Here is a 72,089-nt window from a genome sequence, read left to right on the forward strand (position 1 = left end):
TCTATAAAGAAGTGAGTACCTTAAACCATCACTACTCCTTCCCACCCTGAATACCAGGCAGGCACTGCCAAAGGGTAGGATGGGTGGTGATGTTGCTCATTTTCTCTGCCTTCCACCTTGTGAGAGAAATGCCACTTTTGACCTCCCCAGCCCCCAAATCCATCCTGAATCCCATAACCACACTAACCATATTTGGGTACTTTTCCCTGGTCTTTTGCTGGAACTTGGAAGCTATATCAATAAGCTCAGTGGAAGTGTATTCTCTCATCATGAATGTTTTCTGAATTGGGGCTGCCCTGATGGCTGGGGTTGTTGTTGCTATGCTTTTGCTTTCCTTTGTTTTATGGGTCAGATGGCATAGGGTATTTCTTCTGTGTCCTCACTGATTACCATAGCATCCTCCTCTTTATTCTCCTCATTTTCACAAGATTCTACCTTTTAGTGTCCCCATTAGGTACTGTCACATCACTCAGAACTGAATCTGTGCCAGTCTATGCCTTCTAACTTGGCAAAATAGCATTCTAAAGTCTTCAAGTTTTTATCCTTCTCTCCCACATTATCTGCCAGCCCAGAATCTGACAGAGTAGTAGACAATCACACATCCTTCTATAACCTCAGCTCTTCCAACTTTCTAACTTGAGCTTCAGCCTCCAGTTGGGCATCAGTGGCTAGCATGACCATCTCCAACACCAGCCCTATCAGATTAGGGTCCCACTCTCACCTCTACCACCTCCTCACAGACATTTATCACCTCCTTACAGGCCCTATCTATAAATGCAGTCACACTGAAGGTTGAGGCTTCAATGTATGATTTGGGTAAGATACAAACATTCAATCCATAACATCTAAATTGATAAAAGCAGTGTGGTGCTGACATAAAGACAGACACATAGACCAAATGAACAGAATAGAGAACCCAAAAATAAAGCCTTGTGCATATAGTTAAATGATCTTCAACAAGAGTGCCAAGGCTGCACAATTGGGAAAGGATAGGCTCTTTAATGACTATCAGGAAAAACTGGAGATCCACTTACAAAATAATGAAGTTGTATCTTTACCTTATACCATATGCAAAAATTAACTCAAAATGGATTAAACACATAAATGTAAGACCTGAAACAATAAAATCCCTAGAAGAAAACATAGGAAAAAAGCTTCATGACATAGGATTGGCAATATTTTCTTGTATGTGACCTCAAAAGCACAGGTAACAAAAGCAAAAACTGACAAATGCGACTTTATAAAACTTAAAAAACTTATGTGGAGCAAAAGAAATAATCAACAGAGTGAAAGGCAACTATTTAATGGGAGAAAATATTTGCAAACCATATATCTGAAAATAAGTTAATATTTAGAATATATAAAGAACTACAATTCAACAACAACAAAAACTCCAAATCATCCAGATGAAAAATGTACAAAGGATGCAAATAGACAATTTTTCAAAGAAGATATACAGATGGCCAGCAAACAGAAGAAAATATCATTAATCATTAAGGAAATGCAAATTAAAACCATAATAAGATATCCCCTCACACCCATTAGGATGGCCACTATAAAAAAAATGAATAAATAACAAATGTTGACAAGAATATAGAGAAACTGGAACCCTCAAAAACTGTTGCTGGGGATGTAAAATGGTGCCAAAGCCACAGAAAACAGTATGGAAGTTCCTCAAACAATTAAAAATACAATTACCACACGATCCAGCAATCCTACTTTGGGTAATAAAAGAACTGAAAACAGTATCTAAAGAGATATTAGCACTCCCGTGTTCACTGCAGCATTATTCACAATAGTCAAGAGATGTAAGCAATCTAAATGTCCATCAATGAATGAATGAACAAAGAAAATGTATATACACACAATGGAATATTATCTAGCCTTTGAAAATAAGGAAATCTTGTCATATGCTCAATATGATTGAACCTTGAGGATATTACACTAAATGAAATAAACTAGTCACACACAAAAAAAGATACTGCAAAATTCCATTTATATGAGGTATCTAAAGCAGTGAAACTCAGAGAATAGAATGGTAGTAACCAAGGAAAGGGGGTAATGGGAGGATGTTTAATGGGTATAAAGTTTTAGTGTTGCAAGATGAAAAGTTCTAGAGACCTGTTACAAAACATTTTGTATAATTAACATTGCTATACTGTATACTTAAAAATGGTTAAGATGATAAATTTTGTGTTATGTACATTTCACCATTTTTTTTAAGCTACGTTTTATCTCTCTGATTATTCTGTAGTCTCATCTCATTCATTCTTCTGCTCTCTCTTCTACTTTCAAGGACCCTTGTGATTACATGGGTCTGACCCAGATAACCCAGGATAATCTCCTTGCTTTAAGGTCAGCAAATTAGCAACTGGAATTCCACTGACACACATAATTTCCCTTTGCTATACAACCAAAAACATACACAGCTTCTGGGGATTAGGACATGGACATCTTTGGAGGACCAGCGTTTTGCCTACCATAGGTATATGGAAATATCAGATTAGCCATATTATCTGAATTCTAACATGAAGACAATCTCCCTTTTGATGATATGACTCCACTTATTTATTTCTTCTGAATAAGGACATTCAAAAAATTTAAAATGGAGTACTTCTATCTTCTATCTTCTATATCAAGAACTAGTTTAAAATAAAAATGAGGAAATATTTTTAAAATGTGCCATTGCTTAACAAAATTTGTATTTGTTTCACATGAAAATGAGTATGTATTCATACTCATACTGGGAGGTATATCCCTGTGTGCTTCATTTTTAATCAATTTCACCCAAATATAGATATAATAAAATTACTGATAAAGAAAAAATAGTAGTTTTTCTTTTCTATATTTTTAATCCCTTGTTCTTTTCTAAATACACAAACGCAAGCATAGGGAAGATTCCCAGGTAAACCTACCTATCCAAAAGTGTGTCTTATTCCCACCATCATCTCTTCCTCCCTACTCAGGTCATACCATTCTAAACTTACACTGTCCAATACTGTAACTACTAGCCACGTGTGACTATTTAAATTTAAATTTATCAAAATTTAATACAACTAAAGATTAAGTTTCTCAGTCACACTAGCAGCACTTCAAAAGTTCAGTAGCCACACGTGACTACCTGGCTATTCTGCTGGACAACTCAAATATATTTCCATCATCTCGGGAAATTTTGTTGATGTAAAATAGAAAGCATATGGTACATATTCATACTAATTACTTTACATAATTAGCTTTAGTCCTTTAGTCCTTTGGTTCTCCCTTCTTTTATTTGCCATGTTTCTCATGTTTAAATAGCATATGATATATATTTGTTCAACTCATTCAGGACTGTTTAATTTATCTATGACTGTAAACAAAAACAGGGATTAAGTCAAACTGTTGAGATAGGGCAAATCAGTTTGCAGCATTTCTTTTGTTTCTTTTTAAAAGTTGAAAGGTAAAAGTATCTAGGCATGATAATAATAGGACATGAGGATAACTCAGAGAGTTTTCAACCCTTTCTTCCCTTCGCAGGAATTTTAAAGTATGCAACATAACTACATCACCCACCAGGCTCTGAGAGACAATCTGACCTATTAAAGGGCAGGGAAATCTTGACCCTCCAGAACATAGCCAAAATAAAAAGATAGAGACTTGCAACTCTGATGTCTGAACGGAAGTTGTTTAAAGTAGGTTGGGAAATCACGTATCTTCATAGCAGCTCCACATAGTACTGGAAATAAAACAACATTCCCTTCCTTCTGGTCTGGACCCCTCATCACATATTGCTGCCTCAACTCAAAGGGATCATACTTATATGTCGGTGATGGAGCTATGGGGTAATGTTCCCTATTTTCATGTTCTGTTTGGAATTTCTGCATTCTTCCATCTTTTTTTTTTATTTTATTTATTTATTTGACAGACAGAGATCACAAGTAGGCAGAGCAGCAGGCAGAGAGAGAGGGGGAAGCAGGTTCCCTGCTGAGCAGAGAGCCCGATGTGGGGCTCAATCCCAGGACCCTGGGATCATGACCTGAGCCGAAGGCAGAGGCTTTAACGCACTGAGCCACCCAGGCACCCCGCATTCTTCCACCTTAATGAAAGACTGAGTTTACAGCTATATGTATCTGATCTTCCTAGTTGATTTATTAGAATATTTAAGGATAAATTCCATATTTTCCCCATGAAGCGTAGTCAAGATATTAGTTCATTTCAGTTCCTTTCTACTACAAAGCCTTCTGAATATTCTCCCTCAGGCTTGGCTGTCATCATTGGAAAGAAGTGAAAGAATGGTGATTATGCCAAGAAGAGTAAAATAGCATTACTTAAATAATTCTCCTTTATGTCATATAACCACACTAGCACAAAAGAAGACACAGAGAACAAAGACCCTGATGACACTTTCACTAGTTGTGAGAATTTAATCTCAGATTTCCATAGGAGCCTTTTATCTATTCCCACACCCACTTTTTTCCCCCAACTGACCCAGTTTAATGCTACACAATCAGGTTAACTTAGCAGGAGATACAAAAGGCAGAAAAACAGATTACTATTCCTTCAAATGGGAAGAGAAAGCCAGGAATCTAAAACTAAAGTTGAAAATTTGGAAGAAATTATTTTGAACTTAGGGGGAAAATAAAGGAATATTAGAAATAAATAAAGGTCAGGACATCATTTTTTGTTTGTTTGTTTGGATCAAAGAAGAAAACATTTGTCATTTTTTTGTAGTATCTACACACAGAATACCTGAATTAATTTTGAGCTACGCATGCTGCACTAATAATAGCTAACATAAATTGAAAGTTTACTATTTGCTAGCACTATACTTAGCATTTTAAATGGATTAAGAGACTAAATCCTCACAAAATCCCTTATCCCCACCCTCCCTTGTATAAATTAGAAAACTGAGTTAAAGCAATATGCCCATAGCTAGAAGAGTTAGGATGCTATACCAGGCTATTCAATTTCTGAACCTTTACCCTTCACAGGTTTACTATATACTTCTTCATACTACCACAAACCATTGTTTTCAAAGAATGATACATAGACCATGCTTATCAGAATTACTTAGAACTGTTGTTAAAAATAGCTTCCTACGGGTACCTGGGTGGCTCAGTGGGTTAAGCCGCTGCCTTCTGCTCAGGTCATGATCTCAGGGTCCTGGGATCGAGTCCCACGTCGGGCTCTCTGCTCAGCAGGGAGCCTGCTTCCCTTCCTCTCTCTCTGCCTGCCTCTCTGCCTTCTTGTGATCTCTCCCTGTCAAATAAATAAATAAAATCTTTAAAAAAAAAAATAGCTTCCTAATATCCATTGCAGGCCAAGTGAATCAGAATCCATGGAATGGGACCCAGAAATCAGCATTTTTACAAACTTTCCAGATGTTTCTAAAACACTCAGCAATATATATTTTAAAGTTTACTATACTTAAGAGACAGTAGACTCTAGTACTTAACTACTACTTAAGTAGACTTAAGTCTATACTTAAGTAGACAGTAGACCTCAAGTTCAAAAGCTTAGGCACTAAAGCCAGGATACCTAGGTTCAAATCTCCACTCTACTCACTCACTAATTCTGACTTGAACAAGCTACTTAGCCTCTTTTGGCTCAGTTTCCACAGATGCATATATATGGATTTAATGGGCATCTGCCTGTTTATGATTATAGTACTGTTCAGTGAATTCATTTTTCACATAAGGAAGGCCAAAAATGAATGATGTAAAGGATAGATAATACTAAAATAATTAAAGTTACATTTTGGATATTTTGCATTTGGATATAACTTTGATATTCTATCAGTCAAAATAAACAATAACCAAGACATCTTGGTACCACATCTTGAAAAACTTCATTTGGAAAACACAAGGAAACGATCTGGTTTCTTGATGATGATTCTCTCTGAAATACACTTTTTTCCCTCTGCCTTATCATCCAATTATTTCTTATAAACCACAATATGCTGGTATATTCTCCTCATTCTTATACTGACATGTTTTTACTCTATCTCATATTTCTGCTACAAAATTTATGGGGAGATTGAGATGAAAGGTGGAGGTACAAGTTGGAAGAGAGAGACAAATAAGAATTCAAAAGAAATATTTGGGTAGCAAATTATTTATATGTATGCAAAGAATATTGAGTTTAAAGAGTCTATCAAACCAACACTTATCTCAAATATGTTTCAGCTATAATAAAATAGGAGGTAAGATTTGCCACAATATATAGATAATCAGTCTGGAGATAGGGTGGAGTTTTGACTGTCAAATAACTCTGAATCAGATTCTTTTTAGTGCTAGAAAACTCAGCCTGTTTGATGCCCTGAATCATGATAGGGGAAAGGGGGCCTAGGAAGTAATGAAGATATTCAGGGTTTGAAAAATATTTACTATATAATGCCAGATGAGTGTTTTCCTCAAATAATTTTTATCCTTGAAAAGTTAAGTGTGAACCCAAATTTGGAAAATTCACAAAGGAGACATCGGGACGCTAAAGAAGCTTCAGATTATCCAACAATACTACACAGGTCTTCAACTGAGCTGCTCATTTCATTAAAATTAAAAGAAAATGACAAAGTTGGGGATAATAAGAGTCTAAGCAATGAGCTCCACTTCTGAATCTGCTAAATGAATCACCTCACAGCAGAACCTTGCAGAGAGCTTAACTCAAATTCCTGCTTCATCAGAATGATGTGTCGTTACTAAAATGTTAAGCTTCACAACAACAGGAACCTCCTCTATTTTATTTATTCCTATACTTCCAGTTTCCAGACCAGTGGCTGGCTGATAATTGTTAAATTGCTTATTAAATTGCTGAATTAATACTACAGGTCATTGCCACTTGCAGTTGTTCTGAGATAGTCAAAGTTATTAACTCTTTAGGTGTCAGTATAGATAAATAACATCTGCTCCCTTAACCATCTTCCCACCTACAAGGTTATAATAGAAATTAGAAATGATTAAGATTCGGGGTGCCTGCTTTGACCTCAGCCGCAGCAACATCTTCCTAGGAACATCACCAAAGGCAAGGGAAGCAAGGGCAAAAATGAACTATTGGGATTTTATCAAGATCAAAAGCTTCTGCACAGCAAAGGAAACAGTTAACAAAACCAAAAGACAACTGACAGAATGGGAGAAGATATTTGCAAATGACATATCAGATAAAGGGCTAGTGCCCAAAACCTATAAAGAACTTATCAAACTCAACACCCAAAGAACAAATAATCCAATCAAGAAATGGGCAGAGGACATGAACAGACATTTCTGCAAAGAAGACATCCAGATGGCCAATAGACACATGAAAAAGTGCTCCATATCACTCGGCATCAGGGAAATACAAATCAAAACCACCATGAGATATCACCTCACACCAGTCAGAATGGCTAAAATTAACAAGTCAGGAAATGACAGATGCTGGCGAGGATGCGGAGAAAGGGGAACCCTCCTACACTGTTGGTGGGAATAGAAGCTGGTGCAACCACTCTGGAAAACAGCATGGAGGTTCCTCAAAATGTTGAAAATAGAACTACCCTATGACCCAGCAATTGCACTGCTGGGTATTTACCCTAAAGATACAAATGTAGTGATCCGAAGGGGCACGTGCACCCGAATGTTTATAGCAGCAATGTCTACAATAGCCAAACTATGGAAAGAACCTAGATGTCCATCAATAGACGAATGGATAAAGAAGATGTGGTATATATACACAATGGAATACTATGCAGCCATCAAAAGAAATGAAATCTTGCCATTTGCGACGACGTGGATGGAACTAGAGGGTATCATGCTTAGCGAAATAAGTCAATCAGAGAAAGACAACTATTATATGATCTCTCTGATATGAGGGAGAGGAGATGCAACATGGGGGGTTAAGGGGGTAGGAGAAGAATAAATGAAACAAGATGGGATTGGGAGGGAGACAAACCATAAGTGACTCTTAATCTCACAAAACAAACTGAGGGTTGATGGGGGGAGGGGGGTTGGGAGAGGGAGGGTGGGGTTATGGATATTGGGGAGGGTATGTGCTATGGTGAGTGCTGTGAAGTGTGTAAACCTGGCGATTCGCAGACCTGTACCACTGGGGATAAAAATATATGTTTATAAAAACCCAGGGAAAAAATAAAAAAAAAGATTTGTGGTGCCTGGGTGGCTCAGTTAAGCATCCAACTCTTGATTTCAATTCAGCTCATAATCTTTGTAAGATCATAAGATTGAGCCCTGCTTTGGGCTCCATGCTGGGCATAGAGCCTACTTAAGATTCTCTGTCTCAAATGTGTAAGCTTGATGATTCACAGACCTGTACCCCTGGGACAAATAATACATTATATGTTAATAAAAATAATTTTAAAATGCAGTATTTCTTAATGAAGGATTAAAAAAAAAAGATTCTCTGTCTCTCCCTCTCCCTCTGCCTCTTCCAGCCCACTCTCAAAAAAAGAAAGAAAGAAAGAGAGAGAGGAAAGGAAGGAGGGAGGGAGAGCAAGAGAAAGAAAGAAAGAAAGAAAGAAAGAAAGAATGAATATGGAAGGAATGAATGAACAAAGGAAAAGAAATGATCAAGATTTACTTCACTTTCTACAAAGCAGACATATAAATAGCCAACAGGTGTATGCAAAGGTTATCAACATCACTCATCATCAGGGAAATGAAAAGCAAATCCACAATGAATTATCACCTTATACCTATTAGGATAGTCAATATCAAATAAACAAATAAATAAAAACAAACAAAAAATAACAGGTATTGGTAAGGATGTGGAGAAAAGGGAACCCTGGCACACATTGATGCAAATAAGTTGGTGTAGCCATTACAGAAAACAGAATAGAGGTTCCTCAAAAATTAAAAATAGAACTACCATACAATTGGTCCAGCAATCTCATTTCTAGGTATTTACTCAAAGGAACTGCAATCAAGATCTCCCAGAGCTATTTTTATTTCCACATCCACTGCAACATTATTCACAATAGCCAAGATACGGAAACAACCTAAATGTCCATTGACAGATGAATGGATAAAGAACACATAATATATATATAAAATGGAATACTGTTCAGCCTTAAGAAAAAGAAGAAAATCCTGTCATTTGAGGCAACATGGATGGACCTAAAGGACATTAGAGCAGACACAGAAAGACAAACACCATATGGTTTAACTTGTATGTGGAATCTAAAGTAGTCAAAGGCATAGAAGCAGAGTAGAGTAATAGTTGCCAGAGGATTCAAGGGGAAGGAGGAAATGGAGAGGTGATAGCCAAAGGGTACAAAGTTTCAGTTAAGCAAAATGAATAAGTTCTAGAGATCTACTATACAGTACAGTGGCTATAGCTAACAGAACTATATTGTTTTCTTAAATTTTTTTTCAGGAGGGTAGGTCATATGTTAAGTGTTCTTATCACACACATTATCATCATCATCTCATATTAAAGCAGGAAACTTCAGGAGCTGATTGATTTGTCTACGGACTTGAGGGTGGTGATGGTTTCATGGGTATATGCTTATCCCCAAACTCATCAAATTGTATAATATATACAGCTTTTTATGGGTCAATCATACTTCAATAACATGGCTTTAACATCCAGATGGCCAACAGACACACGAAAAAGTGCTCCACATCACTTGGCATCAGGGAAATACAAATCAAAACCACAATGAGATACCATCTACACCAGTCAGAATGGCTAAAATTAACAAGTCAGGGAATGACAGATGCTGGCGAGGATGTGGAGAAAGGGGAACCCTCCTACACTGTTGGTGGGAATAGAAGCTGGTGCAACCACTCTGGAAAAGAGTATGGAGGTTCCTCAAAAAGTTGAAAATAGAGCTACCCTACGACCCAGCAATTGCACTACTGGGTATTTACCCTAGAGAGACAAATGTAGTGATCCAAAGGGGCATGTGCACCCAAATGTTTATAGCAGCAATGTCCACAATAGCCAAACTATGGAAAGAACCTAGATGTCCATCAACAGATGAATGGATAAAGAAGATGTGAGATATCTCTCTCTCTCTCTCTCTCTCTCTATATATATATATATATAGGAATACTATGCAACCATCAAAAGAAATGAAATCTTGCCATTTGCGACGACATGGATGGAACTAGAGGGCATTATGCTGCGAGAAATAAGTCACTCAGAGAAAGACAATTATCATATGATCTCCCTGATATGAGGAAGTTGAGAGGTAATATGGGGGTTTTGGGAGTTGGAAAGGAATAAATGAAACAAGATGGTATTGGGAGGGAGACAAACCATAAGAGATTCTTAATCTCACAAAACAAACTGAGGGTTGCCGGGGGAGGGGGTACGGAGAGGGTAGTTGGGTTATGGACATTGGGGAAGGTGCTATGGTAAGTGCTGTGAAGTGTAAACATGGCGATTCACAGACCTGTACCCCTGGGGCTAATAAAACATAATGTTAATAAAGTAAATATTAAAAAGTAATATGTAATATGGCTTTAATTTTTCTTTAAATTAGTTCAGTCACAAGTGAACATCCAAATCTTTAATTCAATATACTAAATATGTAACTTGAAATTTTCTGAAAAGAAAAAGAAAGACCATCTATATGTCTTCTTTGGGGAAAAAATGTCTATTTAGGCCCTCTGCCTGACTTTTTATCAGATTACTTGTATTTTTTTTTTAATATTGAGTTGTAGAAGTCCTTCGTATATTTTGGATATTATCCCCTCATTGGATATATCATTTGCAAAAATCTTCTCCCATTCAGTATGTTGCCTTTTCATTTTGTTGATGGTTTCCTTTGCTATGCAAATGCTTTTTATCTTGGGTGCGATCCCAATAGTTTGTTTTTGCCTTTGTGTCTCTTGCCTGAAGAGATATACCCATGAATATAGGTACTGTCCAAGAGATTACTCCCTACGTTTCCTTTAAGGAGTTTAATGGTTGCATATCACACATTTAGGTCTTTATCCCATCTTGAGTTTATTTTTTGTGTAAAAAAAGGGTCCAGTTTCATTCTTTTGCATGTAGCTGTCCAGTTTTACCAACACCATTTACTGAAGAGACTGTCTTTTCCCCACTGTATACTCTAGCTTCCCTCCTCATATTTTTTTTAAAGTTTCCTTGAGGACTGACCACTTTTATTTATAACCATACAAAACACAGTCTTACAGATGTCAGCATTCAAAAATTACAGGATTAAGTAAATGAAATTAAAAAAACCTGGAAAGTTCTAAGGCCCAATAATTATATTTCAGGTAAATGGAACCAGGCAGAAAAGAAATCAGCACATGCTCATCCAGCACACAAATCTTTCTGCAAACTTGCCTGGTTCCTCCAAACTGAGGGCACTATGACTATTCTCACTGACCCTTGATGAGGAGGAAATAACCAACTGTTGCCTGCCTGCATCTAATAACCAGGGGCATGGGGTTAGTTCTGGACTTTCTCTCTCCTGTTCCATTGATCTGTGTCTATCTTTGTGCCAATACCATACTGTCTTGGTTACATGAAAAGATACTCAATACATTACCATCAGGGAAATGCAAATAAAAACCATAGTGACATATCACATCACACCTATCAGAATGGCTAGCATCAAAAAGACAAGCAATAACAAGTATTGGTGAGGATGTAGAGAAAAGGGAATCCTCGTGTACTGTTGGTGGGAATGCAAATTAGTGTAACCATTGTGGAAAACAATATGAAGGTTCCTCAAAAATAAGAAATACCATAACATCCAGTAACTCTACTACTGTGTATTGACCCACAGAAAATGAAAATTTGAATTCAAAAAGATACATGCATCCCTATGCTTACTGCAGCATTATTCACAATAGTCAAGATATGGAAGCCACCTGAGAGGAATGAAGCCATCAAGAGAGGAATGAATAAAGAAAACAGATAAAGGACTATAACTCAGCCATAAAAAAAGAATGAGATCTTGCCATTCGCAAGAATATGGATGGACCTTGGGGGACCTGGCTGACTCAGTCAGTTAAGCGTCTGCCTTTGGTTCAGGTCATGATTCCAGGCTGCTGGGATCGAGTCCCACATTGGGCTCCCTGCTCAGTGGGAAGCCTGCTTATCCCTCTCCCTCTGCCTGCCACTCCTCCACTTATGCTCTCTCTCTATCAAACAAATAAACAAAATCTTAAAAAAAAAAAAAAAGAGTATAGATGGACCTAGAGAGTATATGCTAAGTGAAATAAAGTCAGACAGAGAAAGATAAATACCATATAATTTCATTTATATGTGGCATCTAAAAAAAAAAAAAAAAAAAAAACAAAACCAACAAATACACAAAAACAGAAACACTCGTAAGTACAGAGAACAAACTGGTAGGGAACAAACTTGAAGGGAGGGGAATAGGGGTTGGATGAAATAGAGCAAAGGCATTAAGAGATACAAGCTTCCAGTTATAAAATATATAAGTCACAGAGATGAAAAGTGCCACATAGGAAATACAGTCATTAATATTATAATGACATTGTATGATGACAATCAGTGACCATACTTGTGAGCATTAAGTAATATACAGAATTGTCAAATCACTATGTTGTATACCTGAAAGTAATAAAACACTGCATGTCAATTATATTTCAATAATACTATTAAGTTGTAGCTTTGAAATCATGGGGGAAGAAAACCACTTTGGGACCCTGTTTTCTTTGGGGATGATTAACTGCTCTCACTGATGGTCTTGTTGACCATGAATAAGCACTCTAAAAACGTGACTGAAACAAAAAAGGCATGAGTGGAATAACTAAGGATGTAATGCTACTTCTTTTAACCCATATTTGCCCCCCCCCCCCCAGTTTCTTTCCAGCCCTTAGCTAATTTTTGACTCATTCTGAACAGGACAGTAATCAAGCAAGTGAGCAAAAAAGACTTTTTGTATGACACCCCTCCCTCCTCACCAAAGGTCCCCGAGATGAGATCGGTGAGAGTCCTGCAATAAATCAGCCTGAATCGAGATGCACCTCTGGACCCCTGCCTCCTAGGACAGGATGAAACACTCCACAGAACATTCCTGTTTTACTGTGCAGAAGCTCCCTTCCCCTCCATTTCCTCAGCGCTCCATCTAAATGTAATCATAAAACCACACTACACTGAACTATCAGGAAGTGCTACATTTTTCCAGCAGAACATTATCTAAATCAGAGAGTGAATCTTTAACAAAGCACTGTTGTCATTTGCCTAAAGTGCAAGCTGATAATAACGCGCTTTGCATCTGCGCTGAAAGATTTCATTTAAGATCTGTTTACTCCTGGATGGACAGAACCTGTCTGTAGCATCCTTACTTAGAAGGGCTCTGGAATATAAATGAGAGCTCGGGGAGAAAGGTCAGCCAGCCTGAGCCGTGCTCCACTAGCCAGTGGAACCGCTGATTCACCTCTGAGGCAGAACAAGAGCACGGTCTACACTAATCAAGGAAGGGCCAAGAGGCGTGGTTCGAGCTCACTCCATTTTCTGATTTGATCCAAACACTGTCATTCCAAAGCAAAGCTGAATCTGTGGAATTACAGGAGCATGCAGTACAGGCAAGATAAAGTGCAGGGTTAGTCATTTGAAAATTCCCTCCTGAAAGAGAACAAAGGAGATGAAAAGGGGCTGGTGTTTGGCCCTGCAGCAAGAGCCTGGACTTGCCACACCAAACCCCTCCTCCTCTTGGGGTCCCTTTCTAAGTGACACCGTGGCTAAACTACCATTCTCGAGTTTGCAATAGATGGACCAGATGGATATGTGAGGAAGATTCAATGTTTGTAATTTTTAAAGAATAAAACCCCACAACAATGTAGGTTTTGTCAAAAACCACAAGCTGTTCCGTTTGGGGATCAGAGCACCTCCTGCTCGAGGTGTATCGTGGCTGCTGAGCAAGTGCACAGGCTGCGGCTGAATGAAGAGGAGTTGGAAGCTCACCCATTTAATGACTGGGTTAGAACGCTTTGAAATAGGACCCAAGCCAGGAGCTGTTATCTTTATTGTGCAGAATGACTGAGTTCGACTTCTGGATCACTGGGTTGGGACAATACTTCTGCAAAGAAGCAAATGGTGCTGTCAGTGTGGAGGAAAAGAAGTCCCAGCAGCTTAGGTGTTAGCTAGGAGGCAGTGGAGGGGAGAGGAAGGAGAGGCTTGTCAAGTGATGCAGATAATGGAGAAAGATAAGCTTTAGATCATAAATCAGCTTGCCGCCACCACCTATGGCTTTGAAAGGGCACCGTTGTTTCTTACTGTATCACGAGCTCATTAATACCGTAGGCAGTCATTACAGGTGATACAAGAGAGAACATAATTTACATATTAAGTAGTTAATCCTGGATTCCTCAGCATCCCGAATCTCAAATGCCTGCCTGTCTAAAACACTTCAAGGGCACAGTTCAGGTTCATGTCGATACATTAAAGTTTTCTTCTGTCTATAAAAAGGACGCCGGTTAAAAGTTATGATTTCGGTACAATTGCACAGGCTGTTTCGCAGGGTGAACCTGTGACCCCTTGTCTGAAATGGAGGTGGGAACTTTTCCAATGTGAATGATTATTACCACTGACATTTTGATGAAGTTAATGGACACAATTTACATGAAGGGCCACATTTGAGAGCTCTCAGTAGGGGTGGGTATGAATAATATTAAGTTTTGTAATGCAAAACCATAAAATCTATTAATTTTATTATCATCATAAATAAAATTATATTAATAAAATTATCTTAACTTTGAAAATTTTTATGGCTACTGGGATACTTGGGTCGACTTTTCCACATCTTTCTAACTATTGATTGTCAACAGTTGTGGACGGCCAACTGAGTGGAAAGAGCCCAGGTTCAGGGAAGAGTTTATTGTTAAACCCGAACAGGGCCTGTGGTTATACAGTCAAAGTACAGTTACTTAGGTCTGGTCTGTAAATCAATGCTTTCCTAAAAAAGCAAGTTCCAATAATGAACATCTTGGCACCTGGCACAGAAGAATGAAGTGGAATAGCTAGAGATTCTCTGTAGGAGGAAGCACTTCAGCAGGGTCTTTCCCTCTTTCAAACACAGATTTCTCTCACCATCTGCAAGACACTCAGTGGGCTTCTCCATGGGTCAAACTGTATAGCTGCAAAAAAATATACCATGACTATTTCATTCAGGAGCCCTGGGTAGGACTACCTTGGAGGATTTTTAAATGCATTTTTTTCTCATTTTTAAAATAACATATTACTTTAAAGTAATACATTATTCGGGAATGTGAAAAGAGAGGGAAAATGCCTATAATTCTAACATACCACCACTGTAGCCTGTTGGTGCTTGCTTTCAAGTATTTTTTTCCCACTTATCTTAGAATTATCTCTCACCATTGTTTATTCTTCCAGGAACACTGAGGAAATGGTACATATTACTGTAGCCTATTTTTGGTGGAAAGTGTGGGGGATATAACAACAGATTTGTTTTAATCAACAAGACCAAAGAGCTTTTTGGGTGTTTCAGGAATTTTCTACATGCATAACCATTATGTGTCAACCATTATGATCATCAGATTAGTGAATGCTACATGATTATTTAGAGGTCATTAACTGTAAGAAACAGAAATCTACAAATATTTTCAATTGTTATCTGGTATCTTACCAGGGTCTACTTTTTCCCACCAACCTGAACACACATGCTTGCTTATTAGTGCAACACTCTAGGAATTCCCATTTCTGCACATATCTACAGCAGGAAAACTTCCTATTCCTTTCTTGCTCTATCCCTGTGTTCTGATGTTGGTATATTTCAATCCATCCTATTTCAGCTCTGTCTCCACAACCATTCACTTAAATCACTGTGTACTGAAACCTCAGTCAAGCCCTGTAACTAGGCACTGACACTAGCAACCTAAATAAGAATCAACATCTCCTTGCTTTTTCCTACTTTTCTGAAGGGTTTTCAATTTTGATACCGTTGAATATACAGGATCTTAGGCTGGTCTAAGGACTGGTGAATTTGTTCATTTGATTTTAGGAACTTAACTATCTAAATATTAAATGATATTTAATAAATATCAATATCAAATAAATAAATAAATGTACTAAGTACATTGCTTAGTAGTACATTGCTGAGGAGATGCGAAAGTAAGTAAATTCACACCTACAATACTGTGCTCTTAGGCTCTGAAAGAGGAATTTGAATTCTGAAATACTATTGCAACCTGTGGACCCCAGAAAGGCAGTTAATTGACTTTCTCAGGCTTGGCTCTGGGATAGACGCTACCTACCTAGTCAGCCCTCTTAGAAATCAAAGCGGATGAAATTCTAATTTGGGTCCACCTGGACTAAACATTATGTCAGTACCTAGAAGAATTCTTCTACTTAGAACATTACAAAGAAAACAGAGGGATTGATTTAGATTAGTGAGATCCATCTGTAATAAATATTCTACCTAAGCGACTATAAAATTAATTTCAGCATTAAAATGCATACTGTAAAATTCAGCATCTCTTCTCTAGGGGGGTCAAGGCCTTTCTTGCCATTGGATGCTTCAGATGAGAAAAGTACTGGGTAACAATTTATTATGTTCATAGCTCAATATAAGAGTCCATGCCTTGACACTTCTCACAGCTCTATTCCCAAATATAATGAAATACACACACACACACACACACACACACACACACACACACATTTACCCAAAAACAACTCCTTGCCAGAATAGTTATTAACAAAATGTTCTAATTTTTTTATTGGAAAATTGGCAAACCTCTTAAAAATGATGAGAGGGGCGCCTGGGTGGCTCAGTGGGTTAAACCTCTGCCTTGGGCTCAGGTCATGATCCCATGGGTCCTAGGATCGAGCCCCACATCAGGCTCTCTGCTCAGCAGGGAGCCTGCTTCCCCCTCTCTCTCTACCTGCCTCTCTGCCTACTTGTGATCTCTGTCAAATAAATAAATAAAATCTTTAAAAAAATAAAATTTAAAAAATGATGAGAAATATATTAATATTTGGTGAGGAATCCTATATAGTAGGGATAGTTACTGTAACACTTACAAGGCTTATAAAGAATTTTTCTGAAGTCACACAGGTGGTAATGGATAAAACTGAATTTAAAAATCTGGTCTATATGACACTGATGACACTGATAACCTTACCTTTTTAACCCATTAAATTGCCTCAGGAAAGACAACTCCCTTTCCTTAATCTCACACCATTCCCATCTTATGAAGGTCTTATTTCTTTATTCATATCCCAAATTTTTATTTAGCACCTGCCAACCAATAGTTGTGAAAAATACTAAAACCACTGTTTAACAATAATTGTAGATAATTATCTTTATGTTTGCCATTATTCAAAATTAATATTTTAATATTTTTATTTGTGAAATATTCTCGTGTAATGAATTATACATTCATTAATAAAATAAACAGCCTTACCATCATGCAGATATAACATAAGCAAATATTGTGACACATTCAATTTTCTCTTATTTATTAAGAACTAGAATCTTGCAGATCCCAACCTCCATCCTCAGAGTTAGCCACTACTTAGAGGTTAGTATGTATGATTTGCATGTGCTGCTTTTATACTTTTATTACATATTTATCTCTAAAGGTCCAGTTTTTTGGTTTTGTTTTTTTTCTGTTCTTCATGGAATGGACCTTAGGGAGATCTACTCTTTTTTTTTTTTAAGATTTTATTTATTTATTTGAAACAGAGAGAGAGAAATCACAAGTATGCAGAGAGGCAGGCATAGAGAGAGAGAAGAGAAAGCAGGCTCCCTGGACCCAGGACCCTGAGATCATGACCTGAGCCAAAGGCAGAGGCTTAACCCACTGAGCCACCCAGGCACCTGAGATCTACTCTTTTTAACCCTGTAACACTTTCTGCAAAACACTGGTCACCAGTTCCATTTCTATGAAGGAATAATGAGCATCTATTGGCCTAGTTCTATAAGCACTGTTGTCTCTCTGCAGTGAGCACTATGAAATTAGAGGTGAATATGAGATTGAATTTATAGAAACAGTGACTAGACATAGGGAGAGTGAGTAGAAGAAATTATAGAAGACTAACAGGTCCCTGGTTTGGCTTTTGTATTTGTGATGCTATTAACTGAGACAGGAGAATCGCTAACACAGGGCAGGTTTTGAGGGGGAAGAGGAAGGGTTTGGGATACCTTAAATGTGAAGTGAGACTTCTAGCTAGAAACAACTGAATTATTGAGCATATTACAGAAAAGACGTCCATGCATGTGTGTGCCTATGTTAAGTGTGAGTATGTGTATGTGTGTAAGGATAACAAATTTAACTCACATTATAACTTGAATGAACATATAAAATACCATTTCTTTATTTGGTCTATAGTTCAACTGGCTTTTTTACAAATCCTATTTACTAAGGAGAGAGGTGGGTATAACTAAACAGCCCATCTGATTTTAAGTGTTTTCCAATCACTAATTTCATTAACCCCTGAATTGTCCAGACTCTTATTTTTAGCTCTCCCCCATAATCCCTTTAAGAAGACATCATGGGTGTAGGAGTAGAGTGTTCATGTGACTTCATGGTAGGAGACTGAAGGGCATCCCCAGATCCATACAACATTCTCTGAATCTTCATGGTGTGGACAACAAAAGGTGAGACAGCTATCCTCTGAAGTATGGTTGGCCAAGTTCTGTACATTTATACCTTCTGTTGACATTTGTAATGTATGTAACCCATTTCTTGTCTGGCCCTTTTCTTGGTTAGTCACAGCCTAGTGGCCCTCTCTGCCAATGTAGTATCTTATTGTCACTTCACGGCTATAGATGCCTTTAAATCATGCCTCTGTTCTCCATCTGGCCCTTTATGACCAGAAAGGTCCTCTCCAAGCCTCTTCTATGGACCCACAATAGTGGGCCCCAGGGCAGGCCCAAGCTCTCAACTTGTTTGCACCAAGGAAGATTTAGCAGGACAAAAAAGACTCTTCTCCTTGCTTGCTCACAGGTCTCTGCCTGCCTATGTTGAGGCTCTTACCCTGTTATTGGAGGTCTACTTTACATAGCAGTCTTCTCCTAAAGTTCCAATGGGGATGAATTTAGCTTGTCTGCCTTGGTAGATCTTCTCTTTTATTTGAAGCCTGGGGTGGTAAGACCAGAACACACTTCTGACAATCTTGCTTCCTTCAGCCCTTTTGTCCTTTCTTGCTTAATAAGCCCCCAGGAGCCTAAGGGATACTTTAAAAAACAAACACGATAGCTACCTCTAATTTCCTTCCTGGCTCACCCTCTTACTTAAACCTTAAGAATAGATGGGGTGTATTTGCTATCACAGAGTGAGAACTCAATGATTTGAGTCCTTTAGGTTTAATATTTTGAGTTAAATGGGAGGCAGTGGGGTTGGGGGTGCTGGGAGGAGGCAAAAGAAATTAAGCAAATCCACTCTTTCTACATATAACTTGACTTTCAAACCCATTTTCATGCAAACACACCAAGTACCAACCTTTTTTTTTCCTAATAGACTACAGGAAAGTAAGCTGTCACTCCATTCACAACTGGAACTATTTGGTGAAGACTGGTATGTAAGAATGTTCTCTCTCATCATCAAAGAAATGGCTTCAAAATAATCAAAATGGCAGAGCAAACTTCATGACTTAATGGTCAAAATCAAAATGCTTTTGTTTATCGATGCCTGCATTACTCATTCCATTAAGCATCTGCTTTTAGCTCAGTTCTTGATCCCAGATTCCTGGGATGGCCCAGAGGCACTCCCTGCTCAGCAGGGAGGCTGCTTCTCCTTCTGCCCCTCCCCCTACTCTGGCTCTCTCTCTCTCTCTCTCAAATAAATAAATAAATATTTTTTAAAATGTCTTAGTTTAATATTGCACAATAGTATCTCTATTGCATGTAGATTTGGAGTCATGAGTGAATAACCAGTTATCAGTGGAACTTATAAAAAAAAAAGAGAGAGAGATGGGCAGAGTTCAGAGAGAGAAAAAACAAATACTGAATCATGAGAGAGGGAGAAGGAGAAGTTAAAGACTGACTAGAGACTGGAATTAATTGAGAGAACCTGGTCTTAGAAGAAAGAGAGGAGAATATAGAACATGAGATGATGGGAGAGCTTTTGTGGGAGGACAATGATGGGCAGGAAGAAAGTGAGCATGGCCATGAATGGAGATGGGTATGTGCAGGTCACATTTGACAGCATTTTATCTACGAAATAGAGGCAAAATCAATGACCGAGTGTGAGACCGTCAAGGTTAGACTAAGGGCACTGATAAATTTGTTGAAAATTGGGAGTTATTATTCTAGCAAATGGAAGATGAAGCTGTTTAAGGACTGCATAACTAATTCTGGTTCACAGCATGATTCCAGGTGTTTTCAGTAAAAATGTTTAAAATTGCCCCAATTTGGGTGGTTGTCTCATTTTCTCCAGTAGTGAGAGGGAAGGAAAGGTGACCTGAGATGGTTGGATTGTTCAATGTTCAGAGCTTTGCAGGTTAGGTGCAACAGACAGTTGAGAAGATGAAAGTGTTGGGGCATTGGAAGGAAAGAGGCTGAGGGGATAAACCAGGGAAGTAGCTCATCAACTGGGAGGGAAAATAATGTTGACTAAGTCCTTTTTCCTAATGGAAATTATGACTTTTTAGACTCCCTGATAAAGCAAATCCCATGGAAATATAATGACAGCTGTTTATAGGAGTCCAATTAAGTCAAGTAAGATTTGCGTTCTCTCTTTGGTAAACCTCCCAGAAGAGACTCCTAGCAGAACTACTCTGTCAGTGGGAGTTACGACTATGCAGGTAGCTAATAAATCTACCCCTTTTGATGAACACATGAATGTGTCATGGGAGCCTAGTATATTTTATCCAGCAAGAAAAGATGGATTCTAGTAAACTTGGTTTGCAATTCTGAAGACATAAATCACTTTAAGAACAATCATTAGGACTAAAGACACCAACATAATAGAAAGTCTGGAAATCATTTAACAAAATACCTTTATTAGAACCAGGGAACAAATATAAATTAATAATTTTTTTTTTACAATCTGTATTTTTAAAATAAATTCTGGATTGGGGGCTATTACATTTAGGAATATTTATTTTCTGGTTGAAAATTTCCCGAGAGAGGTAGAAATTGAAAACCTATCAGATCTAGCATGCTGACATCCAACTGCTTTACATTTACATATTCAAGAATGTGAAGATTATCTCTACAGAGAAGTTGGAAAGCTGAGATGTTTTTATGCTCTTATTCCCATCTTTTTCCCTGGGTCATAGGTTATTTCTTCTGCTGCTTCAATTCCAAACTCAACTTGAATTGGACACACTTTTTATTATCTTGTATCTCTTAAATTAGGAGAGGAGAAGTATTATATCTGGTGATAAAAATAGACCAGAAAAAGCACTATAAAAAAGACCAGCTTGGTCTGATCCTGAAAACTTCAACCAAAAATGTAACCTATGCTTTAGTTATTGCCAGTAAGGGCTGGATCAAGTCCAAAAGGAGGTAGTTTTAATCAATTGTTTTTAGGAGGAGAGTCTATAACCTACTGGCTTGAAAATCTTTGAACAATAAGTCTTGTAGAGATATAGCAGACTTGCCAAAATTGCATTACTGCTTCAAACCATCGCAAATTACACTGCACTTTAAGTTTTATTACCAAGTGAGACAGCACACAAATTCATTTCCATGTCTGTTGCCAATTTAAATGAATGGCTGGCTCCTGCCAGCTCAGGAAGACACCGGAGGAAATGTTGCACAGATCACTGGTGCATGGAATAAATGATAGCAGGCCCCTTGGTCATTTAATATCAGAGTAAAATTTATATTTTAAGTAGGCTTTAAAAATGTAATGTGAATTATGCTATGTGAGGGTAATAATTCAAAAAAGCAACCATATTAAATGCCTACTATGTACTCAGAACCATTCTAGATGCTGCAGATGGCACAGAATTAAAAGATATAACCTCTGTTCTCATAGTTTCTTCTATGGTTGGTCAAAGTAAACTAGCACACAGGAAAATATTTAAGAAATTACCTAATTAGTGTTAAACTGTTTGGTGCATCCAATGCTATAGAAATTCAAAGAAAAGAAAGATCAGTTTAAAAAAAAAAAAACTAGAATAGTCATAGGAGGCAAGGTCTTGAAGATCTGAAAGAGAAAAGAAAAATGAATATTCCAAGCAAAGAAACAGTATGAACAACAGCAAGTACTTAAGAATTAGGGTTGCAAATTCATAGGAGTTATGGGGTTCATTTGACAAAAAGGGTTTTGATTAATAGAAGAAAATGAAGATCTGAACATTGCCAAAGCATGGAAGAACTTAAAAACCTACCAGAGGCACTGAATATTGAGTAGTGATGGGCTGTAGTTTATTGTTTTTTCTTCCCCCAAACCTGTAACCAACACTGAACAACCCTATTAACCAGGAAAGGGGCATACATCTGTGATCTGCATGGGCTAAAAGTACTTTTGTGTCAGGTGGAGTTGGCTTAGAAATAAAATGAGTCTGGATGCCAAAAAGCAGGTCAGAAGAGAATGAGTTGGAAACAGCCAACCAGAACTGGAAAGTGCAGACACAAAGACCCTTGGGGAAAAGAGGAGGGATTAGATCAGGACAGAGACTGAGTTGTAGAAGAGAGGAAAGGAAAGAACACATTGATTTTATTCTTTTGGAAAAAATAAGAAAAATTAAAGGTCACAGAATGAAGACTAGAAAGATTAGAAAGCTGAGAAATACGGTATGAAGTATATAACCAGTTTTTTTAAAAAAATGAAACTTAGAGAAAGTACAAGAGAAAAGTAAGATAAACTTTAGGGAAGAGGTCATGGAATAGGCATTGAAATAGTAAGAGAAGGAAAAACGGTAGTAACCTAAGACAAATACATCCTGAAGTGACAAGGAGAGACAGTAGGAGGTAAAAGGAGAGAAGGGTTATTGTAAGTAAGTGTATTTGAGAGGGGAGGATGGGGGAAGACGAAAAGTGGACAACTTCTGAGAAGCAGAATATATGCAACATTGCTTTTCCTGCCTTGTCCTTCCCCAGAACCAGCACTGCCAACCTCAAACCCAAGTGAGCCTCAGCAGAGTGACAGACTCCTCCAGGCTCCCAGCCCCCAAGCCTTCTCAGGGTGTTACATAATTTTAGGCCTTCACACTCAGACTCCAGAACCTCAGTTATTGCCACTCTGTACTTTTTTTTATTCATTTCTACTTAGTTTTCTATTACCTTTCCCACAGTAAAAGTTCCTAAACTTTCCCTCCTCCCAACCCCTCAAAATCACCCACTCTGCACCTTCACTGGATTTCTTCTCTTACCTAGCCTTCCATTGAGGAAAAGAAAGGAAGGGAGGAAGAGAGGATGTGGGGAGGGAGAGGGAAAGAGGAAGAAAAAAAGGAAAGAAAACTTTCCCGTTTCCTTTAATGTTACTTTTTCCATGTGTTCCCCCCTTGGATGCCCAGACGGACCTCGTTGGGTCTAGCAGCCCAGCCTCCTTCAACGGTCAATCGTTCTTCAACATCCCTCTGCCACACACTTCTATCCTACTTGAAGCCTCCTTTCTTCGAAACATTCTGCACTTCCAAACTTGGCTGCCTGGCCCAAAAGACCGTACCCTCTTCCTGAAATCTCTCCCCATTTTCTTCTACATCAGGATTCCTAGCTGCAAGCTGGTGAATAACATAGAGAAGGCACTTATTAAAAGATTAGAGTGGCTGACAGAATCTTTGGAAGGGCCAAAAACCCAGGCTGGAGGGCAAACTTTTCAGAATCAGATTCCCAAACCTGCCTTTGAGAACAGCTTAAACAACTGCTGTCCACCACTGCTCCCTCTGAGCAGCTAGCATCGGGATTCCTGCCAAGAACTTGGCTCTCCCACAAACACCACCACCAATACCAATGCCACTTTTGACCAGAGAGGAAGTCTTGCAGTCACCACGGCCTGCAAAACCCTAATGCCTTTTGTTTCCTCCCTTGACAGAAAAATGGCTGCACACAAACTTCTTTTTCCACGTTGCCCACTACAGAACTGAAATCTCACATCAGTACAACTGATTAGCAGAGCCCAGTAGGTACTCAGCGCATACCAGTTGAATGAAAGAAAGAAAAATATAAATAACAGGAAGCATAAATTAGAATCATAGTCGTTAATGCTGGACACCTAGAATAATTCATTTTTCCTCTGCCTCCCTTTGAATTACAGTCACACCCAGAGCCCAACATGTCTGTAGCTCCGTTACTGTTGTATACTTCCAAGATGAGTAGAGAAAATTCTATTAGCTACCAACTGGCACACATAGATCGGAATTTGTTTTTTAAACTGACGCCCAAGTCGGCTTCCTCCATGCTACACCCATATGCTACCCCAGATGTTGTGCCTGTTTCATTTTAGAGGCTATTATGCCTGCCTCTTCTTTGCTTCCAGAATATCTACACAGTAATAATTCCTGCAGTCAGAGACATTTGAAAAGTTCTATAATAGTGAAATGATGCTTTTTAAAATTTGCATAAGTCATATCCATTCATGGCTCATGTTTTCCTTAATATACATTCTATATTAGCATCAAACCAATGCAATAAAAACTCATTAATCCAGTCCCCGCTCATTTTAAACTCAATCTCCACTGATGACTCCTTGTTTCTGCTTCTGTTTCTTCCTCTCACCTAGAATGCCTTTCTCATTCAACTCAAATTTATGTCTATCGGCTCCTTCCAAACTGAACTCAAGATTACCTATTCCAAAAGCCTTCTTCGATTAAACCCACCTGATTTTGATCTCTCTAGGGTGCTGTACCCTATCAGAACTTGCAAACTCTGTCTGTCCTTTGCTTTTGCAGTTGTGAATGTGATGTTTTTATTGGTTTTATGCCATTTTCGATGTGAATGTTTTCTCCCCAGCTAGGGGATAGCTCTTAGAAAGAAGGGACCATATCTTCTGTTTTCTATATATACCACCACCCCAACCTACCTGTGAAGTAGGTGTCCAGGACAGTTCCCTAGAGGAAAGGATACACCCAGGGTGAAGGCAGCAAGAGCAAAATGTAATCTATTCCCTTAAAAATAATTTCAAACCTTAATCTTACCAACAGTAGAAGTGTGCCACCAGGAACTAACAATATCTTACAATGTCATCTTTAAAGATGTTGAGAAATGATGAAGCCACATATGCAGCAGGCAACAGCTAAATTATTTAAACAGGAAGAAACTATGTGGAGGGATTTTAGCACTGAATCTCTTGTTGTGATCTATGACAGGTAACTCACTACACATTTTGATGAACTGTCATAACCCAAGTTACTAAGAGAATAAGATGCAGAATATTTCATTCCACAAGTATAAAGAAATAATGTGTTCACTTTGTAGACTGATATTTTAAAAGAACTAAGGTGTTTATCTGTTTGGCAAATTTTCACTATATATAGTTTGTAACTTTTTCTCAAAGCAAACAATGAAAATGACACCTTATGAAACAATACAAAATTTGAACTCTTGAAGATATTTGATGGTTTTAAGGTGTTCTGTTAATTTGGAAGACTGTGATAATGATATTATGCTTGTATTTGAGCAAAGCCCTTATATTTTAAGAATACATACAGAAATACTTATGAATGAAATAATATATCTCTGATTTGCTTCAAGATAATAAAAAAGTGCTTACATACATTACCTTAATTATTCTAACACCTTACAAAATAGATGCTGTTCTGCTCACTTTACTGACCAGGAAATAGGTTTAGAAAGGTGAAGTTTCCTTTCTAAGATCACACAGTTAGTAATTGACAAATTTGGAATTCAAACTGAGAACTATTTAATACCAAATTCCATATTCACAACCAAAAAGACATACTACCTGTTTTAACATGACCCAAAAGTAAGATATTCTTTTGTTGCAAAAGGAAATATTTATTAAGCAGTCCATAATTATGATTTGATTTGATGGTCCTTCCATTAAAAAATATTCAAGGAAATATAATTTATTGAAGAAGACAAAATATTCAGATCTATAAATCATCTATAACTGATAAGATACTGACAAGAAGAAAAAATTACATATGTATGCATATATGTATATATATATGCATATATATATTATACATTAAGTTCATATCATCTTATTTGAAAGATTTATGACCTGGGTTCATCATCTCCTGTTTCCCATATCCATTCAACTAATGAACATATACTGCTTAGAAAATTAATAACTAAAGAGTTGATTCAATTTAAGCAAATATTTATTTAATAGCTTTTATGTTTCAAGACCTGTGTGTGAATGTAAAAGTCTAGAAACAAGTTAGATACTGCCTTTCTCTATCCCCATACCTCCCAAAGATCTCAGAATCTAGTTACTGAGAAAGGCTATAAAAATGACCGTAAAACAAAGTGTAATAAGTGCTGTGAGAAAAGAGCAAAGTTCCTTGGAGTTCAAAAGACAGAGATTACTTTGAGTTGGAAAAATGACAAAACTCCATGGATGAAATAATATTTGAGGTTAATAAGACCTCAGCATTGTATTACTGAGGGTATAGACTAAGCTTCTGTCGCATAAAGACCTCAAAGTAGAGGGGCTTAAATAAAATAGCTTCTATCTCCCCCATCTAGGAGTCTATAAGTGAGGGTCCAGGGCTAACAGGGAATCTCCATCATCTTAACCCATGGGTTCCATGGTTGCCCCAGTCTTTGCCAATTTTCAGCCTGTGAGAAGGAGGAAAGAGGTCCAGCAAATAATTCCCTTATTTTTTTTATTTTATTATTATGTTCAGTTAACCAACCTATAGTACATCATTAGTTTTTGTGGTAATGTTCAACAATTCATTAGTTGTGGATAACACCCAGTGTTCATCAGCACATATACCCTCCTTAATACCTCTCACCTGGTTACCCCATCCGCCCACCCACCTCCCTTCTGCAACCCTCAGTTTGTTTTCCAGAGTCCAGAGTCTCTCATGGTTTGCTCCCGATCTCTTATTTCTTCCCATTCAGGTTTCCCTCCCTTCCCCTGTGCTCTTCTGCACAATTCCTTATGTTCCACATATGAGTGAAACTGTATGATAATTGTCTTTCTCTGCTTGACTTATTTCACCTAGCATAATCCCCTCCAGTTCCATCCATGTCGATGCAAATAGTAGGTATTCATCTTTTCTGATGGCTGAGTAATATTCCATCAAACAATTCCCATTATTCCCTTTAAGTAGTAACATAAAGTAGTAACATTAAATTTGTACTATCACTTCCACTCCCATCTCATAGTTATAACTTAGTCATTCAGCTGTCTCTACCGTCAAGGGAAGCTGGAAAAGGTAGTATCTCTACCTATACAACCATGTACCCAGCAAAAGCACAGAGTTGTCTGCAAAAGGAAAAAGTGGAGAAATGACACTGAGTGTACTCAATAACCCTGTGGTCAAATATCTATGTTCACCCTTCTTCCCACGTATAGAATATACTCAGCCCTGCCCAAGGGATACAACTCAAAACCCATTCTGACATGGCAGCCAGTTCAAAGTCCAGGATCTTGGGATGATGTGCTGTTCTCCTTGTAATGCCTATATGTAACTCAAAGTCTAGTGACCTATGAAACAATTAACATGTTACCTGCTCCTCAACACGTAACAAGCAAACAAAAAGTAGTAAGGTGATAACTGCTGTAGTCACTCCCATATGGAAAGGGGAAGAATGTGAGTAATCACTAAGCACAGTAACTATCAAATCTTCTTTTAAAAGGAATTACGAATACTCTGAAATAGCAGTAAAGTAATTTCTTCAATTAGTCCATCAGACTGTCCTTGCTTTTGTTCTTTAGGAGTAACTCATTTGGCCATTGTCCAAGATTCTTGTTTACCTTCTAGGATACTGGTTATCCAACTTTTTTCTTATGAGGCCATAAAATAAAGATTTTAGGCTTTGTGGTCTATATATGGTGTCACATATTTTTCTTTTCTATTATTACTGCTGGGTTTTTTTTTATTTTAAAATTCTTTAAAAATGTAAAATAGTGGGAATATAAATGGGTATAGCCCCTGTGGAAAATAGTGTTGAGATTCCTCAAAAAATTAAAAGCACAGCTATCCTATGGTCCATCAATCCCATTTCTGGGTATTTATCCAGAGAAAATGATGCACTCTCTTGTTCACTGCAGCATTATTCACAATAGCCTAGACATGGAAAGAATGTAAGTGTTCATCAATGGACAAATGGATAAAGAAAATATCATACACGCATGCACACGCGCGCACACACACAGACACACACACACACAGGAATACTATTCAGCCTTAAAAAAGAAGGATATCCTGCCATTTGTGACAACACAGCTGAAACTGGAGCACAATGCCAAATGAAATAAGCCAGACAAAGAAAAATACTTTATGATATCACTTACATGTAGAATCTTAAAAAAAAAAAAATTACACTCGTGAGAACAGAGAAGATTGGTGGTTGCTAGGGGTTGGGGGTTGGGGAGAATGAGGAGATGTTGGTCAAAGGCTACAAACTTTCAGTTATAAGATGAATACATTCATACATTCTGAGAATCTAATACACAACATGTTGATTATAGTTAACAATCTTATATTGTATACTTGCAATCTGCTAACAGAAGAGATCTTAAGCATTCTCAAAAAAGAGGTAACTATGTGAAGTGATAGATATATTAGTCAAGTTGATTGTAGTTATTATTTCAAAATGTATATGTTCACCAAATCATCATGTTGCACATTTCAAATTTATTACAGATGTATTTATCAATTATACCTTAGTAGACCTGGATGTTGTACATAAACAATGAATTTTAGGACACTGCCATCAAAAACTAATGATGTATTTTATGATGACTAAGATAACACAACAAAAGAAATGTAAAAAAGACTAATACCTAACAAAATACAATTTAATTTTTTACTTTAAAAATTAAAAAATTAATAAAAAATTAAAATATAAAACAATATTTAGCTCATAGCCCCAGAAAAAGGTTACAGACTGAATTTAGCCTGAGAGCTGCAGTTGGCCAATCTCTGCTCTAGAGATTTTTTTTGTCCATTTTTACCCATAGCCCAATCTGAATTGGGTGCTGGAGCCTACATTCTGCTTAGTAGCTACTCAGCTCTTAGTGCATTTGCAGCTGGTGGAGCCTAGGAAAGCTGTGAGTTGTGTTAGGATTGAAGTATCACAGAATGTCCAGGCCCATCATTTTTTGCTTTGGCAATACAATTTTCTTCTAAACACATTAGTTTCTTAATCTATTTGCTTCTAGTCAGTACCATGTAAAAGTAACCACAGCCAGAGCTCTTTTTTGATCATAAATTTTAAGCCTGGCACTCTCCTCCATTAGTCATTGGCTTCTGTATTTATCTTCCTCAATATCATGACAGCTGCCTTGCAGTCATCTGAGACAATATGCTAGGCAGTTCTCTCAACCTGATCTTCACAGCTAGAAATCCCTGAGCAATAATCTGCATTCTGTTTGGTGGGCAAAAGCAGTTGGCTTGGTCCATCGCACGAAGCCTAGAATTTCTGAGGTCTCCCTCATTTTAGATTATGGGCCACAGGCAAAGAGTGCTTCCTTTAACAAACTTCTATTACACCTGCCATCTCTATTTCCAAACTAGCCAGTTCCTGCCTGGTCTTAGCTTTTCTCATGCAGTAGTTTGTTCTAAAAGCCCCGAGAAGCAGCCAAAAGTCACCAACATTTTGCTTTTTCTAATCACTTCCTCTAGAGTCATGGGTTCTGAAGTCAGGTAATCTACCCCCCAAGTTACCACTGGTGAGAATTTTGCCTTTCAAAACAAAATAATTAATTGGCTCAAATAGAAGTTAAAGACACTATTTGGCTAACATGCATCACGGAGCACCTGAAGACCTGGTAACTTCCCTGTCCAAGCACAGCTGGAGCTTCACAAGTGAAAACAGGCTACAGGTCTTTGTGGTACGGTTCACATAGAAGTGTTTGTTTCTCAGAGCTACAAAACTTGTGGTTGGAAGTTGTTCTGGTTTTCATGCCTCTTGCTTAGGATCATCAGTGCAGTCCCTTCCCAATAACTGTCAGAATAGTACTTTTCTGCCTTTTCAAGCCTTGCAGGTTTTTGGTTAGTTGAGGTTCAGGAGGTAGGGAAGACAACAACTTAACAAGAGAAGCAGAAAAGGAAGTAAGGACCATCTAGCATGTCTGCTATAGTATTTTCATTTACCCAATATGTTGCCATAGCTCAACAAGAGTTATAGCCACACATTATAAATGTAATGTGTCTGACATGCAGAAGTTACTCAGTCAATGGTACTTGATAATAAGACTTACTCCAATGGCAAAAAGGAAAAGAGTAGAATGTTCTTGTGCAGGGAAGAAAATCATGATATCTGTGTCTTAGGAAAATAAACAAGACAGCTAGGAAGAGAATGGTTAAAAGCACAGACAGAGAAGTTTTAAAAAGACCTGAAATCACATGACGGCGGGAAGACTGGATAAAGAAAGGATGGATGTGAAAGGCTGAAAAACAGAACATGTAGAGCTTAAAAATCAAGTCATTATAATAGGAAGAAGGAAAGTATTCTGCCTGGGTAACAATAAGGATAAGGAAGGTAACATTAACAGAAACAGAGACACCAGACAGAAGTCTGTTTTGGAAATTATAAGGTTAAATTATTAGTAAGCAACCTAGAAACAGATACCAAGCACAGTGCTACAAATAAAATTCTAAAATCCATGATGTAGGCAAAGGCTATCAGTGGAGATTCAGAAGCCATACAAAAGGATTTGACATTTGCTACCATAAAAGTGAGTACAAGTTCTGAAAGACAGGGAATTGAAAGAAGTCCCTGAAAAATACTTACACTTGGATTTGAAGAAGAAACATTGTGCTATATGCAAAGAAAAATTTCATTCAGGCATAAAAAGGAATGAAGTACTGATACACATAGTAAGTTGGATGGATTGCTAAATAAGTATGCCAACTGAAACAATCCAAACCAACGAAGAGTAAATATGTATAATTCCATTTATATAAAATTCCAGAAAAGGAAGCTAATGTATACTGACAGAAGGCAGATCAGTGGTTGCTTGGGGTGGGGAAGAAGAAAGGCCAAAAGAACTTTTTCAGGTAATAGAAATGTTCTCTAACCTGATTGCAATGGTAGTGTCGTTACCTGGATATATACACTGCCAAGATTTATAGCACTATATAGTTAAAACAGGTGCCTTTTATTATATGTAAGTTATATCTCAGTAGAATTAATTTTTAAAGTTTATATTTAGTGGTTGGAAGGAAGACAAGACAGAGAGGAGTCAGAAAAGAAGTGTGCAGAGAAGCAAGGGGAAAATCAATCAAAGAGAGAAGTTGGAGGCTCACAGATGCCCAAGAAGAAGACTTCCAATAAGAAAAGTATAGTCAGCATCACTGAATGTTAGCACACATAGGAAGGAGGAGTATAAGAACAAAGACTCAAACAGGGCAATCATATGGTCACTTCAAACATCCAAACTGTTTCAACAGAGAAGACAGAAGTAGAAACTAGATTTCAATGGGTTAAAAGTTATTTAGTGGTAAAAAAAAAAAAAAATTAGGGAAATGAGTCCAGGCTTTTCCCACACTGAAAAGCAAGGTAGACATGGAATTATACCTTAAAAGTAAAAGGGAAGATTTTTCAGTATATAGAAGAAAGGTGTCCCATAGTAGAAGACAGAAGAACAGTCTTGAAGAAATGGAGAAATGTGAATTTTTCTCGGGAAATGGGAAATGTAACTAAAGGAAAAGGTAATTCATGGGTAAGTTTGTAACAAAGGAAAGAAGAAGTAAGATGGAGTTCAAAGGGAAATATTTGCCCATGCAAAAGGAAGAATGTGTTAAGGGAAGACCAACATGAAGATAGAGATAGAGCTCTTCAGCTAGACAGGAGGAAACGTCAAATGGTTTCAACCATCTAGTCAGTTGAACAAGAAAGATCATTCATTAAAAGTAAGGAAGAGTGTCTGAGCAGGGGCCTGAAAGAGGTGGAGAGGAATAAGGACAGTTGACATAGGGATTTCCATCAGAAAACACTTCACCAGCTTCAGTGTGCACACAAACCACCATGGGTTCTTGTTAAAATGCAGACTCTGATTCAGTACTGGCCTGAAACTCCACATTTCTATCAACTCCCTGGAAGCCTGATGACCAACCTTATTTTGGGTAACAAGACCAGAGGGAACCTGTTGACAATCAGCAAAAGGGTTGCAAAATGGGAGTAGGAGTCCAGAGTTGGAGAACTCATACAAACATATAGTAATCTCCCAACTAAATACTAAACATCAAGGATGCAGAAATTATTTGTTGCTACATTCTGACATCTGACACTGTGACTGGCATGTAGGAGGAATAATATAAATATGCACTGGATGAATGAAAGAATGAGTAGTTCTCTCTCAGGGAAAGAGGGCAGTGGCAATTAACCCATTTTGGAGAATCAAAGGCAAACAGGGCAGAAAAAGAGGACGGGAGGGGTGGGAGAATGAATTCATGGAAAATTGGTATTCATGGAGTCCAGGTAGAAAGGAGAAGTAAGTGATGGCAATATAGGGAATTGACTGGGAGCCTCTTCTCCAAGAGAGATGAGAGATCACAAAGTAATAAGTAAAGTGCAGACTGAGGAGGGAAATGAAAGAGAGAAATATTTAGAAGAATAGATTTTATAATCCAAAAGAGCTACATTTCAATGAATAAAACCTTGACAACAAAGACATTCAACTGAAAGCAGTACTATGGCCTGGCTGAAAGCTTATCATGAACTGATGAGACTGCAGAAATATTTAACAGATTTACTTAAATCACCATGTCAAAAAGTACATGAAGGTTCAGCACAGCAGCCAACATCTTTAGTAACTAAACTCTCAGCAATGAATAATAACCATTCCCATTCAGCATAATTGCAGTGCCAAAAATAGAACAGAAAAACCTAGTACCACTTATATGCATTGAGTTGACCTAAGTTGGGTAAAATATTCCTAGGTTTCACCAAAAATAGTTTACCTGCTTAGGTGATAAGGATAGATAGAAAAAGATCCAGTAATATTTTACGGCATCTTCAGGTAAATTTATATAGCTCCATTAAAAATATCCAAGGTTAAAAATCATGAAAATAAAATAATTAGGTTCAAGGTAAAAAATAATGAAAATGCTCAGATGAAGAATGCCGTATTGGCAGGACCATTATGACAATGTGTTCTGGAAGAAAGTCATATGTGAGGCAAATACTCAAGAATCTGGATTTTCAAAATAATTATTGATCACCAAAAGAAATGATTTTGTATCCCAAACTGAGTAAAAATTATTGATCTTTCCAAAAAGTTAATGTTGACATCCTCTTCTAAATGTTATTCAAAGGAACCAAGGTAGAAATAATCACCATAAAAAAGAATATGGGAAAGTGCTTCCACATATCTCTGTGTGTGCATATATGCACAAGCAAGCACATCAGACGTTTACTCATTCCTTATCATTGCACGGACACACTCATACAAATGGGAAAAATGGGACTTCAAGCCCTTCTGCAGTTGAGATGGAAAATGAAGGAAGTTCAAGAAGCCAATGTCCACTCCATGCCAGGAACTCCAGTATTTCACATCTGTTATCTCATCTGTTCTCTCAAAATGTTCTCTCATTGAACATCTCCTATGTTTCATTTCCATGATTTAAATTGGAACAAATTATTAGCCCCATTTTGAACACATGGAAACTGATGCTCAGAGAAGTTAAATGACTTGCCAGGTCACAACTACCCACAGATGCAGCCAGTCTATCTCATCATTTTCAAGGTTCTTTCCGCTCTGCTACATTGCCTCCCTGTATGATTGTAATTATTCTCTCCCATTCTATAAATATGCATTAATTTATACAGACTCCAGGCACTGGAAATAAGTGTCTGTCTTTGAATAACACATAGTCCACTAACAACACATGGTTCGTGCCCAAGGTCTTATATGCAAATAATGACAGCAATGTGTGGAGAGGGCAGGTGGGGAGTACTATGGGAGCCTGCAGGAGGCGTGCCCAGCTCCAGGCAGAAGGCTTCTGGAAGCCTGGAGACAAGTATCAAGTATGCAAGCAGACTCATAAAAGATTAGTTCATCTCGTGGGCAATAGGGGAAAAGGACTGATAAGCAGAGGGAACATACTGGGCCCATATTCTGAGAGGTGCATACAGTTGAGACAGCTCAGGAAAGAAGGCCAGAAGACAATATACATATGGTGAGAATGAGTTTATTGCCAGTATCTACTATCCTGTGCCCGAAGTGTCCCAGGTACATCTATTTCCCTGGATATGCTCACCATGAAGTTGTTCCTCTTCTGGACTATTTTACAAGCCAATGTATACATTCCAATGCTTTATTTTGAGAATTCACAGGATTCAGTGCTGAGAGCTCTTATTTCACAAAGTTTCATGGTGAATGGCAAATTATGGCATCTTGTTAAACAGCATCTGAGCCCAGTAACTCAAGAGAAATTGGCCATCTAACCCTCAACTTTTGAATTTCTGAAAGATTATAGGAAACTCACAACTGTAATGAAATATGAAATGATATTTCTATTTTATAACAGAAGAATTTAAAACTCTTAGGTGTGTCAAACCAAGAAATACAATTGGACACACAATTTTAAAAAATAGTACCTGATCTTACAGTGCTCTGTTTCTGAAAAATTCATTTCTCTAAATTCTTTAAAATATGGGAAAACAGGGGCGCCTGGGTGGCTCAGTGGGTTAAAGCCTCTGCCTTCGGCTCAGGTCATGATCTCAGGGTCCTGGGATCGAGCCCCACACTGGGCTCTCTCCTCAGTGGGGAGCCTGCTTCCTCCTCTCTCTGCCTGCCTCTCTGCCTATTTGTGATCTATCTGTCAAATAAGCAAATAAAATCTTTAAAAAATAATTTAAAAATATATGGGAAACATTAAAATATTGCATTTTAATAATATTAGGTAATAAAACTCTCACAATTGTCTCTGCTAATTTTTAAAATAACATTATCTTGCTCTAATGTGAAGTGCTTTAACTTCTAATGAGTTTGAACACCTTCTGCGTTGGTTTACTGATCCTCTTTCATGGTATTTCACCACTTGCACTTTTCTAATTTCAATTTGGGGGCATTAATACACTTCTTGTTAGTTTTCAGTCCCTGTTTGTATTGAGTTATATAAAGTATTTCTCCTATAATTGGGAAAAATTTTGTGCTATGTCTATTCATTTTGCTATTAAACCTTTTTGTAGGGTTAGAAGATTTGGATGATAGGGAGAAACTAATCAAGAAAAGGAAAAGTTGATGCCTGCCTACCCAGACCAACTAATTCTTTTTACAATATTTTAAACATTATGTCTTTAAAAGCATCTTCCCCCTCTAGCTTCTTTTTTGATTGAGGTATAACATACATAAAGTACATAACTATTAAGAGAATTTTTAGATGTGGCACATCATGTAGCCATCACCTAAGTCAAGACATAGAACATCTCCAGCAACCAGAAGGTTCACTTGTGCCTCCTCTCAGTTCATAACTTCTCCCAAAGGAAGTCACCATTCTGATGTCATCACCATAGCTTACTTTTGCCATTATATGAAATACTTTATTAATATCTCATTTCAAAGATTAATAAAAAATTTTAATGCAAGTAGCTCTTTTATCACTCTGAAATTAATTAGAGTATGTTAACAGGTATCATAACAAAGTCTTTCAGAAGACCTAAAAATATATACCCTGCTAATAGGTAGAAATTATAAAATGCCAAAGTTTTTATATGATATATTGAGATGAATGTTTCTATATCCAAATCTTATAAAGCACTTACCTGTGAACAATATGCAATAGCAGGATCATGTTTTATACATAAATCCAACCTTAATAATTGCTATCTGTCATTCCTATGTCTCTTTTTCTAATTGAATTTAAATATCCCTCTCTACATTACATTCTCCTGTTATGGATGAGATATGATTTTTCTTTTTACAAACAGAGAAAATTATAAAGCAAACAATGGAGTAACCCAAACCTAAAACCAATTTTCCCCCCAAATAAAGGGACTATAACATGTTCAAGAAGACACTGGTTTTCAAACACCAATACATTACCACCAGGAGTACATAAATAGGTAAGAACTAAGGTTTTCCTACCAATTACTATGAATTCTGCAAACATAGCTAAATTTCCCTTTAAGATAAGTGTATTGTTTGTTTGTTTCTTACCACTATGGGACCAATTTCCTTTGATGATGTTTTTGGGGAAATAGAAGATAAACATGTTGAGAGGGAGCACTAGATTCTAATATTTCAGTTTGAAGTTCTCAGTATTTAAAAAGGAGACTTTAATGTGTAGAAAAATGAAACTCAACCATTCTCTTACACCATATACAAAGAAAAACTCAAAATGGTTAAAAGACCTCAACGTGAGGCAGGAATCTAATAAAATCCTAGAGGAGAACATAGGCAGTAACCTCTTCAACACTGGCCACAGCAACTCTTTCAAGATATGTCTCCAAAGGCAAAGGAAACAAAAGCGAAAATGAAATTTTGGGACTTCATCAAGATCAAAAGCTTCTGCACAACAAAGGAAACAGTCAATAAACAAAGACGCAACCCACGGAATGGGAGAAGATACTCGCAAATGACACTATAGACAAAGGGCTGATATCCAAGATCTATAAAGAACTCTCAAACTCAACACACACAAAATAGATAATCACATCAAAAAAGGGGCAGAAGACATGAATAGACACTTCTCCAAAGAAGACATACAAATGGCTAACAAACACATGAAAAAATGTTCATCATCATTAGCCATCAGGGAGATTCAAATCGCAACCACATTGAGATACCACCTTACACCAGTTAGAATGGTCAAAATCAATAAGACGGTAAACAACAAGTGTTGGAGAGGATGTGGAGAAACAGGAACCCTCTTACACTGTTGGTGGGAGTGCAAGCTGGTGCAACCACTTTGGAAAACAGTGTGGCAATTCCTTAAGAAATTAAAAATAGAGCTACCCTATGACCCTACAATTACACTACTGGTATCTACCCCAAAGATACAGATGTAGTGAAAAGAAGGGCCATCTGTACCCCAATGTTCATAGCAGCAATGGCCACAGTTGCCAAACTGTGGAAAGAACCAAGATCCCCTTCAATAGACGAATTGATAAAGAAGATGTGGTCCGTATATACAATGGAGTATTATGCCTCCATCAGAAAGGATGAATACCCAACTTTTATATCAACATGGACGGGACTGGAAGAGATTATGCTGAGTGAAATAAGTCAAGCAGAGAGAGACAAGTATCATATGGTTTCACTTACTTGTGGAGCATAAGGAATAAGGAGGACATTGGGAGATGGAGACAAGTGAGATGGGGGAAATTGGAGGGGGAGACAAACCATGAGAGACTGTGGACTCTGAGAAACAAACTGAGGGTTTTGGAGGGGAGGGGCATGGGGAGTTGGCTGAACCTGGTGGTGGGTATTATGGAGGGCACATATTGCATAGAGCACTGGGTGTGGTGCATAAACAATGAATTTTGGAACATTAAAAAAAATAAAAAATAAAAAGAGGACTTTATATTACTTGCCTTTTTTTTCTTTTCTTTCTTTCTTTTTTTTTTTCATTTAGAATATGCTAGCAAGCAAGTGGCCCAGAAGGCCAAGTTCAATGCAGGGAGAGAGTACATACACAAAACAAACAAATGAGCCAGTACTTTCACTAGAGGCCAAAATCTGACAGAAAATGAGGGTTCTGGAAGGGTGCACATTTGCCTGATCTCAGGAAAACACAAAATGTAGAATAAAAGGTAGTCAAGCATAAAAAAGACACCTGATCACAAGGAGTTTAGTGGTAAACAGTATCTATTGCTCTTTTATCTTACTAGTTATTTCTGAAAATTGTTATTTCCCTAAACTCTTCACAATGTATGGAATATAAATAACATTGTCTTTTGAACAACATTAAAACAGAAAACCCTCGCATCAAGAGAGTTTTGATAAAAAGGTCAGCAATCAAAGTTGTTGCTGTGGACCTGCTTCCTAGTCCAGGCCAGCCTGGGGGTGGTCCAGGCCTCCGGGTGGACAGCCCCAGCCTGTGAATGTCAGCAATCCAATGCACCACCCTGAGCAGAAAGACAATCATGGTGAGACACACACTAACACTCTCAAAGCTCTCCTTTAAAAAAAAAAAAAATCTATATACTGGTTTTCACCAGATTTAAGCTAGAGTGTCAAGCAAGTGGAGTAAACACAATAAAAATAATCTACAGATCTGAATAACTTGTAAAAGTTAAAGCTGGGCAGAGAATCCAAGAAAAAAAGACCTGCCTTGGGCATAAAAAAACAATATCCTCAACAAAATAATGATTTCCTATATGATAGCTATGGGGTCTCTGCCTTTTTTATTATCTTTGTCAATACTATTTTTACATATTTTACAATTTTAGCCAATCCACAGAACCTTCACATTTACCAATACCACCTCTAGAAACTCTAGATATTGTGGAAAATATTCTGTGAAGAGCCTCAAGGACTCTGGAAGCCATGATCTTTCCTCAACCCTAGCAAGGAGACAGATTCTTTCCAACCCTGCAAAGGGCATTCCAGAAGTGGGTGTCCAGAGAATATCAACAAAGATTCAGGGAGGGAAGGATTTTGAGTTCTCCTAGAGCAGACTTCAGAACTGAACCTAATGCCATCTAAGTCATGAGAATTCATTTTTGGAACAAGGAGAATACATATACATATCATAACTTTTAATGGACAGTTTTATTGCTTTGTGGAATAAATACATTCCAATAAGTTTGTCTTAAAAGAGGCTACAGAATACAGTGAAAAATGTTTGGAATTTAGAATTTCCAGTTTCTCCATTTTGGAAATATATAAATTAACCTCTCTGAGGCTTAATTTCTTCATTTGTAGAAGGAAGATTCATATTTCTATTACAAAGGTATGCTGTCAGAATAAAATGCAGCATTATATCTAGTAGTGATATATATATTATATATATATTATATATATATATATATAAAAGCATTAAATGGTAGCTCTTATAATTATTTCTAAAAAACACACCCCCTTCTTCAGGTTTTTCCTGCTGTGTCATAGTCATCTGACCTACTCTCTTCTCTAAGGTAGCACTTATGTGGCTTCCGGATCTCCTCTCAGTCATGGCCAACTTTTCTTTCCCAACTCTACCCACAGAGCTCAGGAATTTATTGTTTGGGGTTTTCCCCTGACTCCATACAAACAGAGCATATAACTATGCTCCTGCTGTTTCTCCTCAACTCTGAGATTTGTAATACCTACTAGAGTTAGGTTGCAGGTCCCATTTCCCTAAAACAGCCCTCTGTCTAAAATACTGCATACTGACCGGTGATCTCCTTTACTCTTCAGCCTACAAATTATACCGTATTCTTTTATCATCTCCATAAGTTCTTTCCTACTTTTAAATTTACTCAGAAAGAAATCCAGTTGGAGCTTCTAAGAAGAAAATTCCCTTTACTAGAATTTGAGAGAAGTAGTTATTCACAAAGAAACAGAGGCAAAGTTGCAAAATCATCATCATTATCATCATCATCATCATCCAAATCTGCAATGAAACCTAACCAGATATAAGTTAATATTTCACTTGAGAGCAAAAATTAAAACTCAGCTGTTAGATCTGGGGAGGAATTTAAAGATCATCAGCTCTATCCTCTTCAAATGAAAGATAAGGAGACAGGCCCCAAATGGGGTAGAATCCTACTGAGTGTCCTGCATTAGACATGTCTTAACTCTGTGCTAGGACCCACAATGCAGCAAACCCCTATTTGCATGAAGTTCTTCCTACCTGCAAGTATCAAACAAGACTGGGAAAGAATAATTTTTTTAAGCCACAATGCCTATTCTTGACATGCAATGGACAGTATGTGTTTGGGGAGAGGAGGAAATGAACTCTGTTTGCTGTCTTACAGTTCACAAAAACATTATATCATGATCTCATTGGATCGTCACACCTTCAAAACAGTGAAAAGAGCAGAGCCAGTATTATCACCACTTTCCAATAAGTTAATTGGATCTGCAAGACTTTCTCAGGGTCAAACATGTGGTAAATGGGAGACTCAGGCTTTAAAATCCATATCTGGCTGAAAAGTCCATGGTCTTCATCTTTTAATTTCATTTAAATTTTTAAAAAATTACTATTCTATAGTTTATTTTTTAAGATTTATTTATTTAATTTAGGGAGAGAGAGAAGGCGAGAGAGCACAGGAGGAGGGAAAGAGGGAGCATCTCAAGCAGGCTCTGTGCTAAGCATAGAGCCCGATGGAGGGCTCGATCTCACAACTCTGAGATCACGACCTGAGCTGAAACCAAGAGTTAGACACTCAACCAACTGCACCACCCAGGCACCCCAAAACTATAACAGAATAGTGATTAATAGCATAGCTTTTATAGGCAAGCAACCAAAATCTGAATTCAGCTTCTACCACTTAATTAGCTATGTGGCCTCATGGAATTACGTAACCATTGCTGTATGTCTTGGTTTACTTATTTTAAGTGTTAGTGTTCATTTAGTTCTCTCATGGAGGATGTGAAAACCCAATAATGTCGTATGTATAAAGTCCTTAGGACAGTGCCTAGCATGCACTAAGTCATGAGTTGTAGCTGTCATTCAATTTGGTTTCCTTATATATAAATACTTATTAGTACAAATACATACAGTATAAGCCTTCCATCAAAAAAAATTAAACTAAATGCTTCTCTTAATATGGGGATAGTACATGCAAACATAGGCCATGTTTTCCATGAAGAGCCCTTTTAAAAGATTATATTTTCAGGGATCAAAATTTATACAGCCTTGCTACTCGAAATGAGAACCTAGGGATGAGCACCATCAGTATCGCCAAGGAGCTTATTAGAAATGCATAATCTCAAGCCCCACCCCAGGCTTGATGATGAATCATATCTGCATTTAACAAGACTCCCAGGTGATCTCAATGCACTTAAAAATCTGAGAAGCACTCGTCTACCACATGGTGCTGGAGAGCTGAGTGAAGGCGTCGTACACAGGCACTAATATCTACTAACTTCAAAGCAAAAGACATGCATTTCATTCAGCAGCAGCCTCTGAAATCATTCGTTTCCAACATGGGAAGTCCTCCGTAGCTGGATAGTCTCTATAGTGTTTGGTTTTATTAACTTATCATTGATTTATTATTCTCCCTCAACCCTACCATTCCACTCTCAACCCAGGAGAATACATTATACACATTCTGGAATCTTGTGCTGGTAAGAGTTTAAAAAGAAAAGACATGAATGATCTAAAAGCTTTCTTTTCATAAGTCTCTCTTCTCCTTCCCTATCCCAACTCAACTCAAAAGGGCAGCAGCTGCTGAGAGTAAATGTAGAGGCTTCTAAAATTAAATCAGCAAAAAAAAAAAAATTATATTTATTACTGAGGTTGGAAGGGAAGGTGACATTTTTAAAGGTTAAATTAGGTAAATTAATTGAAAACAGAACAAGTAAAAATCAATCCTCCTTGCTGAGGGTAAACACATGCTATTTTTCAGTTGTTTGATATAGCAGGTCCCTTTGCAACTCTCACTAAGATTCCTTTGTAATGGATGGAGACAGGGACTTCATTATATTTTTTAGTTCCCTCAGTGCCAAGGCTATATGGCTCCATAGCTAGCAGAGCTCTTCTGGTTAGAATGCATGGGAACAGTACAAAGAAGAGTTAACACAGGCCAACCACCACACTTCAGCCAAAAGGATTTCAATTGGGAGGACTCTGAACTAAGCAACAAGCTTTCTAAAGCAAAAGGTCATTTCTCAGCAACAATGAGAATGTTGTTATTAAAAAGGGATTTAAAGATTTACAGGGTAGAGTCATTCCCAGATTTCACTCCCGGGCTTTGGAAGTGTTATTACTGTGTTTGATACCTGGGTCCTCCTAGTTGTCTCGGTGTGGGACTATGAGCCAGCTCTTCCCTCTTTGAACTTCACTTTCTTCCACTATGGAAGTGGGATTCTAATTCCTACCCATCAGATAAATGGGAAGCTAAACTGAATTAAGATAAATGTAAAATACCAAATCCTCTGCTACCATTTATCACAAGTTTAACAACTATTAGTTCCTTTTACTACATGTCTCGGTACAAAGATTTGATTATCACTAAACATGTTGGAGGAAAAGGGTTTGCTTGTAGATGGAAGCTTCAGGGAATTGATAACATCTGATTTATGTACACTGTGTTTATAAGCCAGAGGTGGAGTTTGGCAGTCTGTCATCAAAGCTTCCTTATTCTAACACCCTCTTGGGTAAAAAAAGTAGTTCTACACCTCTGATCACTTCGCCTGATAGTCTGATCTGATCAAATTACACAAAATATTGTCTTTTCCTAGAAATTTTGCTGCAATCATTAGTTATCTTAAAAATACACAATCTTATTGGGAGGTAACACAAAACAGAAAATTCAGCTTCTACGACATAAAGTAATGATTTCCCTCTATTGGTTTCCCCAGCAGTAGCCAGATAGAGTGTCAGAGATGATACGCAGTTGTACTATTATAACTGGAACACTGACAGCCAGTGTGTTTGAGCTGTTAAACTTCCAATGTGAGGTGGCTAAAATATGTAGATTTTCTTTTTTTAATCCTGATCCAAAAGAGTCAACTACCATTTGGGGTGGTAGAAATATACATGTTTTTCTTCTTGTCTCAAATACACATACACACACACACACACACACACACAAATGGTCCTTAGAAAATCAGATATTTATGCAAAAAAAACCTCTCAGTCCATACTTCACACCTTATATGAAATATTAATTCAAAATATAGCCGTTTTATATAAAAAACATATAGCATTTAAAGAAACATAAGAGAAAGTCTTTGGGACACTGAGTTAGGCAAAGTTAGATTTGACCCCAAAAGCAGAAAATATTAATAACTTGGACTTTAAAAGAATTTAAAGTGTTGTACACTGCAAAAGACACTATTGAAAAAGAAAAGCCGTTTTGAACTGGAAGAAAATAATTGCAAATTACATATCTGACAAAACACTTGTATCAAGAAAATGTTTAACTCTCAGAACACAAGAATAAGGGAATAAAATTTTAAGATTTTATTTATTTATTTGACAGACAGAGATAACAAGTAGGCAGAGAGGCAGGCAGAGAGAGAGGAAGGGAAGCCGGCTCCCCACTGAGCAGAGAGCCCAATGCAGGACTCGAATCCAGGACCCTGGGATCATGACCTGAGCCGAAGGCAGAGGCTTTAACCCATTGAGCCACCCAGACACCCCAAGGGAATAAATTTAAAAGATGTTGGGGCACCTGGGTGGCTCAGACAGTTGTCACTGACTCTTGATCTCAGCTCAGATCTTGATCTAAGGGCTCTGAATTCAAGCCCTGCACTGGGGTCCATGCTGGGCATGGAGCCTACTTTAAATACATACATACATACATACATACATACATACATACATACATACATACGTAAAGCGAGCTGAGAATACCAACTGCTAATGAAGATGGAACATAACTGTAACCCTGGTGAAAATGAAAACAGTGCAGACACTTTGGAAGATAGCTTGGCTGCTTCTTAGAGAATTAAACATATACTCATAGGTATTTTCCTAAGAGAAATGTAACTCGTACTCACATGCAGTAAGACTATTTGTGTAACATTCTAGAAAAGACAAAACTTAGGAATAAAGAACAGATCAGTGCTTTCCAGGGTTTGTGGGAAAGGGAAGGAAAAGGGTAGGAAGGGTGGGGGGTGACTTCCATTATTTTGATTGTGGTGGTAAATTGATGACTTTATGCATTTGACAAAGTCATAGAACTGTGTACTTCAAGAAGTAACTTTTATCATATACAATTGTCATGGATCGTAAGTAGTATATAATAAAAGTTAGAGTGGTCACCAGGTACATGAAAAGGTGCTCAAAATAACTAATCATCAGGGAAAAGCAAATCAAAACCACAATGAGATATCACCTTACACCTGCGAGAATGGCTATCCTCAAGAGACAAGTGAACAAGTGTTGGTGAGGATATGGAGAAAAGAGAAACCTATATACTGTTGGTGAGAAGGTAAACTGGTACAGTCACTATGGAAAACAGCATGGAGGTTCCTCAAAAAATTAAAAGTAGAATTACCAGATGATCCAGCAATTCCACTTTTAGGTATACATCCCAAGGAAATGAAAATAGGATATCAAAGAGATATCTACACACCCATGTTCACCACAATATTATTCACAATAAGCAAGATATGAAAACAACCTAAGTGTCCGTCAGTGAATGAATGAACAAAGAAAATATGAGACTGAGATATATATATGTACATACACACACACACACACACACATACATTTGAATATTACCAGTCATGAGAAAGAAGGAAATCCTACCATTTGAGGCAACATAGATAACTTTGAGAGCATTATGTTAAGTGAAATAAGTCAGAGTGAAAGACAAATACCATATGACATCACTTACAGGTGGAGTCTAAAAACTGAATTGTAAAAACATAATCAAATGAATCAAATGGAAGTTACCAGGCTCTAGGGAGGGGAAGAAGGAAATAGGAAGATATTGGTCAGAGTACAAACTTCCAGTTGAAAAATGAATGAGTTCTGACGATGTAATGCATAGCTTTGTAATTATAGCTAACAATACTACATTATACACTAAAAGAGTAGGTCTTAAGTGTTCTCAACACAAAAAAGAAATGATAATTATGAGACATGACAGAGTTAGCTAACTCTATGGTGGTAATCATATTGCAATATATATGTGTATCAAATCAACATGGTGTACACTTTAAATGTATATAATTTTATGTGTCAATTATATCTCAACAGAGCCAGAAAAATTATTATAACTAGATAAATGAATTAGTAATTCACAAAAACTTTACAAATCATTAAAAAGCAACCTTGTGGTGGATTCTAAATGCATCAAAAAAATTCAAGAAAACGGTTTCTTTTTATCCATTGTGAGGAAACTATTTTCATTATTGTTTGCAACTTTCCCACGGCAATGGAAAATAGTTTATTCTCCCTAAAATGAACAGAACAGAAATAATCTATGCTATTCCATATAACAAACTAAAATTTCAAATGTTAGTATGTTTGATGTTCCAGAATTCTGCGACTGGTAATGTGATCAAATAAAAAAATTAAATTTAGGGGTGCCTGGGTGGCTCAGTTGGTTAAAAGTCTGTCTTCGGCTCAGGTCATGATCCCACGGTCCTGGATTGAGCCCCACAGTGAGCTCCTTGCTCAGCAGGGAGCCTGCTTCTCCCTCTCCCTCTGCCTGCCTCTGTCTCTGTCAAATAAATAAATAAAATATAAAATAAAAAATTTTAATTTAATATATTAATCTCCAAAATTGTGGGAATGAATAACATATACTAACTGGGTATTTCCAAAGGACCCTGTCACAGTTTGGGATAAAAATTACCCCCTGAAACCAATATTCCCATCATCTCCCTAACCCCCATGACCTACACCCAAAGGAACAAGAATAAGGATAGTTCTGTCAGGTTGTAACCATGCCCCCTTTTTCATGACTGTTTTCCTAGCAGCTTGAACACTGATTTATTTGTAGTACGTCCACAATCAATATGTTTACTTAATAAACAAATAGAAGAACACATGAAAGTGTCTCTATAAGAGCTCTTCACAAATAAAAATGCTAAGTCTAGTAAGATAGCCACAGTTTTAGCCAACAGCTGACATGAGGACAAATCTCTATTTTAATTTCCCTATTGCTCCTTACTGCCTCTCCTCCTACATGGGTATGGCAACACACTCAGCTTTAATTCCATTGCAGAACAGATCAAAGACCAAGCCTAAAGGAGGGGGAGAGCCAGTAAGTACTGTATTGGCACCATAAGCAGACCCACTTAACTACTGTTCGTGGGTTAACAAAGAACCAGAGCCTCTAGATTTGCCTCTGACCTCTAGATCTTCCAGAGCATCCTAATTTCAGAACTGTATTAAAAATCAGTTCTCCTCTTTGAACTCTATAAAATGCATTTTCTTAAACTCATAATGTCTAATATAGTTTTGAGATATTCAAATTCATAAAAACATACTCCGTTTCCCCAACTGCCCCCAAACACTTTAGCTGGATTTGATGGATATCCATAAAAAATCCAAATGCACAGTATATAATGATATCTTAAAGTCACAATTTTAAGTTAAAATATACCAACATTAGTCAAGAAATTATCCTTGAGGATGCTGGTGATTATCCTTAGTTGATAAAGAGAACAAAAATCACATAAGCAGTAGAACATTCATAATGAATCCTCATAGCTTCAAACAGAAAAAAATAATGTAAAATACAGGAAGCAAAGTGGATGAAAAAAATAAGAGGAAGAATACCTGGGCATTATTATGGTGTGAAGTGAAGGAAAAGTAATAACTAAAAAAACAAAACATTCTGAAAATGAATGTAATTCAGATACATGTAATGCCAATGAATTAAATGTATTCAATATTTTAAATTTCAAAACCTTCCCCATATGTACTTATAGCCAACTTTCTCTTTTACTTTACAGAGAGAAAACCTGAGGTATTAGAAATGTAGCCAAGCTCTCTCAGAAAACTAGAGAAGGTGTCAGAAACAGAACCCAAATATTCAGCCTGGCATTTCTTCCAATCAAGATCATTCCCTTTCTAAACCCTAAAACTGAATAAAAATGAAACAAAATCAATCAATTCAAAAAACAAAATGCTCAACCATTTAACCAGTAATTTGTACATGACTCCATCTATTTAATGGCTTTTGTTTTCCACTGAATCAAACGATAGCTGTCATTGCACCTACGGACAATAAAAAGCAGTCAACTGATTTAGTCAACTGAAGTGAATAAAATAAAAAATAGCAACCTTTTAAATTGTTCAGGAGTAAAAGATTTCAAACTACTCAATCTCATTAAAAAGAAAACAGTATTTTGTGGACATTTAAAAAATATGACTATTCCGTTCTCTTAAAGTTTTAAAATATTTTTAAAATTATTCCTGAATCCATTCACTTCATGATTATTTTTTCATAATGATGACCCTTCCTTCTCATCTCTTTTCATACTACATACTTAATGCCTTAGGTGGTCTGTAGTATCAATTAAGGATATGGCGTGTGTTAGGGGAAAAAGAGTTCTCTCCCCTACGTATAAAAAATTAAAGTTGTTCATTAGTCACTTTAGATGAGAGAAAGCAGAAGGCTATTTTATTCTATTTTTTTTAACTCAAACAAAGGTGGAGGGAGGGGGTACGCACAAATGAAGAAGAAACAAGGAAGGTCATTCTGGTCATATAACCGATGGACAGGCTGAAGAGGGAATGCATCCTAGAATAATGCTTGACCTTATTAACATAAATAGAAATTAAACCTGCTCAAAAACCTTAGAAGGTCCTCCACTGTACCCCTTAGACTTGATTTGAATTGTAAAAAAAAAAAAAAATTAAAATTAGAAGTGCACACATTGATGTGACATTTAATTTTGCATTTTCTTTTATACTTTTAAGATTTCTACACTGTCATGAGAAAAATTCATTCTACATTCTAGCTGCGGGTGGGTGCCCATGAGGCTCCTGGACCAAAGGAGGTCACTCAGCATTTCATCTCTCTACATTTATGAATGATTTGGACCTCCTCTTTTGTCAGTGTGGGTTGAAGAAGCTTATTGATCATTTTCTAAAACATCAATGGACAGACAAGCACTTTGCCAGCTGGAAAAAATGACAGCTGCAGCAGCCTGCAGAACACCCTTGACACAACTATGGAATGCAGCCAGGAGCCAGGGCTGGGGGCCATAGAGGAAAGAACATACCTTCAGGGACTTTGTCCATCGGTAAGGTTAGAAGGTCAATGTGTATCAATAAAGAAAATCTAACACTCATTCTTCTTTGCTCTGATGACAGCCTTCAGACTGTGTGACTAAGATCATCACTAACAACACAGGAATTTTCACCCCTGAGCTGTCTCAATGGATCAAATGCATGAACAGCCATGAGGAGCAATTGCTCCCAATTTCATCAGAAACTTTTTCCAAGGTTTGTCACCATGACACCTCACTTTTTTTTTCAAACATTATCAAACAAGTCCAAAAAACAAGGTGAAAGTTGTCCTTTCACTTTATACAAGGTAGGATTTAGCAGAAAGAACACCAGCCTAGATTAGATCTGGCTTTTAGTCCATACCCTACAACTAACAAGGGGGGTGACCATCATCAACTAACTTAATCTCTCCAAGACCAGTATGTCAAATGAGGAGTTGACTCATGGTATTTAAAGTCATTTCTAATTCTGAAATAGCCCAGGAGTTGTTTCCTGTAAATTTCAACACCACTAAACACTCATATTTGTTGACTATATGATGTGCAGATCTCCAAAGAAACAAATAGGAAATTTTCAGATTTAAGAACTATGTCTATATCGGGTTGGATACAACCCAAACATTTTGCACTCCTATCAGCTCTCTTCTGTCCTTAGCCTTTACTCATTTCTCTCACCACCTTGCATCTTTTGCCAAAACATTCTCCTGTCACCCTGTTCTCTCCAAATCTTGCTTATTTTGCAAACTTGAGCAATTCTTCGTAGTCCCCATGAAGCTCCCTCCAACAAACCACACTGATATCCTTTCTCTTAAATTCAATTGTTCTTATAATCAGTAACAGCTATGGTTAGCTATTTTTTTCTTAACTATTTAATTCCTCTTGCATTGATCTTCCATGACAATACTGCAAGCTCCTCACAACAAGGACTGCTAGACTTTTCTGGATCTCACACAATAGCTGGCAAAGTACCAGTGTATTAAGTCCATAAGTGTGCTATTGACTAATGAGTTCAGCTCATGAATGTTAGAAACAATTACCATACATTTACCTCATAAAAACTTTACATCACTTAACACTCCCAATTCACTTGACCCTCTCCCAATCTTAAACAATGAAATTCCTTTAAAAACTTACCTTTTCTTTGTCTGCATAACTTTAAAAGCACAAGAAAAAAGATGTAGCATAATACCTTAGTATCTGTCTGACTAATGTTGAAAAAGGATTTTTTTCTAGCTCACCCTTTTTACAACTATTCTTCACATAACCTAGGAATATGCTGGCATTTTTTTTTCTGATGACAACACCACAATAATGACTCTAATTTGTACTTGTGTTCATAAATCTATTTAATTATTTGACTTAATAATCAGGTTAATACACAAGGAGTCAAACACATTTATACATGGCAACATATTTTTGGTCAACACCCAATTATTTTTCTGTGATGCTCATTCTTAGCCAGACATTCTGCATTTTTATGACACTTCTTTTTTTCTTAAGTCCCTTAGCCTTTTTTTTTAAAGCAAATACCATTCAGTCTTTGTAGAGACATTTTTCCAACATCAATGTCATTTGAAGTGCTATTTTTTTCTTTCTTTCTTAACAAATCTTACCTTACAAACAACTTACTAGCATGTTATCATTCACTTCTTAATTGATGACTAATACAGTGGTTAGACATTCTGCAACTGATTTTAAGGAAATTTCTATATGAATATACCCAAATCTCACCTCCAGTGGAGGAAAAATTCCTTTCAAGTTAAATTACTTCTCCATGTCAGAATCTGATTCTCATTAATTTTATATTTGGAACATTCTTCTCCAAAAAGAGGGAAAAGTTTAATGTCTTATATTTGTGATATCATTTATCATATAACACTTGCATAACAACTTGTCTATATTTCCTACTTAAATAGGACATATGTCTGAACAATGCAAAAGTATCACTTAACTGAACTCACTACTACTCATCAAACTAGTAATTCATTTATCACAATCTAGACAAAGAAGTGTGTTTGTTTGTTTTGTGTTTGAATTGACGTCTTTGGTCAAAGCCTAAACTGTCTTTTTCCGTTTCTTGTTTTATTTTTTTTTTTAATTTTTAGTAATTACATATGAAATTGAAGCTGACTTTCAAACAAGGAATGGACTCAATGAAGTTATTTTGTGTTACTACAATGAGGGTTCTCTATTTAAGATTGTATCTGTTTTACATTGTTTGTACATCCATTTTCTTCTATTCTGTAGTAGCTGTCATGATTTTCTTTTCAAGCAAATGAAAATGATTCAGGTATTATTCATAGTTTACATTCACAACGTGGTCTTCAAATTCCACTTGCATGTCCTATAATGCATACCCATTTACTTTTTTCTTCTAAGAAAGCTGTCATGTACATAAAATTTTTCTGCTTCCACAAGAGAACATTATCCTACCTAATAACAAAAGGAATTCATTTTAATCTACTAGCTAAAAATTCTTTGAAAGCAATGTTCCAACAACTATAAGGCTGGACACAAGTATAATTATGGCAAAATAAATCATTTGCCAAAAACTGTTTATGAAGTTGTAGGGATATTTTCCATTCAATAGTTATTCATTTAATAGATGTGCTATGAAATATAAACTAATTATTCTAAAGACTTTTCTTAATGTATTGAAGAATTTTAAAATAGCATATTACTTAAGTACATATTACTTAAATATAGTTCTCTTCCTGATAATTCCTCTATTTCGATTTCCCAGAGGCACTCACTGACAAGGTCTTCAAGGGGGTAAATTCAATCAGTCTAGAGAAACTTAGCTACAATGCAACTGGCAAATTTCTGACTGCCTAATGTTCTCATTATAGGCTTAGGTGTAAACCAAATTCAGCATTTACTTAGAAGAGACTAGAAACCATATACTAAGTTACTGTATATACACTGTTTGAGTGTTTGGCATAGGGCAGCCCTAATGTCTATTTCCTCAGAAGAATTGTTAGTTTTCATGCATTCTACCTGCATGAAAATCAGAACAATGTCATATTTGACTAATGATACAGAATATACATTTTAAAAGGGAAGAAAAACATGTAAAATGGAAAAAATAAACAGAAATTTCTTCTCCCTTGTGCCTTTTAAAGAACCTTGAACCAGACCATCTGTACGTACTTCACAATGAAACTCAACGAGCAGCCACTGAGCCTCTTCCCCATAGGTATGAAATGAGAAACTCGGAGAGCTGTTGAACATTGAATTTTCTCAGTGGAACAGCACACACACATTTAGCACAAGGAGTTCTGCTACTGAGACACACTGGGAAAATTCAGTGTTCAATGGCTTCAGCTTCACACCCCACAAGCACAGTGTCACGCAGGCTGCTGTGCTCGGCTTGGTGCGTTCCATAAAACAAGGACAAGTACTTTTAAAACCCAGCACAGTGATAACGATCGGAGCTGAGTTGCTTCATTCTCAGATATGCAAAAAAGCACAAACACAAACCATCATTTTGAGATGCTTCTCTACATACTGTCTGTTCTTTGCTCTGAATCTCCAAAAGTAGAGAGAGAAACACACACACACAAAAAAAAAACTATCCACATAATAGGAATGTGTTTGTAAATATGTTTGCCTTCACATGGGTTGTTTCATAGCACTGAATATTTCTGTTGGCAGTTATATTAAATATTCCCTTTATTCCAAGTTACCATTTATTTATCTGTTTATTTTACCAAGAGCGAGTTCGGGTCTACACAACAGCGGGCCTGGCACTCTGGCTCTACATTATTTATGAACCAAAATGCAAACCTGGTGGCTTAAGGCTCAGCGTTCTACATATATGCAACTATGTCACATGACAGCTATCATTCTTCTGACACGATCTTATATTTATACTGGTCAGAGACTCGAAACAGGAGAGAAAAAACCAAGAGGCAAGAAAAGAGGAGCACAATACAAGAAAGACAACTTGGAAGTCGTCTTGCTCTATCGTCACCATGGGAGTTAATTGCAAAGAAACATTTTTCTAAGGGGTGCCATCAGTAGGTTTGTAACTACACAAACAAATTACACAGTAGAGTATTTTGCAAGCATTGTTTAGAAATAACTGTTCAGCATAGGAGCCATAATCACCAACATATCATCTGACACTTAGACAAATGTACGGCTGCAACACTGCTGTAGGTAGCAAATGTTCTCAAATTGTTCCACACGGAAACCTAGCTATTCCCACTACTAAAAAAAGAAAGCAATTCTAAATGAAAGAAAAAGTCAAAGGCTACTGCAACCTGAAGTTCAATCAATATAATTAATATATCTCTGCCTTGTTTAGCACGACTTTGTTTTCTGTGGTCCCTGGAATTTTTGCCCTGGTATTTCCATTGTATCTTATTATAGAGAGTGATTTATGCTTATAAACAATATGTAGCAATAGCAAAATCTGAAATTGTATAGCCCATATGTTTCTAGAGTCCATTTTCTTGCACGATTTAAGTAACAGTCCAAATATGGAAGTTTCTGGGTATATGTTTGTGCTTAAACACTTGAGGACCTATGCAAAATTCCCATGGCCTAGCTGATTACAGCATGTTCTCTATGGGTCTAGGTAACAGAATATCAAGATCACAGATCTGAACTCCAGGTAAGCCACACAGCTTAGAGCTATTGCAGGGCCCCATGTTTTAACCTTAAGCCCAGGTAGCTGCATAACAAATACTAGTTACTGATTAGATTGCATAAAACACAGACGGCCAAAAAACCGATCTCAGTAGTAAAAGAAGTGTACATGCTATCAATGGTGTGTTCATGGCAAAAATGGCAAAAATTATGCATGCTATAATATTCCATAATATCTGCAATTTTATGCCCCAAACACCTTAACTTTGTAGCACTAAAAACCAACCATAAATTACTGAGATGTTGATGACAGGAAGCACTCAGGTCCTAGCCTAAATCACTGTTGTTAGGGCTATTTTTGCCCTGGGTAATGGATAGGATTAGGGTACCTCCATGGTCTGCTTATGGGCTAAGGTTCCAGTGATTTCTTATTTTGTATATATGTTTATATATTGATCAAATATTGACTTTAACAGGCATCAGTGTGATCAGGAAAAGTAGATTATGAATAGAAAATGATTTCTTATACTTCAAGTACATCTTTGGGAACCAAAGAAAGAATATTAGAAATGTGTTACAGAATAAATCCTTTCTCTGTAGCTTTATTTATTTTTAAAATCAGGCTCAATTACATTCTGCTATCTCTGAATTGTTCATTACAATCTGTTTGGTCTCACTTTTCTCCCTGTATCTTGGGAGTCAGAACTACAAGTTTCAGAAGTCAGTTCAGATGGTTATCTGCAATTTCTCTTTGTAGGGCTCTACGAGGTCAAATCCATTACAGCATATGTTCAGACTGACTTTGTGCACTTAACTCTACTGGGCTTTCAGTGACATACTCAGCACTTCACCTGAGAACCTGTTATCCATAGATACAGACGATGTTAAAAATGATACATACAAAAAAAAGAAAGAAAGAAAGAAAACGGTTCATGCCTACACAGGACATTTGTGGCTGACTAATCTACAACTCCCATAATCATCTAAAGATCATGCCACCTTTTTTAAAGATTAAAATCTTTTTTACCACTGAATGGTGCTACTCTGTTCCCAAGACACCTAAGCTCCAAACAGAGAGACATGAAGTGTTAGACTTTCTGGGAAGGATAACAACATAACATGTCACTGCAAAATTTGCCACTCACTAAGGGAATATGGGGCAGTAGATAAAGTTCACCAAACACTGGCAACTGATTCAGAAACAGGAAACAATGAGCAATTTTATCTTCCCAAAAAGAATACAATACATAATACATATGATACACTAAGCATTATAACCATGCTACTCATGTTCTACCAACTTGGATTCTTCTTGGAGGATTCCTTCTTATTTTAAAAAGAAAACCTGATATGATTTTCCGAACTATTAGTGAGGACAGAGGGGTCAGGAGATAATAATATATAAACAGACAGAGTTTGCCTTTCCTTTACTGTCATTGCTTAAGAAAAAAATTATATAGGTAACAAAGGAAGAAAATATTTACATTTTTGCCACCATATGTGACACTGCAGGAGCAGTAGATAATATTTTGAGCTTTTATTATTAAAAAGTCCATCTAAGAAAAGAGTAAGAGGACAAAGTGATCACCTAGCAAAAGTGCAATGGTATTTTTTGCAAAACAATAGTGCTTAGAAGCCAAGCTTTACTCTGAGAGAGACAGCCTGCTGCCATCTGAGAATACCTGACATGGCCTCAGAAGTAACGGGGCCATTTTGAGTTTATCTTTGTGTACGGTGTAAGAGAATGGTCGAGTTTCATTCTTCTACATATAGCTGTCCAGTTTTCCCAGCACCATTTATTGAAGAGACTGTCTTTTTTCCACTGTACATTTTTTCCTGTTTTGTAGAAGATTATTTGATCATAGAGTTGAGGGTCCATATCTGGGCTCTCTACTCTGTTCCACTGGTCTATGTGTCTGTTTTTATGCCAGTACCATGCTGTCTTGGTGATCACAGCTTTGAAATCAGGTAACATGATGCCCCCAGTTTTATTTTTGTTTTTCAACATTTCCTTAGCGATTCAGGGTCTCTTCTGATTCCATACAAATTTTTGGATTATTTGCTCCAGCTCTTTGAAAACTACCAGTGGAATTTTGATTGGAATAGCATTAAAAGTATAGATTGCTCTAGGCAGTATAGACATGGATAAAAGACCTCAATGTGAGACAGGAATCCATCAGAATCCTAGAGGAGAACATAGGCAGTAACCTCTTCGATATCAGCCACAGCAACTTCTTTCAAGATATGTCTCCAAAGGCAAAGGAAACAAAAGTGAAAATGAACTTTTGGGACTTCATCAAAATCAAAAGCTTCTGCACAGCAAAGGAAACAGTCAACAAAACAAAGAGGAAACCCATGAAATGGGAGAAGATATTTGCAAATGACAGTACAGACAAAAGGTTGATATCCAGGATCTATAAAGAACTTCTCAAACTCAACACACACAAAATAGACAATCATATAAAAAAAATGGGCAGAAGATATGAACAGACACTTCTCCAATGAAGACATACAAATGGCTATCAGACACATGAAAAAATGTTCATCATCACTAGCCATCAGGGAGATTCAAATTAAAACCACATTGATATACCTCCTTACACCAGTTAGAATGACCAAAATTAGCAAGACAGGAAACAACATGTGTTGGAGGGGATGTGGAGAAAGGGGAACCCTCTTACACTGTTGGTGGGAATGCAAGTTGGTGCAGCCACTTTGGAGAACAGTGTGGAGATTCCTCAAGAAATTAAAAATAGAGCTTCCCTATGACCCTGCAATTGCACTACTGGGTATTTACCCCAAAGATACAGATGTAGTGAAAAAAAGGGCCATCTGTATCCCAATGTTTATAGCAGCAATGGCCACGGTTGCCAAACTGTGGAAAGAACCAAGATGCCCTTCAACCGATGAATGGATAAGGAAGATGTGGTCCATATACACTATGGAGTATTATGCCTCCATCAGAAAGGATGAATACCCAACTTTTGTAGCAACATGCACGGGACTGGAAGAGATTATGCTGAGTGAAGATTATGAAGTGAGATTATGCTGAGTCAAGCAGAGAGAGTCAATTATTATATGGTTTCACTTATTTGTGGAGCATAACAAATACCATGGATGACAAGGGGAGTTAGGAGAAGGGAGTTGAGGGAAATTGAAAGGGGAGGTGAACCATGAGAGACTATGGACTCTGAAAAACAATCTGAGGGGTTTGAAGGGGCAGGGGGTGGGAGGTTGGGGAACGAGGTGGTGGGTATTGGAGAGGGCACGGATTGCATGGAGCACTGGGTGTGGTGCAAAAACAATGAATACTGTTACGCTGAAAATAAAAAAAAAATTTTAAAAAATTAAAAAAAAAAAAGAAGCAATGGGGCCATGGTTCCAGCCACTTGCTCCTCTCCCCACTACACCCTCACCTACAGAGATGACAGCAGGAATCAGCTACCCACCCCTCCCCCCAGGTCCTCTCAGTAGCTCTATCCACCCAAATTGAAATATGGTGAGAAGAGGGGAGATCTAGCTGTTACGGTTTTTGCATGCTCCCTCTGCTAGATCCTATGCAGAGAATTTTTAAATATCTAGTTTTTAACTTCAGAGAAGTAAAACTCCTAAAGCAGAAAACCACTTGCCCCTTCTACTCCAATAATAAAGTTCTTCCTCACTTTATTAATTTTTGCATTCATCTGCTCAAGCTTAGAATTTTAATATCTCTTTTGATTATTTATACTTTCTGACCACCTCTGGCCCTATACTCCATCCCAAAATATTCTCACCAACCTTGTTTCTTCCTTTCTGTTTGGTATTTATTTATTCCTTTCAAACCACTCTAGCACAAGCCCTTACAACCTAAGAGTTGGTTGATTTTTTTTTTTGAAAGATTTATTTATTTATTTTAGGGAGAGAGAAAGAGAAAGAGAGAGCACATGCACGGAGGGAGGGGGCAGGGGGAGAGGGAAAAAAAGAATCTCAGACAGACTCCCTGCTGATCACAGAGCCCAATGCCAACTGGATCTCACCACTCTAAGATCATGACCTGAGCCAAAATCAAGAGCTGGATGCTTAACCAACTGAGCTACCCATACGCCCCTGAGTTGGTTGACTTCTAAGGTCATTTCACTATTTACCAGATGTTTAGGTCAACACCTGTGAATGCTCTGAGATTGACCCTATTTGTAAACTAACAAGTCAGCTTGCCACAGTTTCATAGATACTGGAAGAAGACACAAAATTCCTTGGTCAGAGACAAGAATATCAAATAAATAGTAATATAAGCAAAAATAAATAAATTTAATTAAAAACACACTATTCAGAAAAATAGCACTAAGTAGCCAAAAGTGTTCCACTCACTCCACCTTCTTAAGCCTCAGTTCCCACAGGGCAATGCGAAAGGATCAGGTGACTCATACACATGGCATTACAGGAAAGGAACCCTGAGTTCAGGGTACTCAAATCCTTTATAATGGGCAGTAAACTTGCTCAATCCCAGCCCCAAAGGGAGACATTATTTTTATTGCACCAGACAATAAATAAACCTGCGTCCTGCTCAAGAAGGAGATACTGGCTCTAACTTTCAAAGCTGTTAGCTATGCAAACATCCATGAAAAGTTAGTCTAGAACAGAAGCAGCCAATGGCCCTGCTCCAAAGATGTAGAGAGATGCAAAAGACCCAGGCAGGATTGTCTCCTAACACCTTGGGAAGACTACTTACACTCTCTAAATATAAGTGGCCTCATCTGTAAAATAGAATAATAATACCCACCTCATTGGACTCTTCCAAAGCCTAAATTAAATAATGTACGTTAAAAATGTTTCAGCTCATTGTCTGACTCAAAAGTGTGCAGTAAAAAAAAAAAAAAAAACTTACCTAATTATTGCTATATTATTCAAGGTCTGTCCCCTGCTACCCTTACTTCTCATTTATTTTTCATTGATATAATACATGTGTGTTTGGTCAAAATGGTCTGTTCACTTACCACTACAGAAGACAGTCTTTGCATTTCCATCTCTATAACTTCACACATCTTTCCTGGCTGAAATCCCTCCCCACCTCTCACCATAATCCCAACCACCTTTCACAACCAGCTGAATCTCTGCCAATTCTTCAAAATTCCCTGAGTCATTGCAGGCCCCAGAGAATATCCCTTCTAGCAACTCACTGCATTTGCATATACCCCTCAATAAATGCCAGATTCCTTTCACCTTATTATATTTACACACTGATGGATTTAATTTCTCCTAGCTGGTCTCTCACTTGACTTCTTTTTAACATTTCCACATGGGCTTCCTTGCTTCTCAAGTAAAAGTCAATTATGTGTACAAAATAAATTATGTGATAATATAGCACCATGATACAATTGTCAGCAAGAACCTGTTTTTCCCAAGGTGATTAAGGAAAGCTTTAACTAATCTTTTTTTAATTTACTAAGTTTTATACATTCCATTCTCTCAATGGTTCCTCTAAATTTTTTTAATCCTGAAAATACCTGTTCCATGTGGGAAAAGGACCTGTACTTACAACTTTAGCTAACTCCCAGAGCAAAACCAAAGTTAAGTAGAAACTGGAAGTTAATACAGTCTTCCTGGGAAAGTGGTTTAAGTTGAAGTGAATTGAGAGTTCAGTGCAGGTGTCCATCTGTCACCGGAAATGGCCATCATCCCTGATGTTCTGGGCTACGAAACCTTGGTAAAGGGAACAGGATGAATTAAGCTGTTATTTGAAATAGCATGAGTCGCTCCTATAGGCAATCCCATAGAGGATGCTATTTAGAGCCTGAAGTAAGTCCCCAGGGAAACTTGTGCCTCAGCTCCAGAGCAGTTTTTGTGTCATTGTGGCCATTTCTGAAAGAACTAGGTATAAATCCAAGTCTAGAGGCAGGGTGGGCAGAATGACAAGAGAGATCCCCGGGGCAGCAGTTGCACATCAGCACAGGCCTGTGTGTGAGCTTCTGACTGACATCTCAGAGAGAAATGAATCTTGATCTGAGCACCTTTCCTAGCTTTATTTTGAAGAAAAACTTTTTTAGAATACAACACCACATACTATCAACATATTAACTACATCAGTTAGAATTCTGATGCTTCCTGCAAGGCAAGGGAAACCTCCATAGAGTAGCACTGCCCGATATATTGCTCAGTAATGATGGAAATGTCGTGTATCAGTGCTTTCCAATATGATAGCCACTAGCCACGAGTGGCATTATACACTTGACAGGTAGCTAGTGTATCTCAAAAATAAATCTTTTTATTTTTTTAATTTTAATTAAGTAGTTGGGTGGCATAGCCCCAGAATCCATATGGCTGTCCTTAACTTTCATGAACATTGTCTGATTTAGTCTCAAACTAACCATGCAAGGTAGGAATTAATCATATTTTTTTATTGTTATGTCTATAGATGAAGAAATAGAGAATGAACTGTTTATAATCATTACCGCAATATTATATAATAAGTGGCAGAGTCAGAATTTAATCAGATTTTTCTGATGACAAAGGTTAAGTATATTTTTATCTTTTTTTCACTTGTACCACCTTGCCTTTCCAGAATCAAGTCTAAATTCCCTGGGCATGAAAATGCTTTACAATTGGATCCCCGTCTATGCCTCCAGCCTCACCTCTACCACCATCCCCTCCACTCCCTCTACTTCAGGAATACATCTGCTCTCTAAACCCTAATGCATTATCCTAACTCCTCACTTTCGTGGCACCCATAGCTCACAAGACCGTCTTTACCTTTTATCTTTTTCCATGTCTGATGAGCTCCTGTATTAAGTTCTGATCCTCTGTTTCTATGTCCATTTCCTTGTCTAGAATGTGAGCTGAAGGAAGAGTACCATACCTATCCTGCACTCCCAGAGTGTGGCACAGTACCTAATAGACACTCCAAGAGTATTTAATGACACAAAAAAAGTCAAAAACGAAGACATAAAAGAATTAAATTCATCACACCTTCACAGAGCCTGATGATGCATGGCCCTGTTCTGGCACTGAGAAGAGTCTGAAAGATGAGTACATTAAGAAGGCAAGATCTTTTCCCAAGTATGTCAAAACACCAGCTTTAACATTTTGTGAAGAGGAAATGCGTACATGATCACGGTATGCGATAGGCACCATCAATGCTCACATGGGCAGCTAAAGGATCAGCTCCCCCTGAGTAGCTGGCATTTGACACCCAAGCCCAAGGTGACTGAATAAATGCACAGGGTGCCTAAATCGGGGGCCACAGGCATGCTTTCACAATCTTTAGACTGGAATGTGCTAAGCCATGGTGAAATAGTACTCAACCTGTGTTAAGAACCAAATTGGGGTACAAAGTTGTTTCATTTGTCTATGAGGATATGTAGCCAGCACCACTGCTTCCCAGAATCCAAGTTCACCTTGAGATGTATTCTTCTGAGAGAAAACCCAGCAACTGGCTCCCAATTTAGCTTCTGTAAGTATCTCATGTGGGCTGATTTATAAATAGGTTGATTATCCTAGGAGGGAATAGTCAACCTGCAAATCTCTGCCCTCTCACCACCACATCTGCACCTATAGAAACATGCAGAAGTAAGACAGACTTATTATCCTTATCTCTCAAATAAATAAATAAAATCTTTAAACAAAAAAAAAAAAAAATATATATATATATACACACACACACCCATGCCTGAGTCCCACCCTCAGAATGTCTGGTACAAGTGCTCCGTGATAAGGCATAATAGTTTATAAAGGCTCCTCAAGGATTCCAATGTGTGTCTGAGGTTGAGACCCAGAACCCTAACTCATGAGATCAGTAGCTTAACTGCCAGAGTTTCCCTAGAAAGAAAGATATTATAAACTTCAGCACCGTAGCTGATTTTTTGCAAACGGCCATTAGACATTAGTGAAAAAACTGCACATGAGGAAAAAAAATCAGAGCACTTGAGCAGAAAAACACTAGCCTATAGTTGAGAAGTGTATGATGCATTCTTACACCAACTCTTGTGCCCCAGAAACTACCTATGATGTGTGTTCCTTCACAGTATTGTGTGACCCGTACTCCTGTGAGTTGTTTGTTGTCATAATTCAATTCAACAAACAATAACGGAGCGTTTATAATGTGCATTCATTCTTCTGGTCCAGATACAGAGAAGAATGAGATTTAAAAATTGTGTTTAGAACCCGAGAGCCTAGCAAGGGAAAAAGACACAAAGAGTTTAACATGATGTGTTATTTGCTGAAATAGATATAAGTACAAATGGGAAATGGGAGTTCCAAGTACAAAGGAAGAGAGTGAATTAGATTAACCCTGTCACTCAGAGTAAAGGCCAAAGGCTGTACAATGGTCTACCAAGCAAGCCCTTGATCGGGTGTTCTGTTACCTCTCTGACCTCATCTCCTAGTATACCCCTGTAGATTGTTCTAATCCACCTCCCTGTTCTCCACACAGAACACTCCAGCATGCCCCCAACTTATGGCCTTTGCTCAGGCAGTTCCTATACTTTGAATGCTCCTCTTCTAACAGCCATATAGTAACTCCTACACTAACTTCCAGTCTTTTCCAAATGCTGTCAATCCCAGTGAAGCTTACCCTGCTGACCCTATTTAAAACTGAGACCCAACCATGCCTAACACCTACCTCTAGTACCTCAACCTCATTTCCCCTACTTCACTATTTTCACTGCATAGGTCACATTCCAGCATAATACATGACTGACTTATTGTGATTATTATTAATTGCCTGACTTCCTGCACCAGAATATAAATTCCAAAATTGCATGAATTGTTTGGCCCATCAAAAAGTCTCAAGTGCCTAAAACAGTGCCTGGCATAGGCTAGGCACCTAACACATTATGTTGAATTGATAAATAAGGATTTTAGCAAAATTTTCACCTAAGTGTAATTGGCTTCTTTCTTCTTTTAATAGAATCTAGTTTGCTGTTCTGTAGCCAGGGTCCTTCTGGGTTGGGACAGTTAATGAAAGCCCTATTGATGGACCTATGGTGCTGGGATGATCTCCCCCCACCTTCTTTGTGACTACTGCCAATCATTCATCTTGTAGTCTATCGGTCAACAAATATTTATTCAACAACTATTTTATGCTATATGCTGGGAACTGTGAGCTTTTAAAACTCTAACCTCAAAGAGCTCAATGCCTGATAAAAAAGAGGAAATCAAAACACAAATTAGTGCAGTAAGAGCAAGATGTGCTGAGCCAGGGAAAGGGTACAGAGAGCATCGTGACTTTGGAGTCCTGGGAAGGTGCCTGAGGTATGACACCCAGGACAAAAACTCTAGCCCTTCTAGCCATGGGCAGCTCAGACACAGGATGACACTAATCAGTTCATTTACCAAAGATGGGGTTTCTAATTTCGGCCTCTAATAACCTGCTCCCCTTCATGAGATGTCTGCCAAGGGAGTTGAGAGGTGTCATTAAGGTTTCTAAGCACACTTGAACCGACTTTTCTGATAACCTTTACCTACTAAATCAGGCATGAAAACCACTGAACAATGGTTAAGACACTTTCTACTTTCTTTTTTTTCCCCTGGCTGTGAGGCATTTGATTATTTGTTCTAAGCCATATGCAGTTCAGGATACTTCATGAGAGGCCTGTTAAACAGCAGTTTAGCAATTGGGCTATTCTTTTAAGGCTCAGGCATGTCCTCACTGTAAATGTAAAACAGCTTGGATCAAGATGCATAGTTGGTTCCACATGGAGGTGAGTGAATGATGTGTTCCCAGGAATAGAAGCCCTCAGACAAACAGTGTTAATGGGTCTCACCACCGAGCAGTTGGTGACAATAACAGAGTTAATTTTAAAGAAGGGGAAATTAAATAGTGGTTGCAATAGTGCTAGCCACTCTTAATTATTGTGATGGCAAATTATGAACAATTTCCTGTCACTTTCCCTTCTAAAGCAATTATTGATGTTGCCTTATGGCTGAACTGTGCTAAAAACTCTCTAAGCAGGAGGCTGTCTGATTCAATGCTTTGTGGGCTCATATTCAGAAAACCATTTGGCCTGCAAAGTTGCTGGATTATCTGTAAACACAGTGAAAGGAGACAGTGATTGCATGAAGCAGAGGGAATGCTCCTGAATGCCAATAAGGCAAATGTCATGACAGGAACACAAAGCCAACATTCCATGTGACCTTTTAGATAGAAACCAGTTTACTTTGGTACCATCTCAAACAGAAAATTATGGTGTAATTCCTCATGTCAATACATAATTTATTTTGTAATAAATAACTACCCGCATATTTATGGAGCGCCTCTCCCCTGGTTTTTATGATGCTCTCAGACTCTCTCCGGCACACACCGCCGTGGAATCACTGCAAAGCTTTCTGTTTTTCAGGCTGTTCTCTTCACTAAGCTTGGTGATGACTGAGGAAAACATTATAGGATTAAAAGCCACTTTCTAGCCTTGCAAAGAAACCGAAGTTATTTATTTTCTTATTTGCAAATTAGCTAACATCAGGATGAAGGATTCCTGAGAACAGGTTTTTTTAAAAATCATTGAGATGCTGCATAAGCCTAGTCTAAAGCACATTTCCCAATAAAGGAAAGCCTCTGCATTTAAAGCAGCATAAACATCAGGCAGTGAATCAACAAAGAAAGAGAATTCTGCCTCGCCCCTTGCTTCCACCACTTTAAATGCATCTGCTTCTTTGTGGGAGGTCTAAGGGATGAGGGCTGCCTCCCAAAGTCACCTCCTTCTCTGTCTTTACAATGCAAATAGAGTGAGTTCTTGAGAAGTTCTGCCCTTTCCCCTCCAGGTCAGCACTTTGAATCTCCCCCAGGCTGGCACTGACAGGAGACTCTCCCCAGCTGACAGCTGGTCACTGACCTAGCTGAAAGCAGTTGGTGGTCTTCCCTGAGCCTTGAGCCACAGATCACCTCATCAGTGGCCGAGCTATCACAGCACGCACTTAGTGGCCTCCTTACATGGCCTCCCTCAAGGACAAGAGAGGTGTGGGAAGCCAGAGCAGCCGGTGGGCACTGCCAGCGCACCCCCTCACTCATTAGGCTAAATCACATCCTTGGATAACCAAAGAGATTCGGAACCTGAGTGGCCAAGTTCTAGCATCTTTAACAAATTTCAGAATAAAGAGGAAATGAGGGCAACTCACAAGACAGAAAATAAAGAAGAGTGCATGTGCTGCTTACAAACGGTCTGCTTTCATACTTTTGGTTTTTTTAAATACCTGTTTTTAGACCATTTTGGCATTAATGATTATAAGCATTTGATTACAATGTGGGTTCCATCCCTGGCTAACTTCCATAGCTTAATAACAGAAAGTAACAAAGTTAATATGAGACACCACAATCATTCCTTTGTAAATTTATCTGCCATGCCACACAATACACACGCAAATATATACACATCTCAAACCAAACCAAACAAATGCATTTCTTTGGCTTCACAGGAGAGGCAGTAGTATACAATGTGGACAAAATAAGGGCTCTGATTCAAAGACGACATATTGAGAAACAGAAATCAATAGCCAGGGGAGGTTTTACATGGCACTTGTATTATTTTTAATGAGTTGCCATATAGAATTACCATAAATGAATGGAGTCCAGGAATCTCTGAGGGCTAATTGGCCTCATTCCTCTAGTGTGCCAACATTCTGTTCCGTTGGGAAAACATATGCTAAAACCCAGATCGATGAATCAATAACATATTGGTCATCTAATAATAGGTGCCCAGCAGAACGATTTTTATTGCACGTTTAGAGAAAATATTTTTGACTACATAGTCATCCCCACATCTGAAATACCGTGTCCAAACAGATACTGAAAACACATTTCTGATACAATCTTTAGGGTTGTCAATTTACCCAGGGTACATAGTCTGAGTCTTTGTTTGTGACTGTGTTGTCAAATAAGAACCAATCATGACATTTACTTCCTGGAAATTAAAGCCTTATAAAGCCTCTGCAGAGTTATATAGGCAAAAAAAAAAATGTATCTATGTGCCCTTTCTTCTAAGATTTTATAAAGAGTAAGACTTAGAGGATACAACATTTAACAGTGTAGTGTTATTGTTTAAAGAAATAAATAAAGCATTAGGGATTAATAAGATAAAACCAATCCTTATACATCAAAGATTTCATATTATTTTCACATGTTAGATTGGAAGGGAGGCTACAGAATTTCCTATAGTCTTAATATTTGAAGGGTTACTTCCAGAAAATTATGGCTGACTTTTCTTCATCACTTTTGAAAGTATAATTAGATAGAATTGGCTTATGCTAACACATGAAGAATTAGATGACTAATAACAATCTGCACATAAATGACCTCGAAGACTGCTTGGTTCAATTATTGAACACGTACAGGTGAAAAAACTGAACCCCAGAAAGGCAAGGACTAACACAAAAGTATGCTGCTAAAACAAACATGTATTATCCCACAGTTTCTGTGGGTCAGGAATAGGATCACAATTTGTCTGGGTACCTCTGGATCAAGGTGAGTTTGCAGTTTAGCCAAACTACCAGCCAATATCAATTTCATTTGGAGACTCAATTGAACAAGGGGCTGCTGAAGTGGAGGAGAGAAGAGTGATCCTTCTCCAAATCCACTCATGTGGTTGTTGGCAGACCTGGATTCACTGTCACATAAGCTGCTCTCACAAAATGGCAGGTGGCTTTCCCCAAAGTGAACCAAGACAGAGCAAAGAGAGTACCCAATATAGAAGCCACAGTTTTTCATAACCTAAGATTAGAAGTGCTATTCTTCCATTTTCACTATATACTCTTCATTAGAAGCAAGTTAGTATGTTCAGCCCATGCTCAAGAGAAGGAATTACACAAAGGCATGAATATGGAAAAGTAGAGGTAGTTGGGGGACATGTTAGAGACTGCCTACCATGGCTATGACCACAAGCCAAGTGTTATTTCAAAACCAGAGCTCTTTCCACTACCCTATGCTGAAATGTAATAGATAACTTCCTGTTATTAAAGGTTCCTAAATACTGTGCAGGGCATTTTAGAAGACTGTAGGATCTCCATTTCTGAATGACTTTTATAACAGGAATTCTTCCACTTATTTGAGAAGGTTCAATTTTAATGTCTAGGGAGGATAAGAAGTACAGTGTATATAGTGTGGTATAGACTGGGGTTGGAGTAGCTATCCAGCTGAGTAATTAACTAGGTGAGGTAACTCATTTTGTTTTCTAGGCCTACTTTCTTTACCTCCAAAATTTAGAAATGGGACTAAATTTCTAGGTACGCTTCATACTACAGCAAGTAATGTGTCTCCAATTCTGCTACAGCTTTGAAAAAAAAGATTCTCATACTGGTCACTTTCAGGATTAACCCCACATATAAGTAAATCAAATGACCATCCCCAGTACTTTACATGAAGAAAAGAAAAAAAAAAAAAAAAGTTCTGCACCACAGTATTTTTTCTCTTTAGCTTGAGTTTCTATATTAGATACTCTTTTCTATTTGTTATTAAAAGCTTCTGCTAAAATGCAAATGTGTTATCTGGAACAACAAATTAAACTATCATCCCAAATTAATTTTAACTGAATTTGTTTTTCTTGTTAACTAACATATCAGTTGGCAAGGATCCAGAGAATGGAGTAGAGAAGCAAGTAAGTTTTAATGAAAATGGATTTTTTTTTCCCAAAAGTGTTTTAAGCTTTGGAAAGACAGACTTAGAGGAAGCTGTATATTAGGGAGTGAGGAGTAGTGAATAGCAACAATAAATATGCGGGCACACAAAATGATGAAGACAAATCTAGAGGTAAATAAACTACCAATATAGGCAGAGTTGTGGGACAGCACAACACTTCCATCCCTCTAAGTGGAAGGTCTTTATCTTAAAACCACCCCCATATTCACAACTTCCCATTATCAAAATGCTTCTTCCTCTAGGCCTCAGATATCCATTCTCACTGTCACCCCGTGGATATTGTTTAACCCTTCTGTCTATAGCCCCTCAACTCATTTTCCCCACTCCTTATTCTTGAAGCATACAATGCCTCCTGTCTTACTTCCATTCTTCTTCATTTTAAATCCTAAGATTGACTCACAAAGTACTCCCTTGCATGTCTTTGCATTTCTTTCAACTCTCCATCTCTCTCTACATCATCAGACTCACCAAAACAAAACAAAACAAAACAACAACCAATTCCAAATGAGCCCAACTGTCTAACTTATACACATCTACACCTGTAGAGTTGATTGACACTAGACAAAAACAGCAACAACAACAACAAAAATAAACCTGGACATTTTAGTTTCACTATAAATTCAGGCGACCATAATGTACAATCAATCCTGCCAAACCAGCCAACTTGCTGTGCCTCTGGATACTCCAAACCCCCTTCTAGTCTTAAAAACTCTGAATATGCAGGTCTCTCTGCCTAGAACTTTCCCAACACTGGCCACAACTTTCACCCTGTAAATTTTATTATCTTATTTTATTTTTAAGATTTACTTATTGACAGAGAGAGAGAGAGCACAACAAGCAGGGGTAGGAGCAGAGGGAGAGGTAGAAGCAGATTCCCCGCTGAGCAAGGAGTCCAACACGGGGCTTGATCCCAGGACCCTGGGATCATGATCTGAGCCAAAGGCAGATGCTTAACTGACTGAGCCACCCAGTCAAATTTTAGATGGAACATCACTATCTGAGAAAGGGCTTTCCTGACTCTATGTACACACAATTTTGTCAAAATCTTTTACAGCTTTGTTTATGCTCCTTGTCATAGTTAATCACAATTAGTAAATTATATATGCGCTTGTTTGTTATGTACTTATCATGTGTGTTCCACTCTAGACTATGAACTTCATTGGAAGTTTAGGACTATGATTTGTTAGCCATGTATACACTGCACACTGGCTAGGACACAGTAGATGTTCAGTAAAAACTTGCTGAATGAATGAACAAATTAATGTACCATCTTTATCTTTTTGGCCAGATGTTGCCCTGTCCACATGTCTTAAGAATTCTTGAAGCTTCTCTCTTTCCATTTGTTTCTTTATTCAATCAGTATTCTTTTAAACACAGAGATTATTAATGGAAACGCTGGCACAGACTTTGCTTCAGTAGCATAAATGGCATCAGTTGACATGGATCCCACTGTTGCCATTGGCAACAATTAAATTAGGTGTATAAAACCTGACACAAGACCTGCAGCAACCATTCAGTAAAATAACCAATCAGCCTTTCAGCAAACACAACACTGACCTGTGTGACTGTGCTTTTAGTATGAGCAAGTGCTGAGCATTGTCCTGCCCAAGACAAGGCATTAACACAGCTCCTGACTCCTATTTCCATTGTTGCTTAAAAGGGCTACCTAATTAATTGATTTATTAAATCTCTACCAATGCACATTTGTTCCTTGGTAAGCTAATGAAAAAAGCAAGGGAACTACTTTTGTGAAAAACAAGAAAGGGGTTGTCAAGGTCCTGTTTTATGCTGTATATCATTGTAAATAAAAGTATAGTTGACATGGTTATTGACTGCATAATGCCAAGGGACACATGAGCACATCCCTAGGTCTGTGTGTTAAGAGAATGGCATTTTATCTGAACCAGCTGACTATTCTCACTCCTTGCATCTGTATATCCCTCACTCTGTCCTGACCTCACTGGCAGCATGCACTTTATAAAAGCAAAGACCCAGTATAGCACATACACTTTTAAAAAGGTAGGTCAGTCTAGGAAATATAGCTGTTAGCATAGTTATAACCCTCCACAGCTAATGCACTCTGCCTGATACCTTACCTCATCTAATGGTCACCAAAACATTTCCCATGTACAAATTATTAAGCCTATTTTGCAGATGAGGAACTTGAGTCTCAAGGAGAGTGACCCACTTGTTTTTACACAGCTAGGAAGCCCAAGTCAACACTCTCTGAGTCCAAAATCTGTAATATAGTTAAGTAATCCAGGGGAAAAATAAACAGGCCTAAGCTAAAGTAATAGGCATAGAAATGGAAATAGAGATAAAGGGACAGACTTGAGAGAAATTCACAGAACTGTAGGAATTGTGACTGATTTAAGTTAAGGTAAAGTGAAGGAAAAGTGGTTTCTGACTCAGGTAAATAGATAGACAGCAATGTCATTGCCCAAAATAGAGAGGAAGGAAGAACATATTTAGGCAGGTGGGCAGTAGAGAAGAAGGTGAAAGATAAAGAAACTCATTGGAAGATTTGAACAGGGGGATGCTTCTGCTATGTGGTATGTGGAAGCAGGGTTGCAAGCAGAAGTCTAGCTAACAAGAAAGGTATCAGTAAGGAGATCAACAATGTACACTGCCGCTGTCAGGGAATGAAGTCAGATTTAATTGAGTTTTCGTTGGAATTTGCAACTAGGAGACTACTGATCACCTGGAAGAAAGGGATTTCACCTAATAATTTAGAGATGCAACCCAGTTATGGTAAAACAAAGAGGTTAGTACTGGCAAGGCAGACTAATTTCCAGCATTTTTGGCTATAAAGAGAAAATATACTGAATGTGTAACATCTAGAAAGAAATGTAAGAATGATGGTTTGCTTTTTTAATTTTTGATTCCAAAATAAATTGAGAGTTCCACAGAAGCTATAAAAATAGGACAAAATATTCCCCCATACTCTTCACCCAGATTCTCCCAGGGTTACCTTCTTATATCTGCTATATCAATGTGTATGTGTGTGTTTAAGATTTCAGCACCATACAAGAGTATATTGCAGATATGATTCCCCTTTAATCCCAATATCCTAAATATTTTAGTATATGTTTACTAAAAAAAAAAATCAAATTCTATTACATAACCACCATATAACTATCAAAATCAGGACATTAATACTAATACAGCTCTGATGAGAGTGACATCAGCAAAACAGTGGCATAGGAATTCTAGCATTTGTAGCTCCTGGAAACATCAGTTTGAGCAACTATCTGCATGCAAAAGTACCTTCACGAGAGCCAAGGACTCCAAGTGAGGGATTACAACACCTGGCTGAAGAAGAGAAATAAGAAAAGATGCATTAATGAAGGTAAGGAAACATAGCTTCACATTACCTCAACACCCTTCTCCAAGCACAGGCACCCAGTAGAGAAAGAGATACCCTCCTTGTGAGAGGAGAATGGGGTGAGTGTCTGACTTCACCATGAACCTCAGAGCCAGCCCACCCTAGCACCACCCTGATTCCCATGGTCACAGGTGGCTCCATGGCCCCAAGCACACAATCAGCCCCTGGGAACCTGGGCTCAAGGTAAACACCCATGGATCCAGGCGCAGAATTAGGCTGACTCCTGAAGACCAAGGCTTTTGACCCTCTCCAGCACCAAGCTGGCTCCTGTGGCCCCACGTCTTCAACCCACCTCAGCACTACACCAGTCCTGCAGCCCTAGCCTGAAGGGTGGCTGCCATAGATCTAGAAAACTGACCCACCCCAATGTAAGAATGGCTCCCACAGACTCCCTCTATAGGCCAGCTTCTGAGGCCTCAGGTTGCAGGCCATCTTCCAAAGTCCCATGGCCCCAGCTTCTAGGCAGGCTCCCATAATAACAAGCCCATCCCAGAATCTCTGGACTTGCTTACTGATGAAGGATTTTGTCTCTCAAAGCCAGTCTGCAAAGACAGGAACAGGTGCCTACTTTCTCAACTACACACACACCAATGCAAAACCACAAGGATCATGAACAGCCAAGGAAACTTTGATGATGACATCATCAAAGGAAACGAATAAAACTCTAATAAGTGGTCATAAACATGTACAATCTATGTGTCCAACAATGGTTTTAGAGTAATCCCCTTAAAGAAATTCAGTGAACTACACGAAAACACAAGTAAATGAATAAATGAAATTAGGAAAACGATTCATGAACAAAAGGATAACTTCAACAAAGAAAGAGAAACCATTAAAAATAGAACAAAATGAAATACGAGAAATCCTAGAGTTGAACAATACAAAGACGGCACTGAAGAAGGAAAAAAAGAGCTTCACTAACAAACTCAGCCAAACAGAAGAAAGCAATAGTGAACTATGAGACTAGTCATTTGAAATCATTGAATGGGCAAAAAGAAAAAAGAAAAGGAAGCAAAAAGAAAAAAGAATTTTAAGAGAGTTTATAAAAGCTTGCATAAAGTATGGGATACCACTAAAAGAAACAAGCTACACGTTATCAGAGTTCCAGAAAGAGAACAGAGGGAAAGGAGCAGAAAACTTATTTGAGGCTATAATGGCTGAGAAATGCTAAAATATGAGGAGAGATCTGGATACCCAAGTCCATAAAGCTCATAGGTCATCAAACAAAATCAACTTAAAGAGAACCTCTCTGAGACACATTCAAATTAATGAAGCTAATAAGTTACCCCAAAATTTCAACCCAAAGTGATCTTCTCCAAAACACATTATATTAATACTATCTAAAATCAAAATACTCAAAAATAGCAAAAGAAAAAAAATTATCTCATAAAAGAACCTATATAAGGCTATCAGCAGATTTCTCAGTAGAAACCTTGAATGCCAGGAAAGAATCAGACAATATAGTCAAAGTGCTGACAGGAAAAGAAAAAAGCAAAACAAAACAAAACTGCCAACCAAGAACACCTTACCTGGCAAAGTTATCACTCAGGTATGAAAGACAGATAAAGACTTTCCTAAACAAACGAAATTGAGGAAACTCATCATTTCTAGACATGCCTTACAAGAAATGTTAAAATGAGTTCTCAAAGCTGAAATGAAAGCATACTAATTATTAACAAGAAAACAATAAAAATATAAAACAGGGGTGCCTGGGTGGCTCAGTGGGTTAAAGCCTCTGCCTTTGGCTCAAGTCATGATCCCAGGGCCCTGGGATCAGGCCCAAATTGGGCTCTCTGCTCAGCAGGGAGCCTGCTTCCCCACCCCCCACCCCATCTGCCTCTCTGCCTACTTGTGATCTCTGCCAAATAAATATATGTATATAAAACATAATGGTAAAAGTAAGTAGTATATAGTCAAATTCAGAATACTCTAATACTTATAAAATAGTGACTTGTTAATCACTTAACTATAGTATAAAAGTTTAAAGGACAAAAGTATTAAAAATAACTATAGCTAGAATAATTCAATAACGGATAAACAATATAAAAAGTGATAAACTGTGACAGCAAGAACATGAAATATGAGGAAAAGAGAGTAAAAAGGTAGTTTTGTATGCAATCAAAGTTATTATTAGCTTAAAATATGTCACCACAGAGGCGCCTGGGTGGCTCAGTGGGTTGAAGCCTCTGCCTTCGGCTCGGGTCATGGTCCCGGGGTCCTGGGATCGAGCCCCGCATCGGGCTCTCTGCTTAGTGGGGAGCCTGTTTCCCTTCCTCTCTCTCTGCCTGCCTCTCTGCCTACTTGTGGTCTCTGTCTGTTAAATAAATAAATTAAAATAATATATATGTCATTACATCTATAAGATGTTTATGTAAGCCTCATGGTAACCAAAAAGCAAAAACCTATAGTAGGTACACAAAAGATTAAATGAAGGAAATCAAAGCATACCACTTTGGAAAATAATAAATTCAAAAAGAAAGACAGCAAAAGAGGAAGAAAGGAATAAGGGAAATACAAGACAAAAAACACAATGGCGTTAGTAGGTTTTTTCCTATCAACAAGGACTTTATTTTTTTTTAAGATTTTATTTATTTATTTGACAGATAGAGATAGGCTGAGAAGCAGGCAGAGAGAGAGAGAGGAGGAAGCAGGCTCCCCGCTGAGCAGAGAGCCCGATGTGGGGCTCGATCCCAGGACCCTGGGATCATGACCTGAGCCGAAGGCAGAGGCTTTAACCCACTGAGCCACTCAGGCGCCCCTCAACAAGGACTTTAAATGCAAATGGTTTCAATTCTCCAATCTAAAGGCACAGAGATACTGAATAGCC

Source organism: Lutra lutra, chromosome 6 (assembly GCF_902655055.1).
Source record: "Lutra lutra chromosome 6, mLutLut1.2, whole genome shotgun sequence".
In the NCBI taxonomy this organism is placed as follows: domain Eukaryota; kingdom Metazoa; phylum Chordata; class Mammalia; order Carnivora; family Mustelidae; genus Lutra; species Lutra lutra.